Raw genomic sequence first — 63,484 nt, 5'->3', positions numbered from 1 at the left:
CTCACAAGACAAGTTCTTTATGCATGTACACGTGCTGAATCAAAACTTCTTTCACGGATATCTTCCCTTTGGTGATTTTAAAATCTCGTACTCTTCCCTTCCACGACGCCAAGAAAATGTTTTTTGTCTAGGGTCTTTTTCTTTTGCTAGGTTGCATGAGCAACCATGCTCCTTTCGAAACACTAAACCTTTCCCAAACTGTACTTGAATTCTCTACCGACGAAATAGAAGAAGCAGGTCGACGGGGTAAGGATGTTTGGTATAATTCTGCCTTTGTAGCATTATCATCCACAGAGCGTCTTCCACAAGAACGGCCGTGGTTTTGGTTCACCATGGAGATTTTCTGAATCTGTAACAATAGCAAAGTAATGTAACTAAGATAACAATTTGAAGTTTCAAGAAAGAGAAAGTGGGCAGACAGACAGTTGACGAGAAACATCTTACTCTACGCCAAACAGGATCAAGGGAGCAGTTTTGGAAAAGAAAGGCTGCTGCCAATGAGGCAATGGTGTAGAATGGTAGACCTTTCACACGAAAGGCGGCACAACATTTGAAAGTTCAAAGGAAGGTGGAAGCGGGAAGGCCCTTGTCAGATAAAATGTCAGTTTAGATTCTATCTTCTTGTCCAAAGATCTTCTGAGAATAAAAAACCAATCTCCACATTAATGTAGCACGCTTGTACCTACATAAAGTATTGTTTCTTTTTTCTATTTTCTCTTATTTTCGTGAATTTTCAACGTTACGTTGGCCCTCTATTGATTGGTTGAGAGCTTATTTTTCCAAACCGTAAAAGGCCTCAAAATGAGCTCCCTTTTTTCCTAATGAGACTCCTCCTAACCCTTGCAGCCCTCTTTGAACCTTGAAACTCCTAAATAACTCTCTCAAACCTATCCCCCTTCTAAATCCTTGAACTCCCATGGAGGTGAGGGCATCCATCCACCCTTGTGATCAATCCCTCTTTTTTACTTGTGCTCGCATGAGATCTGCTTTCCATGCTTAGCCTACACCTCTCACTGGAATATGACCCAAGGACCTATGTTACACCTATGAACACTTATGCTACAACGAGCTACAACAGGATGTAGGTGACCAACGCCCTCGAAACCTAGACTTGGGAGAGAAAGTAACAACATGGGGGGTTAAGCAACAGAGGCCTAGCAACAAAATTGTCACAAGTATAGTTCTTGACACTATGGCTATCATCAAAAGATCAAATTCCAAATTCAATTAATGACGAGGCTTATTAGCAACGATGGTCACATCAATATATCCTCTCTCTAGGATCAATGGTAGTGTCAATGGTAGCATCAGTGGTTGCATCAATGGTTGCATCAACTCTAGAGTCACTCCTAGCAACAACCCTAGCGTCAAAATGGATGTGGAACATGAAGCATCCTTTTAAAGTGCACATTAACTTGCTATATCATGGAAATCCTTTTCAAGGATCTAGAAGCTTGGTTGAAGTCTCGATTTGGATACAAGTGTCTTGGATATATACTAGACATCCTTATCACTACATCAATCAACATGAAAATTTGGGAGGAGACAAAAATTAGTTAAATAAATACCCTTGAAAACTTCTATACCCATCTAATACTTGAGTATTACATAATAGTGAGCATAATATGTTCACACCCCTTCAAAATAATATTAGAAATACATTTTGAAATTTATATTCATGCCCCTTCAAGGGTTCTTGTAACCTTGGGGGGGTAAATTCTTATGCTCATGCCTTAGAGCATAATATGTTCATAGCCTTTCAAAATAATCTTTGAAATACATTTTGAAATTTATATTCATGCCCATGAAATTTGTATGCCCGTCTAGCACTTGACCATTCCAGATGATCCATGTACCTATGTTTTTGCACCTATGTACCACGCATGTGCATGAATTGGAAAATGTGATGCTTTTGCACCTATGTACCATGGGATCATCTACCTATGTTTTTGCACCTATGTACCATGCATGTTTTTGCACCTATGTACCACCCATGTGCACGAATTGAAAAATGTGATGCTTTTGCACCTATGTACTATGCATGTGCACGAATTGGAAAATCCTCATGCCCATCCAACAAAACAGTATTTAATAGACATGAGACTTTAGGAGGAGATATAACTTAGTCAAATTAAGACCTGTTCAAACTTGTATACCCATCTAACACTTAAGCATTCCATGACAGTCCCTAGATAGAATTTTTTTGCACCTATGCACCACGCATGTGTCACAACTGGGGAATCTCGCTTGGCCACCCACCCAAATGATCCCTAATCGACATGAAACTTTGCAAGGACACAAAATATATTTAAATTAATTCCCTGACAGCCTACAGTGGGGAATTTGATGCACCTATGTAGCACTGGGGAATATTGCATAGCCACCCACCCAAATGGTCCCCAATGAACATGAAAATTTGCAAGGATGATAAAGTTCATCACTTTAATACATACGCAAAGATTTATTCCCATTTGATATTTGACCATTCCACGTCAACCCACGGATGCAAATATTTTGCATCTATGTACCACGCATGTGCATAAACTAGGAAATTGTCATGCCCATCTAGCCAAACGGTCTCCGATCAACATGAAAATTTGGAATGACACAAAGAATAGCCAAATTAATACCCATGCAAAGTTGTATACCCATCTGACACTTGAACATTCCATGCTGGTCCATAGTTGGGATTTCTTTACACCTATGCACCAAGTATGTGCACAAGTTGGGAATTTCACATAGCCACCCACCCAAATGGTCCATGATCAACATGAAACTTTGCAAGGACAATAAAATTAGTCAATTTAATTCTTGTGCAAAGTTTAATTCCCATCTGACACTTGACCATTCCACAGTCCACATATGGAAATTTGGTTTACCTATATACCACGCATGTGCACAACTGGGCCAACAAGGAAACTTTGTAAGAAAAATAAAGTTATTTAATTTAACACCCGCGCAAATTTTTATGGCCATTTGGCACTTCACAATTGCATGTCAGTCCATGAATGCAAATTATTTTGCACCTATGTAACATGTGTGTGCACAAATTGGGAAGTTCTCAAGCCCGTCCAACCAAATAATCCCTGATCTACATGAAATTTTTCAAGGACACAAGACATAGTAAATTTAAGGCCCTTGCAAAATTTTATACCCATCGGACACTTGATCATTCCATGACGATCCCCTGAGAATTGTTTTACACCTATGCACTATGCATGTGCACAACTAGGGAATTTCACATGGCGACCCCACCCAAATGATCCTCGTTTGACATGACACTTTGCAAGGACAAGAAATGTTGCCAAATTAAGACTCTCACAAAGTTGTATACCCATCTAATGATTGACAATTCCATGATGGTCCACATATGGGAATTCGTATAGCAACTATGCACGACGCATTTCACAATTGAGGATTTCTTTGCATCTATGCATGGTACGCATGTGCACAAATTGGAAATTCCACATGCCCATCCAACCAAACCATCTTTGATTTGACATGTAACTTTGGATGGACACAAAAATTTGCAATATTCTATACCCATCAGGCAACTGACCATTTCATGGTGGTCTATAGATGCAAATTTTTTGCACCTATGTAACACATGTGTGCACAAATTGGGAAATTCTCATGTCCATCGAATCAAACAAGTGAGCAAACTTAGTCAAATTAATACCTATACAAAGTTCTATACCCACATCAAACGCTTGAGCACATGATGGTCCCCAGATGATGGGAATTTTTTTGCACCTATGCACCATGCTTGTGCACAACCGTGCAATTTTGATTAACTAATGTGGTTAACATGCTTCCGTTTGTTATGTCAATCCAATTAGGTCTGTTGAAGGATGTTGCTTTACTTCATCCATTGTATGAGCTTGGTGCATGTGTGAGGAGTGTGTTTTCAACCCGACAAAACATGTAGTGGGCCTACCGAAATTCCTATATATCACGCATGTCCTCAAAAGTGAGTCTATGGTGTACATGGAGATTCCTGGCTTGTAGTACATGCACAAATTGCTTTATGTTAAGTCCCCTTATAGTATTCATTTAATTAGGTAGCCTCACATGTTGTTCCCTGCACTAGGACTAGCTAAGAAGAGCCCCTTAGCCGTGAGGGCTAGTTTGTTTCCCCTCCTCAAGTTCTAGGCCAATTTGCCTTGGACCAACAAATGGGATTTGGAGTGCTATAGTCTTAGTTCATATATGATGCTATACTCAAATATATGTGGACAAGAGTGTGGCAAGACTGTTCCATAATTACTTACGAGTGTGCAACCCGTGGCAAGCCATGGGCTACAAAGCAAATGACTCAACAGCTTTTGGTAGAGTGAAAATTGAAAATGCAACATCATGTATGAAAAAAGCAGCAAACGTAATGCTTTTCTTTGGTATGAAGATATTTTGATGCACGAGCTCATGCTTCTCACCAATGAAGCTTTCAATATTGTTCCTTCCAAGTAGGTTAGCTCACTTGATGGGTAGTTCATGCTCAGTCATGATCCCAGCTTGCAGGCAATTCTCTAGACATATTACGAGTCATCTCATTAGATGCAACTCTTATGATGCTTGTTCTTGATGGTATGGCAGCAATGCATTATGCAACACTTTTCGATTGCATAATTCAGTGTGTGTTTTGATGCTTTCCTTAATGTTTGTTGGGCACTAGATATGATTATTTTCACAATTATTGCAGAGAAACCATCATCCAAGGCCACAGCTTTTCCTTACACCTTTTTACCATTCCTATCTTCAATGTAGTTTTTGCTAATCCGTAGTCAGCATAGTTTGCTACACTTTGGTGCTTGTTACACAATGCTTCGAGATCGTCAATAGGTCGCACAGTCATTTGCATGCAGCTCTCTGCAGGTCACTTTTTGAGAGGAAGAACTTCGGATTCTCAAGGAATCACAATTCACTGCTATATTCCTTCATCACATCCATAGCTTCCTTGCCCTGGGCTCCATGGCTCCTCATCGGATTGATTAGCCTTGGGCCTCTATATCTTTGCCCTTTACTTCTCCTTCTTGCTGCATAATGATTACGTTAGAGCCTAAGGCCCAAGTTCTTCCAATAGTCATAACCACTTAGTGTTGTTAAGATATCATAGATTAGCACTATCACCAATTGTGAAAATTCAATAAAGGTAGATCTTCATGTATGGAAGAGCAAGTTGTTGAATTCTTGACCCATTGAAGCTATGACCATTCATATGTCTAAAACTCAAGAAACTTGTTAACTTGGGGGGCAACCTCATGATGAGATTATGCCAATGTGATGCACTCTATTGAGAAATTGTCCTACAATCTAGGAAATTTTCAAGGATTGGATAGAATCAGCATAGTGTTTCCCACAACTTGAAGAGGAAGAAAAGGCTATATCAGTGAAATTTGGTGCTCAGGATGACATCAAAAATGTAACCATCCCCCTAGAGAATAAAGCCCTTGGCCAATACCCTGCAATAGTGGATGGAGGGACAGGTTTCAACATTCTTGCAACGGACCTCTATACCTATATAGTAAAGGAGAAAAGAATAGGCGTGAAAAAAATCTTTAGCTCGAGCACATAGTCCATCATATAGCCGAGGTTGGGAGATGATGATGGTCTCTAGATGCATAATGGATGAAGCAAGTGTTCTTCACTATGTATCAGTTTAAAAGGAAGCAAGCCAGAGTGGTGGAGCTATACTTAACCAAGCCCACCCAAGTGTAGGAGCCACCAAAATTACTATGGGACCCAAATGGCCTTGAGGGTGTATGCACAACAAAGGAACCACTCTTTGAAAACAAAATGTGCATTGAGAATCCAGCACTAGTCTCCCAAAGCAAAAAGTGCCATAAGTTCAAACCTAATATGTGGATGAAGACTGAGCAGGATAGTACACACAAAAAAGAAAAGCAATTGGGTATCGATTCAACAAATCAAGCCTCCTGCATAGCAAACAGTGCATGAATAGTTAGGCTAGCACCTCACAATGCTATAAAAGCCTTAGGGAAGTACCTGACTACTTCAAAAATTATACAAGAGGAAACACAACAATAGACATGCCTAGACCAATCAGGGAATCTGAGATAAACGAAACAAAAGCACTAGGGGAAATCCCAATTTTCGAGGGACTGGCTAAGACCAAAAAATTGGATCTTACTCTGGAAGGAGAAGAAAAAAAGAATGTGTACATCGGCAAGCAACTCACTAAAGAAGAAGAAAAAGAACTAAAGGCATGAAAGGGTTCTCCCTTGAAGTTGTAGTACACACCATACCAATTAGGGAAGGATTCAAACCTAAGGTATGAGAAAATTTATTGGATATGGGTTTCATGTATGAGATCAAGCACACTGCCTGGGCGTCACCAATTCTGAATGTCCCAAATAAAAACAAGAATATGAGAATATGTGTTAATCTCAAAAATATTAATGTAGGCACAATCAAAGACCGCTACCCCCAACCATTGATATAGACAATTTCGGAACAAGTAGCAGGGTCATAAGTACATAGCTTCTTGGATGGGTTCAGCTGGTACAATCAACTACAAATTGCACCTCAAGATTAGGCAAAGACAGCCTTTGCCACAAAATGGGGCATTTTTGCATACGGAGTCATGCCATTTGGCTTACACAATGCCCTATCCACTTTTCAAAGGGTCATGTATACCGCCGTCAAGGAACTTCTCAACAAGTATCTACAAATCATCCTCAATGACTTGTGCATACACTCAGGCAAAAAGGATCACTTGAAATTCCTTGAAGATGTACTAAAGAAATATAGGGAGTATGGAATCTCCTTGAACCCTATCAAATGTCAAATCTTGGTCACACATGGAGTAGTCTTGGGACACACAGTCTCTCAACATGGGATTGCTACCGACATGGACAAAATCAAGATCATCATAGAGCTCCCTCCCCCACAAAATTCTAAGGGTTTCCAAGTATTCATGGGCCATGTCGGATACTATAGAAGGTTCATACTTAGGTATGGCATGATTGCAAGACCCCTTTATAAGCTACTGGTGACTTTCATCTGGATAGAAGAATGTGAAAGCGCATTCAAAATCCTCAAGTGAAGATTGATCACAATTCTCATACTGATGGCTCCAAATTGGGACATTGAATTCCATGTGCATACAGATGGTTCCAAATATGCAGTAGGAGGTGTGCAATGTCAACATAGCAAGTATAACAAAGACTACCCAACTGCTTTGCAAGCAAGCAGTTGAATGATGTAGAGGTCAATTACATTACCACTCAAAGAGAAGCTATGCTTATAGTGTGAAGAAATTCTAACATTATTTATTGGCCATTGATTTTGTATTTTACATGGATCATCAAGCCCTTTTGTATCTTGTGAATCGACCATGTACCACTGGTCGGATCACCAGATGGCTTCTACTACTCCAAGAATTCAACTTCAAGATAGTAGTAAGGAAATGAGCTCAGCACTATAATGCAGATCATATGTCACGATTGATGACAGGAGAAATCCAAAAGTAATAGAAGATGACCTACTGGATGTTGCTTTATTAGATTCTCAAAAGATGTGCTATGCCACATGAAATCATGCCAACCATAAGAGAAGTTCATGAAGGCATAGCAAGAGGACACTTTGTAGGGGAAGCAATAGCAAGAAAAATCCTCTTAGCAAGATATTGGTGGCCGATGCTTTGGGCAAATGCTTACGACTATGTCAAATGATGTGATGTACACCAAAGAACAATCAAACCACAGCACAAGGATTTCAATGCGCTGAAAATACTGCTTAGCAAAACCATTTGAAACCGTGGCAACAAGGGCCATAAGTGCAGTCTAGAGCAACAATGATGAGATCATTGTGTGTGTAGAGGAGCGGCAAAGCTTCGCTTGTAATATCTTGAGCCTAAAATATGGTATGACGAATTTCAAAGGATGAGGATAGCCAAAATCCTCTCTGTAAAAGATCCAATCATACTTGCAAATTCGAGATCTAGAGAGAAAAATACTAAAACCAGAGAAAGGCTAAAAATCTACACTTTGTGTAGAGACTCAAAAGATCTTCCCACTTTGTGTAGGGACTCATTAGTTTCCCCCACTTTTTGTAGGGACTCATAAGGTTCCCTTGAATTGTGTACTGACCCAAGAGGTCCCCCCAAAAAGTGGAGGGACTCTTGTCCAAAAGGTCCCATACAAAAGAGGTCCCACCCTACAGGTACCTACGGATTGTGTAGAGAGACCAATGTGTATAAATCTCTCTCAGTGGAATGAACCTCCCACTCTTTGGAGTTCAGTGTTCAAGCTCACTATCGTGTTCATGTGATTGATCTCCATTTCACCCATGCTCTCTTACACTATCGTGTTCAAGCATACCCTTACTCTTGCTCTCCCTACCCTTGTACTTCCTCCCTCCTCCTCCCTCTCCCCTACTCCTCCTCCTTCCTCCTCCTCCTTCTCCTCCTCCTCCCTCCTCCTCCTCTTCCTTCTCCTCCTTTCTCCTCCCTTGTCCCCCCTCCTCAACCCTTACCTGTCGAAGTCACGAAGGAGACTAGCTCTCCACTCCTCAACCCTGGACTCCTCCTAAACCTTGTTGAAACAACCTAGAACTCCTAAAAATCTCTCCCAACCCTATCCCCCTTCTGAACCCTATAACTCCCTTCTAAATCCTTGAACTCTCATGGAGGCGAGGGCCTCCATCTATCATTGTGACGATGAAATCCTCTTTCTTTTCCATGCTCGCATGAGATATGCTTTCCATGCTTTAGCCTATACCTCTCATCGGAATATGAGTCGATGTCTTATGCTACACTTGTGAACATGTTTGGCTTTGTATCTTTGAATACTTCCATCTGGATTGTACTTCACTTTGTATACCCATTTGTTTACTATGGCCTTCTTTCTGAGTGGAAGGTCGCATAATTCCCAAGTATTATTCACCTGACTGAAGTTCTTCTAGTGTCGAAATTTGCCATTAGATGGCAATACTTTGGACTAGATTCTTGTATCCCTCTCCTAGTCCATTCAGGATGACTTATTTACCATTTCTGCTGGATTCAAGAGTCTCTCCTACTGTTGCAAGTTGATTGTGGTAGTCTTTGATCCGGAGTATATAAGCATGACCAGTCTTGCTGCTATTGTGGAAACTCTAGTTGATTTGATTTCTTAGTGTGAGAATCCTGGATGTGTTCTTGGACTCCTAGAGAGCTGCGAACATATCCCATGCATCTTTAGATGTCTTAACGGTGTTGAGCTGTCCTAGCATGACATCTTTTACATTCTGCTTGATTAGATGATATGCATATTTATCTTTCTTATCCCATTCTGCCTGTGCTCGGGCAATGGTAGGATCTGCTATAGGTGCAAAAACTATTTGTGTAGCTGGAGATCCTAATGTAGATCCCGTTGTTGGTGCTGTGAGTGACAATAGGTGGAGTAGAGCTACTGCTGGCTAGATCGTCCAATGGTCTAGGTGTAGATCCATCGACATACTCCCATTTGTCCTAATGTATAGGAATGGTCTCCATTTGGTATTTCCATGTGCCGTAATTAGAGGTTTCTAGCTTAGTAGATGCCTCCAAATTGAGATTACTAGTCATAGACATGGTGCAAGAAATGTACTTAAAGTGTCATGAAAATCACTGTTTGAATCAATTGCAAAACATTGACTGTAGCAAGTGAAAAGTAAACTATCGATGAAGGTAGAACTGTAATAAATATAATTCGATCTTAATTACAAGGCTTGTGGCAAATGATGTCAAGAATAGCCAAGAGGCTTTACAAGGTTGAAATGATCTGTACAATGCCCTGAAATAGCCAAATAGGCTTTACAATGTTGGCATGTGTGTGTGAAATCAAATCAGGTACTATCTGCTCACTGAACAATCGGCAATGCCTCTGAACACTCTGAAGTCTCTGCTCACTGAACTGATGACCATCAGGTTTCAGGTAATGTGATGATGTGAAACCGTATGTGAGCGTATGGACTGACTCTGAGTAGGAACTAGTCGGGAATTTTGGGCATGGATTAGATTGGCAACTTGGGAAAATTCAAAGCGTCCCCTTTATGGCGATCTAGTCTACTCTGATCTAGATCTATACCAACTATCGATCGATGAAAGAATAGCAAATAATTTCTTTTCTTTGGTTCTTTTTAAGTAATGCATTGTGTAGAGGTTGATGTGCATGTAGGAAGTGGATTTGTCAGTGAGGCTCAAAAGTGAGTGATACTTGCACCAAAATGTATGCATGATGCGACGAGCGCATAGAGCACAAAAAATCGATCGTTTCATCTTTTTGTAGCACCCTCAAATTCCTCCTAGATCAAGAGGAACGGCTTGATCTAGGTGGAGAGGCAAAAAAGGAGTGAAATGTGCAGTGATGATATGGCACTATGAGTCACATGCAAGGATGATGTGGCACTATGCTTAGCAAGAGGTGTGCCTGTGAAGCACTGTGGTAGTTGTGTGTACATGCAAAATGCTAAGTGTGCCAAGCAGGGGGTCAGAGTGCCACATGGCACTACTAAGGTGGTAGGTTATGAGGCCTGTTGAGGTGGCAACTGTACCTTCCTACTGATGTGGCAATGCATAGGGGTTGATGACATGGAAGCACTGACATGGCATTAATGACATGGACTATTGATGTGGCACCTACATGGCCACTACTGATGTGGCAAGGCAAGGTGCCACATGACATCGCAAGTGGATAAGGGGTGCCACATGGCACAAACTTTACCACCCTTATAAAGGACCCAGGGTATCATTTACCCGAGTTAGTTGACCATTAACTAAACCACGGTTAGGGTTAACCAACCTTATCTGTTGCCATGTGTACTCATCACTCATATACTAACTGAGGGTCTCAAAATGTAACCAGGGTTACATCTAATCTGCCACGTTTATTTTTCTATGGTGGTACGTGGAGACATTGCAAGCTAGGCTGTGGTCGCCGCCGCTGTGCGATGGGAGCGCTAATGGAGTCGCTTTTGTCGCACTGCTTGTGCGATGGGAGCACTAAAATGTGGGCATCGTGGAAGCTGTGGGCAGAGCGTATGGAGCAGGAGAGCTCGCAGGTGCTTTTGCTGGTGGAGTCAGCCGTGGAGAAGGCGTGTGTGCCCATCTACAGAAGTCGTTTCGTCGATGGAGGAGGGAGCTGTTTGGAGCAAACGTTGACTAGAGAGGTCTACTTTGGAGAAGCTTAGGGCCTTAGAGCTTTGGTGTGACTATGGAGCGTGGGCGTTTGCTGAGCATGGAGTGGCACTGTAGAGTTCGATTGGAGGTGTTGTAGAAGGCTATAAAAGGTTGGGAGGCACCGTAGTTGTTCTGGTTGGCCGTGTTGGCTTCTTGTCGTGTTGTTTGTCAAGCAGCCACTTGAAGGGAGCTTGTTGGAGTGCTGATTTTGTTAGAGAGGCCGATCGTCGGGCTGTGAGCATTGTAACGGCTCGTGTCAAAACTGGCAGAGCTTACAGGAAGTTGGCTCAGCACTGTGTGCTGTAGGCTGCCCGTAGAGTAGTTGATGGAGACGACTACTAGTAGATAGGCATCATGGGCTACTAGTAGATAGGCATCGTCCATCGGAAGTCTAGCACTGCATTGTGAAGTTGTTGTTACTGCCTTAGTTGGAGCTTGCCTTAGAAGTCAAGGCTTGTCACACACAATCTCTCAAACTCATGAACCTCTTAAGCTCACTAAAGAAAACTCTCTCTCTCTCTCAGGGATTAAGAACCCTCATTATCTCTCTCTCTCTCTCAAAATGACGAACACTCAAGCTCACAATGAACTGAACGGAAATTCTTCAATGAACGAAATTTCATAAAGGAATGAACGGAAATCTTTTTCAATCAAATGGACGGAAATCTCTTTCATCAACGGAATGAATGGATGCTCACTCAATCGGTCTCAATCTCTCAATCTCTCTCGCACTCTCAAGGATCGCAATGCCTCAACGGAAGGCAAGGGAGCTTTGATACCATGACAAAATATGAAGAGGGTAGAGGAGAAGAGTGGAGATGAGGAGAGAGGGCATAGCTAGAGAGCACACCACAAATGACTAATTGTACACTAGATTTAGTTGAAAATGTAGAATATATACAAACCCATTTAGGGTTAGGGTTAGGGCATCCAACCCTTTCCTTTATAGCACTCTATTGGGTTAGTGCTATGCACATATGATCACATGATGTTGAGCGTGATCTCTCAACAAGCCTTTTATCAAAATTTAATTCGCCCTCTACTCTACCCCTCTCAAGGCCATCCTCTAATAGTTTTAGTTCTTGACCCCTAAATCTCTTTGATACTATGACTCCAAAAACTAACATCATTACTAAGACATTTAATAGACCCCATGCACACTCTCAAAGGCTCTACATTTGATACCTTGACTCTAAAATCTACTACCATTGTTAAGACCCCATTAATAAGACATTAAATTCATCCCACATACACCCTCCAAGGCTCTTACATTTGATACTTTGACATCAAAAAACTACCACGATTATGAAGACCCCATTAGTCTTAGGAATTATGCTCAATTTTTTGGGAGTTCAATTATCATTTGGAAATGTTTTTTTTCTATTTGTGGGGATAAAGTTGCTACCTTATATTAATAGGGGTGGTGACACCCAAAAGAAAACCAATATAGAAAAATTCAACCAACTCAAAATATGGCATACTGCCCATGGCCTACGTCACGCCGGAGCACAATTTACATTTAATAAAGGGAGCACTCCACATCAAATAAACACAAAGTACCTAGAGACCCATTTACGCTAATAGATAGATTCATGTCCTGCAATACACTCTTCAACAAGGAACGCATGAGACTACCTATCACCTACAACTGGAGCTCCTTCATCAAAGACCAACCCTCTTGATTCCCTAAATGGCAAGAAAGACCGTGGCACTTAAATACAGCCAAATTTTTGCCATTGTGGATGTGAACCCCTCCGAATCACCCATAAAAGGCACTCTCCAATTGGTTTTGCAAGTGAACATAGAAACCAATCCAGCCCATCTCACTACAACCTCAATGCATCCCAAAATCCCACTAGCAATCAAGCACTACCAGAAAAGATGCCACAAGACCTCACTAACTGATGGCATAAGGGGCAAAGGGAGCTAACATCAATCGTCTCACCACTTTTTCTTTAATAGGTAGCCAATTATGCACAATCTTCCACATCAAGGATTTTGACTTCCCCACCTAACACCCTTTCCAAATGCCAATGAACCTATTTTTCGACCAACATGATCCTTGTCTTGCAAATTCCCACTTAGAATCTAGGGCAGCCACCAAATATCTTTTCTCCATAAGATATTTATACACCACTCTAGCAATAAATTTTATGAGGTCCACCTTCCCTCCAATCAACCATCGATTTCCTCTCTAATTATTGGAGATAACATAATTGGTAGGCAATTGTGGGATGCATCTTAAAACCTCAACAACTATAGCTACCCCTCCCTATGGTTAACATGAAACAACACACCAATAGAATCTATAAACTTCCAATCAACTACAATCCCATAGTTCCTACCACATCCTCACTCATTTTCTCTACAGGGTTCTAGCTCTTAGCAAATCGATCAAGGCCAACCGTTTGACGTCCTTAAGCATAGCCCGACTCCACCATATGTTTTTAACTAGGATTGGCAACAATCTCAAAACCTATGATTTTTTGGGCAAGAAAGGAGTAAGTATCATTGTACCAACTCACGTGATGTTGAGAGCCTTTCCCCATTTCCACAATCCACTTAGTGAATCAACCAATGGCACAAATATTCAAATATAACCATTTATTTTGAGCACGGTGCTCACAGCCTCTGGAGTGTCAAAGACAACCTAGAAAAAACCTCATCCCAGAAGACGAACATCTAAAAGTTGTGGAGTCAGGTCTAGGTGAAGAGCTGCAAGCATCCAGTCTCTGGCTTGGGATTTGGAAGGGTGAGACCCAAAGATGCATGCGATCAACGTGGTAGAGCATTCAATCTCTATGTCCTTCTTGAGCTGTTGCAACTCGTCTTCAGAAAATGTGAGAGTTTTTGTAGCCGGTGGAGGTGGAATACGATTGGCTGACGGAATATCCATCGCCAATCGAGGTGAGGAGGCCAATTCAAACACTTCTGAGGCTCCGTCCGCTCCACAAAACATTGCGGGAGAAGGAAGGAGGGGGGAGACAAGGAGGGTAGGGAGCAGGGGAGAGGAGAGGGCTGAGGCAAGGGATAGGGAGCAAGGTAGAAGAGAGGGGGGTAGAGGAGAGCAAGGTAGGATAGGGAGGAAGAGGTGGGGGGGATAGGGAGCCGGGAAGAGGGGGGATGAGGTGTAGGAAAGGGAGCGGGGTAGGGGGCAGAGTAGAGGGTGCGGTAGAGGCGGAGGGAGGGAAGGGAGTGGGGTAGAGGCAGAGGGAGGGAAGGGAGTGGGGTAGAGGGCGAGGTAGAGGGAGGGGTAGAGGGCAAGGAAGGGAGTGGGGTAGAAGGCAGGGGTAGGGAGCAGGGTAGAAGGCAGGGTAGGGAGCAGGGTAGGGGTCGAGGTAGAAGGCCATGTAGGGAGTGGGGGTACGAGGCGAGGTAGGGAGCAGGGGTACGAGGTGAGGTAGGGAGCGGGGGTAGGAGGCCACATTCCAACGAGTCATGTTCACAGCTTTCAAGTCATTTTCTGAATAAGTTTTTACAGGTGTTCTTGGATGATTTGTGCATCCACTCGAACAAAAAAGACCACTTCAAATGTCTTGAAGCAGTTCTAATCAAATGCAGGGAGTATGGCATCTCCCTAAATCCAACAAAATGCCAGTTCATGGTCACCCATGGAGTTGTTTTGGGACACATCGTTTCTCAACATGGGATTGCAACTGACATGGACAAAATCAAAATCATCATGGAATTCTTGAGACCAATATCTAGTAGCCCCAAACCACCTTGATTCTCTAAAGGATATAGTGCAGTCTACTTCTATCCCCCTCCTCAGCCCATAATAACCTCCTCAACATTCTTTCAACCTCATCCCAATGGCAATTCTTCAAGTTCCACATAGAAGCCAGATAACTTGTAGTAGCCAATAGAACATGCTAAATAATCAACCTAGATAGAGCATTCCAACCTAAACAAATGCCTTGCCATCCACATAATCTCTACTTAAATTTATCACAAAATCACTTAAAATGCTGCTTCAGGGTCATGCCTAACCCCCAGGGGGCACCCATGCATCTAACAATGTTGCTTCTCCCCACCAGGTCCTCAACCCAAGCCGACCTGGACCCTTGGTACACCTAGGAACACTAGAGTGAAGGAAAGATTCCACGAAATCACTGACACTTCAACACCAACAAACACAAATGATCACCCCACACGATCATTACAAATCATCTCATACATGCAACACAAACAAAAAGAAGCCCTTGCCTAGGAAACGAGCCTCATACATCGCAATCAAACTCTAGAAATTTGTCAAGTTTACTAAAGAATGGAACTCTCCTCGTGAAAACAAGTACACAACCCCTTGAACCAGTTCTTCAAATGCAGGCATATCCATCAGTAGTGGAATGGAGCTTTTCGACCAAACTCTTACCAACCCTTATACTCAAAATCACGAGCCCTTAGTGAAATATCAATAGGTGGCAAAACCCTTGCTTCCTCCTCAAAAATCTTTAAAGACCCTCCACTAAGGCAGTTAGCAACAGTATTAGCATAGGAAGGCTTACACTTCTCTAGGACACTTTCTTATCAGATGTCGCACCAGCTCTATCCTTAGCACAACCCTTTCTTTCTCACCAGTGCCCTTAGATATTGGGCTTGCCACCCATAAAAGCGTCAAAATCACTACTCACTGGATCGTCGTGATTGATGGGCTTGCTTACTCTTCACTGCATGTCCTAGAGAGAGGACATCCTTGCTCTCCAAGAGGATGAGCTCCTCAAAGGTCAGCTCCAAATATTGAAAACTTTTTCATAATTTGGAAACTTGGAGAGCATGCATGGGGTCTAAGGCATGCATAGGGCTCCACCTTCCATGTTACTCCTTACCTCCGCTCGTAAATTAAGGGCTAGAGCTACCCATGTTCGTCCACAATGCATTGGATGTATCTAGGCCGTGGGCACATGGATGGTGCACTAGTCTTTAAAGACCCATAGAAGAGGGTGAAGGTCCTTCTAAGGGCCTTTACACACTGCCCAAGTCCCTCCTTGCCAAGCCCTTTGTTACAGGGGTGTGGTGCCACATTGAAAGAGATTATTGGATCCACCAAAAAAGGGGTGGACAAAGTTGGGCAGCTAAGACCCCCACGAGTGGGGATTTTACACAGTTGAAGGTATTTGTAAGGTCCCACCAGGCAAAAGGGAAACAAGTTAAATGGCTTTTGTCATTCATAAGGCTGACCACCATAGGTTCACAAACTTTCCCTTTGATGTTTACAACCTTATGTATGAGATATTTGGGAGTTCATGAAATGTGGATCCCACTGCTGACGTGGTGGAGACGTCTAATGATGGTACCTCTCAAACTTATTTTGCTTTATTTTCAAACATATATATATCATAGCGTTCGATTCTTCGCTTGAAGTCTTACTTGTAGTGCGTGTTGTAGGAATCGATGATCACGAAGGAACTATCAAGAGCCCCCATATGCCTACGGATGAGTGTGGGGACTAGGATCCTGTCAAGGTTCCAATGGAGAAGATGGATTCATCCACTAGGATATACAAGAAGACGAAGAGGTGCACGATTGAGCAATGCATGGAGGAGAGAAACAAAGCCATCCAACAATCCTTGCATGAGGCAGAGGTGGCGCATAACAAGAGGCACAAGGAGACTCTGGAGGCACAGAGGGCATCTAGTTAGGCCACTCTTGAGGCACAGAGGGCATCTAGTCAGGAGCTCTCATCAGCGTTAGGATTGTTAGCTCAGGCCGTAATGAAACTTGTTGACAAACTGTGACACTTCTATCGCTATCTTTGGTAGCACATGGATTTACTGTGGACATCAGCATTTTTTTTTGTTTGTCTTAACTGCTTGTGACTCATTCGACATTTACATCGGGTACATTTATCGACACAAACTCTTTATCTCTCACTCTCACTCTTTATCTCTCTCTCACTCCCCCTCTTTTATTTAGAATCAATTAACACAAGCAATGAGAAATATTACTATTAGAACTATGTCCATTATTTAATCTAATGTTATGAATTCTAGTTGTTTGAGTAATTTCTTTTAACAATGTGGTACTATTTCTTTGAATGTGTTGTATTAAAGTGTAGTAAGGTGGTATTATTTCTTTCAACAATGTGGTATTATGTCTTTGAATGTCTTGAATTAAAGTGGTATGTATTTGAATGTCTTTGAATGGTAGGTTGGATGGACCAAGAAAATCGTGGCAGAAATGCCTACGTTATGGCCCTGTCGGGTGTCGCGACAGCATTGTCTTTATGCTGGCAGGTGTGGCAAGGAGGATTGCTCATCAATGAAGATGCAATGGATGTGGATGGCGAGGGAGGTTTGTAGCTTGACTTCAGCTTGAGCTTCTTGCACTTATTCGACACCTTGAAGATCCTACCATGGGTCGGTAGTACATCAAGCCTTGTTCCATTCAATGGTGGAACCATTATGTTTTCTTTGTCCATGCAGATGACCGATGGTTTCGAGAGGTACTACACTTGCCATGTGGGTTGTTCACCTCAGTTTGTGTGACTCTCCGGGAGGACCTGGAGCAAGGCACCATTCCGAATGGCCTACGGAATGTGGAAGATTATTCTCTGTGGAGAGGAAGGTTGCAATTTGCTTGCCATGGTGGGCATCTAGCATCTGGCATGAGATTTGTGCACCTATCAGAGCAGTTCAATTGCAGGAGGTCAATAGCTTGTCACTTCATACGATAGTTTGTGGGCACCGTTCACTCCCAGCTCTGTCACAAGCTTCGGTGGCCAATGACATAGTCAGAGTTGTCAGATGTGGAGAGGAGATTCGAGGAATTGTAGGGGTTTCCGAATTGTTGTGGGTCAGTGGATTTTACTCACATTCTGTTAGAGCTTCCTGTGAAGGAGGACAACACACACTGGTACGACAAAGATAAGAACTATGAGCAGAATGAGTTCTGAGACTGAAGCTTCAATCGTAGCCTCTAACTGAAATCAAATCTCCTCTGAAGCTTCCTGCACACATAAATGCAAGTTGGAACCTAGCCACAGTACATAGGGGTAGATCTATAGCTCTCGCGAAGCCTCCCACCGGTTGTGTGCATTCCAGTCATCCAATCGATCATCATCGATTACATGGCAGCATTAGGAGCAAAACTGTATACACAACCAGACACGAGGGAATAGGTTTTTGTTCAGGGTGGCATCAAAATAGGCATGGAAATCGTACGAGGTCTTCCCTAGCATGGGAACGTCCTCTAATGAATAGCCCAACAATTTGGGAAGAGGAAAAAGCTAAGAGACCAAGCCCCCACTAGCCCAAGTCTCTATTTTTTCCCTTTTGTTATGTCAACTATAATACCGTGTGACCACGGTATAAGGCGGGAAGCCAGAGTGTTGAGTCTCCTCAAACCTCGAGGGCTTCTACTCATAATCTTCCACCCGACCATGGATTCCTTTCTCTTGGAGCCCCCTCAACCTTCTTTCTTTTTTTGGCTCCCTCTAGAATCCCCCCTCCTTGCCCAGCACTTGCCACTTGGCCTCCAACTTTGGTGCCACATGTCCCACAAGGGACTCCTCTCTTTATAGCCCTCTCTAGGACTCCTTATGCACCACCTCATAAATGCCTAGACCTAGGTGTGACCCTAGATCTAAGCTCTTTAGGCCCTATTAATGCAAGTGCTGTCAAGCCCTCTAGCTTCCCGCCTTATACCGTGGTCACACGGTATTATAGTTGACGTAACATTCCCTTCCCCTTAAGAATTGTTTACGTCCTCGAAAACAAAATTGGGAAACCTCCTCTGGAGACTGCTGACATTTTCCCATGTTGAACTCTCTTTAGATCTATCTTTCCACTTAACTAGACATTCTTTCCATATAGTATGTCGCGTTCTTTTTTCTTGTGTATCTAAAATTTTTTCCAATCCTCTTAAGTGTTATGAATGGTCCACAATACCTAGGAGACAACTTCGGACATTTACCTATTTTTAGAGATTCTAAAGATTCAGGTACCTTAAGGTAGACTTTCTCATTTACTTCAAACTCCAACTTTCTACGGTGAGGGTTTGCATAACTTCGTGCTCTATCTTGAGCTCTTCTTATGCTATCTTTAGCAATTTAATGATTTGATTCATATCCTCAAGAAAGTCTTTGGCTGCTTGAACCTTCTCTTTTTCAAGTCCCACTGTCATTGGGGCTGTAGGTTGAAATCCATACATCATCATGAATGGACTAAAGCCTATAGCTGAATGTTTGGCACTGTTATATGCAAATTCTAATATGGGCAAATAATGTTCCCAATTAGTTTGCTGTTTACTTACATATGCTCGAAGCGTATCCTCAATGATTTGATTGACCCTTTCAGTTTGACCATCACTCTGTGGATGATCCGCGGTGCTCATATTCAATGAAGTTTCCAACCTCTTAAACACAGCCCTCAAAAAATGGCTGTTAAATTCACTATCCCGGTCACTAACAATACCAGTAGGTAGCCCATACACTTTATAGATATGCTCCACAAATAGCCTAGCTAATTCTGGAGTTTTAACATCTTCACTGATAGGAACAAAATGAGCCATCTTGGTCAATCGATCCACAATTACCCACACAGAGTTGTGCCCCCTCTGTGTCCTAGGTAGTCCCACAATGAAATCCATGGAGATGCTTTCCCATTTGCCAGATGGAATCTCCAATGGGTGTAGGAGACCTCCTACCTTAAGGCGTTCAGCCTTATTGACCTGGCATTTTTGGCACTTCAATACATAATCTTGGACGTCCTTTCCTATTCCAGGCCAAAAGAATTGTCTTTTCAGAAGTAGATATGTCTTCTGAATTCCCGGGTGTCCAGCACTCGGACTATCATGACATTCAAAAAGGATTTGGTGCCTAATGTCATTATCATCCGGGACACATACTCTGCCCTTGTAGAGTAGGTAGCCATCTTCAATAGTATATTTTCTCCACTTGAGTCCTTTATCACCAACCTATGGTGTGTCGCCATTTCCATGCGACTTCTCAGTGAAAGCCTCTCGATTAGTTGGATCCCTGTTATTAATTGCTTTCCATATTTCAGAGAAGTGAGGATCAAATTCACATTTCCCTTTTAAGGACTCTAGGAAATCATTCTGAAATTGAGTAAAACTCAATTCATTAACAATCGGCATTCGGCTTAGAGAGTCTGCTACCACATTAAACTTCCCTTTCCTATATGTCAATTGTATATCAAACTCTTGCATAAACTTAGCCCATCTAGCTTTTCTACCTTAAAGCTCTGGCTGATTACAAATCCATTTAATGCTTTCTTAATCAAAGATGATCTCAAATTTTGCACCATATAAATAGTGCCTCCACTTCTTTAAAGCATAGACTATAGCATATAGTTCTTTTTCATATGCCGAGTAATTCCGTTGGGCACGATCTAGCCTTTTGCTTTCAAAAGCTACTGGTCGACCTTTTTGTATAAGTACTGCCCCAACAGCAAAATCACTGGCATCTGTCTCAACCACGAATGGTTCATTGGGATCCACTACTTTTAAGACAGGAGCTGCCGCTATAGCTACCTTTAATTTTTCAAGACTTCTCTTTTGAGGTTCATCCCATATGAAGATGTTTCCCTCGAAAATTGCCATGCAACTTTCTTCTTGTCTGCACACTGCTGCTATGCATAGCCGAGAGCAAATCAAAGGGCTTGCCTTATCACGTTGATTCGCGGGCTGCTATAGTAGATAGCCTTAATGAAGCAGCTGCATAGCGTAGGTATGATTCATAGCTTTGAAGCTCTCGACTCCCAAGTTCCAAAGCTACGTAAATTATGACCTTGAACTCAGTCCAGACAGCGACGAATCACGATCTTCGTGAAATTTGAAGGTTTTAAATCTCCTCAATCCATCAATCACGACCGGCTCTGATACCAATGTTGAGTCTCCTCAAACCTCGAGGGCTTCTGCTCATAATCTTCCACCCGACCACGGATTCCTTTCTCTTGGAGCCCCCTCAACCTTCTTTCTTTTTTTGGCTCCCTCTAGAATCCCCCCTCCTAACCCAGCACTTGCCACTTGGCCTCCAACTTTGGTGCCACATGTCCCACAAGGGACTCCTCTCTTTATAGCCCTCTCTAGGACTCCTTATGCACCACCTCATAAATGCCTAGACCTAGGCATGACCCTAGATCTAAGCTCTTTAGGCCCTATTAATGCAAGTGCTGTCAAGCCCTCTATGTTACGTCAACTATAATACCGTGTGACCACGGTATAAGGCGGGAAGCTAGAGGGCTTGACAGCACTTGCATTAATAGGGCCTAAAGAGCTTAGATCTAGGGTCATGCCTAGGTCTAGGCATTTATGAGGTGGTGCATAAGGAGTCCTAGAGAGGGCTATAAAGAGAGGAGTCCCTTGTGGGACATGTGGCACCAAAGTTGGAGGCCAAGTGGCAAGTGCTGGGCTAGGAGGGGGGATTCTATAGGGAGCCAAAAAAAGAAAGAAGGCTGAGGGGGCTCCAAGAGAAAGGAATCCGTGGTCGGGTGGAAGATTATGAGCAGAAGCCCTCGAGGTTTGAGGAGATTCAACACCTTTTGCCCGATGTAACACCTCCCAAGCCCTTACAACCCAAGTCTCTATTTTTGGCCTACCACAAGGAGGCCTTAGTGAAGGCGAGGGCTGCTTCCAAAGCGAAAAATCATTTTCTTAGTTTTATTTTGTAAATACTCTTTCGTTCCATGAGTGCCTCCAATTTCTACCATTTCTCCCTCTTTTCCTCATTTCTATTTCAAGGCCCTCTCTCTCTCTTTCTTCCTCTCTCAAGCTCTCAAGTTTCTCCCCACTAGATCTCCATGCCCACATTATCGCAATGCAACTAAGAAGCAGCACCCTTGCTCCTCCATCTCCTCCAACTCCTTCTGGGCAGGCCTTGACATACTCCAGTACGAAACCTTTCCAGAGGGTATGCTGTTTTCATAATCATGGATGGTGGTAAATGAAGGGCCAATCCACCCGTACCTGTTCTTCACCTGATCCACCGTGACATATAGCCCTCTCCTTGTGCACATCTCGGCAATGCGTGTCCATTTCTCTTGTGTAGTGCACATCTTTCCCATTAGGCCACCCTCATTGCAATACTTTACTACTTCAATGAGGATCCTAGTAGACTTGACGTCCCACTCCATCCTTTGTTGTTCTCCTGGGTTTACATTGTGAGGTTTGGTCTTCCTCGACTTTGGTCGTGGTGGTTGAACGGGATGGCTAGGTTGGGATGCCACAGGAGGGGGTTGAGGAAGAGATGAGGTGGCTGGGTGTGAAGGAATTGAAGACGTGCCGGAGCCCTGTCCAGGCTGGGGGGTGGGAATGGGTGCCTCGCTAGAGCTGCCTTGAAACTGGGTAGATGGGACAACATCAATGTCGGAGAGGGACATCTCCTGGGGAGTCTATGTTCAGGTCCACGCTTTGGCGAGAGTGCCCATAAGATGGCATGGAAGGCAAAGTGTGGGGCTGCACATAAGATGGCGCAGCAGGCATGGGGTGGACGCTGAAGGGTGCATGGCTAAAAAGTGGTACTGGAGGAATGTGAGAGGGGTCATGGCTGAACTCAGGCACTGGAGGAAAGTGAGAGGTGGTCACTGTAACGGCTTGAGAAGGGCGAATGCCGGAGAAGGTGAAGGGGAATTGGTGAGCCATGAGAAGCTGCACCATACATAATTCAGAAGAAGTCATAAAAATGTACAAATAACTGATAAATTCATTCATACCAATTAAAAAGTAGGGAGTGATGACATACATATTTGCTTTTTATGTCTTGTAACAGTATTTTGTAAGTGGAAATTTTATGCCTTTTATCCGAAACAAAGAAAAAGAGGCCATTCCAATGGAAAGTACTAACACTTAATTCAGTATGCATGAGGGCCAAAACATGATTACAAATGATAAAGAGAGTAACCAACGTTGGTGGAAAGAAATATGATTCAATAAAATGCTTTATTACATTGAAGCACAACAAATGATAAGTGAGCTAAAAATGTTGCAATTGCTATAAAAAGTAGCAAGAAAAGATTGAGAATTGGACTAAACGCTCTCTCCTTTCAATCGATTAAGTTCCCAATCGATTCAATTGATCCAAAGAGGGGTGGTCTTCTTCCCAGTCTCCCAGCTTTCCTTCCTGTCTGCCATAAACTACGTCTTTGCCCAGGTACTTCCTCTTTTTCTCTCTCTGAGTATTTCGTTGTCTCCTGCCCTCTCCCTCTTTGTTTCTGTAACGTTTCCTCTTGTGGGTGACAGCCTGCGCTTCAGCTTCCTTGTTTCTAGGACTTCTAACATTCCGAACTTCCCTTTGGGTTGGAATTCCTGCCCTGGCCGGTCGTTTGAAGGAAGCTCGTTTTTCTTTATAGTATATCTTTTGAAAGAATTACATTTCGATTCCTGTAAATTTTTATTTGCTTTCTGTTCGTAGTCTGAACAGCGCTCTGCGATGTAAGAAGAGTGAACCTGTTAGCTAATGAATAATAAGCATGTTCAAATTCAGCGCTATGCATAGTGCACGGGGCGATACACGATTTCGAACATTACAGGTTGAATCATCTGAGAGTCTGAAGACTGACACTATGGGTTGCGACAAGCCGAATTTACTAAATCTCTTCAGCAGTACGCAATGCCGGGACGTTGGAAAGCAGTTGGAAAGGGCTTTGACAACGCAGAGATGAAACGACACATACCTGGAGAATATTGAAGCGAGCTTGGGGGGAGCCTGAGGGGGAGGGATCCTACTCCTTTGCTCTGCGGCAGATCATGAAAAAGTCACGCTGAAAGAGAATTGATCCTTTTTTCTTAAACACTTCATCCATGATAGCACCTTCAACAGAGCAGGGTGGGTAGTTTGTCTATTGTAGGTTGCACGGTACAATCGCATTTTGGTGAATGTATTGAAGACAATAGGCACCATTTATGAACCTTTTTATGTCAAACCAGACCAATGTAGACAGATAGAGTTCACTAGAGAATGCAGACGTTTAGGTCCTCTCTTATGTGTGAAGTTTAACGCGTACTTTCGGCTGGGCAAATGGGCATGCGGACTAATGATTGCACTTGCTAAATCTTCGGTTTCATTGATTTATTCTATCAGGACTGTATTGTTTCCAAGATTAGTCATACGTGCGGCTGTTTGTAACATCTTCAATTGATTGCTTGATTGCTTGATGTTGTCTATGGTTTGTGTTATGCCCTAACAAATGGTATCGTGGGTGTGTTTGATTTGAAATCCAAGACACGGCCATATTGAGAATGCAGAGAGAGAGAGAGAGAGAGAGAGAGAGAGAGAGAGACGTATTATCGTCTTCGGATGGTCTCATGGGCCTCTGAGACAAAGTACAATCAAAGGGTAACTCATATAAGCCACTGTGGGCTGAAGCAAAGGGCTCACTAAGGCCCTTGTTGAGTGCGATGCTGAAAAAATAGTACACAGAATACATAGCTAAATGCCATGGTGGCTCTCTTGTGAGCTACGGAAATGCCTTGTGTCTATTTCTGTCGAGTCGTCTCTTGTTGTAGTAGGGGGCGTAGTCTCCATAATCTTTGTATCCGGTGGGCCATATCAAGAGTGCCTCCTTGGCTCGGATGGTCCCTCTGAGTAGAGCTGGGATGGGTTGGACCTTCATGGTGCATGTTTTGGTCAACCTTTGCATCGTGTGTGGTCTCTGTATCCTTGGTCCCCCTCTTGGTATTGTCTCTTCCCCCTAATCCATATTGTCCTCATGTTGGCTCTCTTCACTATGTCATGGGACTGACTCGAAAGCTTAATAGTCTGTGACACGTCGTTGCGTACGGTTTCTCCTGTGGCACAGTCACCTCTTGCGTCTGATCTGATGCAATAGAGTCTCTTTGTGTCGCATGTGTTAGAGTATGAAAGTGCAGAAGCCTGCAACAGACAAAGAGAGAGCATCAACATAGAGTGAGGCAATAGTAACTGTACATACAGCAGGATAGATAATCAGCACAGAGTGAGGCAATAGTAATTGTATAGCACAAGATAGTATCAGTTTTCGGACATTAAGGTGTCTTTACCCACGGGTCATCGTCAGAGAAGGCGTGTGTGCAAGAGAGAGAGGGTTGCTTGTGGCCCTAATCAGTTGAAATTTGGTAAGAGTGTGGAGCTATGGATCAGATGAGTTCAAAGATTTTGGAACAATGAGTTCGAGTTCATCATATAGGGTTCCTATAATTGATGAGTCCACCCTAAGGACATTGGGCGTGGTGTGTTCCACAATTGATTTTACTCTTACACTTGAGGACGACTCTTTCATGGTTCAAGTTGGTACTTCTTCGAGGACCCAGGATATCTGGAGCTATCTCCTCGGACACTCCCACAGTGCTGGAGTCCATGGTGGAGTCTTCATTAGCTTGTTTCTTCGGATTATTTGTACACCATGAGCTGTAGAGAGGGTGTTAGAGTTTAGCATCTCATGTGTACAATTAGTGAGTGAGGGCTTCTATGTGGGTGTGCCCTCCCCTTCAAGATAGGTATCATAGAGACGTAACCTCGGTCTTGCAGTCCCTCGCCAAATGCCCTCTTTTGCCACACTTGTAGCACTTGCTTCTGTTCTTCTTGGCCTTGTGTGAGATGTAACGGACCTCGAGTGACCCCAATTTGCCCTGGGACAATAAAACTGAATCCTTCTCCAGCAATAGGGAGCATAGGTCATCAAAATCCAACTAGTTCAACGTGACCTGACTTCGTAATGCTTGGGAGACCATATCATATGCTGGTGGAAGCTTGGTGAGAATCAATGCTGCTAACTAAAGGGATGTCAAAGCAGCTCCCATAGACAAAAGATGGTTGTGGAGGACCTGGGCTGCATTGTACTATCACTGGGGAACTCCAGATTGTAAAGCTGACCCTGAAGAGTGACAATTCTCATCGCTGTCCCTCGCATAAAGATCCTCTAGTTTGGACCAGACGTCATAGGCACTGTCGAGGGTTTGCACTACTGGAGAAACCTCCGATGTGGTGGTGCGTAGCAATACTGAGTGTGCCTTTGAGTCTCGATCCTCTCAGTCCGCAAGCTCCTCAGGAAATCCATCCTCCTGATCCTTGGTCCAATTCTTTGGGTTCATAGGATTGGTAGGTTTACCACGAACCTCTTGTGGGCATGATGCAATTTGGGTCATCGTTGACCGACTTACCAAAGTGGCTCGATTCATATCTACAAGAGAGACTATCACAGCCACCCAGCTTGCTCACTTGTTTCTTGAGAAGCTGTTTAGTCTTTATGGCTTACTGGCTCAAATAGTCAGTGACAGAGATGCCAAGTTTACTGGGCATTCTGGCAGGCTGTATTCAAGAAGTTGAACACTCAGCTCAGCATGAGTTCGGCTGATCATGCAAAATCTAATGGACAGACTGAGCGGGTTTATTAGACTTTGGAAGACATGCTGCGAGCTTATGTTTTCCTAAGGCAGTCTAATTGGGAAGACTTCCTTCCTTGGCTAGAATTTGCTTACAATAATGCTAAGCATTCAGCAACCCGAAACAGTCCATTCATGTTGATGTCTGGATATCAGCTTAGAGCCCCTGGGTAGTTGGCTTACAGAATGTCAAGGTGGGCTCTGCTGCTGATTGGTTGCAAGTTGCAACAGCAGCAAGATATGTTGCAATTACCCAAGGAAAGCATAAGAAGTGCTCAAGATAGAGCACAGTTTTATGCTAATCAGAAGTGGACACCTCGAGTTTTCTCAGAAGGTCAGCAGGTTTACTGGAGAATCCCAAAAGATTATGAGGGGATGTACACTGGCCCTGTGTACAAGGGATCTCATCACTATTCTGGCTTTTTGATTCTTGAAAAGATCAATGATGTGGCTTACAAATTGCAATTACTTGACGGAGTTCGGGTACATCCCCCTGTCTTTGAGGATGAACTCGTAAGATTAGAAGATCTATCCACGTACGTACCCCATGAACCAGAACGCCTTCTGGATTTTAGGGAACGACAGCTTAGGAGCATGATTGTTCCAGAGCTCAAGGTTAGGTGGAAAGGTCGATCAGATGAGGATAGCACTTGGAAAGTGTTGACTCTCTTCAACGCCAATTCCCAGAATTTATGTCTTAGCCCTTATCTATTTAAGGGGGGGAGAATGTTATGTTCACGCATGGACATAACTAGGCTGAGGTCAGGATAACCCATGGTTGTGAATTTCTAGCTTAGGGGTTCTTTCAAGGCCCTATTTATAGCCCTACCGTAGGCTGGTTGGCCAGCCAACCGGCTGGTTGGCCCAGTCAGTGAGAACCAACCTGCTGGTCGGCCATTTCAAGGGGGCAGTGAGCCCCTCTATAAAGCCCTCCTCTCCCCTCAGTTTTGCATCAGCCACTGAAGCCGAAAGGAAGCAGCGGGGAGTAGGAGCTCGGTAATATTAGCCTATAGAGAGTTCTCAGTTTGCCGAGCCCTTCGCTGGTTGTCCCAGCCCTTTGCTGGTTCTTGCAAAAATTTGCTCTTAGTGAATCAGATGGACAAGCACAAGATGTCGTTACTGTTCGAAGATCAGCATGTCACTGTCAGATCCAAGGAGATTGGACAAGCGGTGGCTCAAGGAGTCGCGGAGGATGGGTTATACCGGCTTGATGCCTTAATAATACATAGGGATCATGGACGCTTGAAGTTGTGGCATGAGAGATGCAGACATGTCAACTATGGCACTCTGACAGAGATGCAGAAGTCACACATGGTGGATGGACTTTCATCGATTGCAGAGTCTGCAGAGCGGCAAGCAACACCGGGAGAGATTCCCATAGGAGGCCACATCAAGGGCCAAGAGATCGTTGGAGTGGGTTCATTCAGACATATGTAGGCCCATGTCAATGAAGTCATTCGGAGGTTCACGTTATTCTCTCCTATTCATTGATGATTTTAGTTGTATGACTTGGGTTTACTGCTTGGCCAAGAAATCTCAAGCTTTCGAGAAGTCTAAAGAATGGAAGGCCTAGGTAGAAAAGGAGGTAGGGAAGGATGTCAAAGCTTTTCGCACTGATCAGGGGAGAGGGGGGAACGGAAGCACTCAACAGTCACGGAGATAGGTTTGCTCATGTTGAGAGGGAAGAACTTCTCGAAAGATTATTGCGGTGAAGTCGTGAACATTGACGTTCACATCCTCAACAGTACCAAGACCAAGGCCGTTGAAGACATGACTCCCTATGAAGCGTAATATGCTAAGAAATTGACCATTTCTCATTTTAGGATTTTCGGCTCTAATGCTTTCGTACATGTGTACAAGGACGAAAGGACAAAGTTCGATTCCAAGAGGAGGAGGTGTATCTTTGTTGGATATAGTGAAGAATCCAAGGCATACCGCCTCTTCGATCCAGTGAAGTGAGAGATACTCATCAGTAGGGACGTGATCTTTGAGGAGACGGAGCCCAGGCTAGAAGAGGAAATCTAGGAAGTTCCCATTGTACTCCCACCCAAGTTAACCATTAAAGAAGTGGAGAAGACTGAAGAGTCCAAGGATAGAGGCAGAGCTGGACGCACCAAAGCTACCTCCGAAGACAACTTCCTTTAAAAAAGAGCTACCAACGTGGAATTTGAGAACCTTGCAAGACTCTTCGGTTATAGGCATCTCGAGACGAGTTTTAGTTTTGGAGGTCTTAGCACAATATGTCTAATCCCTCTGCAAACTTCGTCGTGGTGGCTCAGTTCGATGAGCCTCTATCCTTTGAGGAAGAAAATGATATTATAGAGTGGCAGGCTGCCATGAAGGCAGAGACGGGTGCTATATTGAAGAATGACTTCTGGGACTTGGTGGACAAACCCTACAAGTGGAAGTTAATTGGTACCAAGTGGGTGTATAAACTCAAGTTCAAGTCTGATAGTATCTTGGATAAGCTCAAGTTCAAGCAGCCATCGGGCTTTCAGGTTCCAGGTTCTGCTTCCAAGGTTGCAGATTAAACAAGGCATTGAACTGGCTGAAACAGGCCCCGAGACTGGTACAAGCAGATCGATGATTCTTCTCCAAGATTGGGTTGGCTTGAAGTCCTTCAGATGCCAATCTTTATCTCTTTTCAGAGGGGGGAAGAGATTGGTATTGATCCTGTACGTTGATGATTTGATACCTCTTGGAGACCGCAGGAAAAAGATCTCTCTCGTCAAAAAGCTTTTGATGGAGGAGTTTGAAATGACAGATCTAGGATCTCTCCATTATTTTCTTGGGATTGAGGTCAAGCAAAGGGCAGCATATTCATCTTGCAAGAGAAATATTGTCTGGAGTTACTCATACGGTTCCAGATGGAGGACAGCAAGGTGGCAGTGACCCCCATGGAGGTTGGGCTGAAACTGAGAATACATGATTCATCTCCGCTGGTGGATGCTAGCAAGTATTGGAGGATGTGGGAAGCGTGCTCTACCTAACCAACAGTAGGCCAGATATCTCCTATGCTATAGGGCTGCTCTGTTAGTTTTCTGCCCGCTGACCTAGGGGAAATCATTGGAGGGCAGGTTTACGGGTGCTGAGGTAGTTGAAGGGTATACATGCACCTATGGCATCACATATACCACGGAGGTGGAGTTGGGTGGTTTCTGTGATTCGGTAGGTGATGCGGATACCAGGCGATCGACCACAGGCTATTGTTTTGTGCTTGCATCAAGGGCCATCAACAGAGGCCAATCTTTCTCTCTTTTTCCGAGGGGTGGAAGAGGCTGGCATTGATCCTGTACGTGGATGATTTGATACCTACAGGAGCCTACAGGAAAAATATCTCTATTGTCAAAAAGCTTCTGATGGAGGAGTTTGAAATGACAGATCTAGGATCTCTCCATTATTTTCTTGGGATTGAGGTCAAGCAGAGTAAGGGCAGCATATTTGTCTTGCAAGAGAAATATTGTAAGGAGTTACTCAAGCGGTTGCAGATGGAGGACAACAAGGCGGCAGTGACTCCCATGGAGGTTGGGCTGAAACTGAGTATACATGATTCATCTCAGCTGGTGGATGCTAGCAAGTATCGGAGGATGTGGGCAGCCTAGGCCAGATATCTCCTATGCTATAGGGCTGCTCTGTCAGTATTCTGCCCAACCTAGGGAAAATCATTGGAGGGCCAGGTTCTCGGGTGCTGAGGGTACATACGCCTATGGCATCACATATACCACAGTGGGTGGTTTCTGTGATTCTGATTGGGCAGGTGATGCGGATACCAGGCGATCGACCATGGGCTATTGTTTTGTGTTGTATTAGGGGGCATCTCATGGCTTAGCAAGGAACAACCCTCAGTTGCCCTTTCATCTATAGAGGCGGAGTATAGAGCTGCGTGCACATGAGACATTGTGGTTCAAATGGATTTTGGAGGATATGGACGTGCTTTAGGAGGCGGCAACGGTGGTCATGTGTGACAACCAGAGTTGCATTGCTGTCGTGAAGAACTCTGTGTTCCATGCACGGACAAAGCACATTGAGGTCCATTACTGCTTTGTTCAAGAGCTCATCATCGACGACATCATCGAGCTTATGTATTGTCCGACCACCGACCTCTCGGATGTATTTACGAAGGCGCTTCCACGGGAGCATTACACGTCCTTCAAGGCCCACAGTTGTGTCATTGAGAGGGGGTGTTAGAAGTCAATGTCCCCACTTGTGAGCTCCCCTATGAGTTCGACATGGGGGCATTGGACTGTGAGGGGGATGGTATTTTGGGGGGGCTGTAGGTACTGTCAGATGCGCAGCAGATTGGGCTGTCGGATGTGCAGCAGCAGAAACAAGAAAATAGGCCAGGTGAGGCCCTATTTATAGGCCTACCCCCTAGGCTGGTTGGCCCAGCCAACCATGGGTTGGTCGGCCCAGTGAAGGAGAACCGATGTGCTGGTCAGCCATTTCAAGGGGGCAGCCAGCCCCTATATAAAGCCCCCCTCTCCCCTCAGTTTTGCATCAGCCACTGAAGCCTACAGGAGGCAGCGCGGAGCAGGAGTTCAGCAAGATTAGCCTACAGAGAGTTCTCAGTTTGCCCAGCTCTTTGCTGGTTGTTTTGCGCTCATTTCTGAGCTTGTTTTGTCCACTGTGGAATACAAATGAGTCTCTTTCTATTTCTGTCTTGTATACGCTGTCTATTCTATACTGTTTGAGTGAGGTCTTTATCAGTGAGCTGCATCATTGAGTTTGAGAGATGGAGCTGATCCTATTCCGCAGAGGGTGTGAGTATTGAGTCTTTCCTCCATTTCCAAAATAGAGATATTTTTAGGTTTGTCTAGACTTGAAAGGAGATTCATCAAACTATGTGTTAAAGATAGCTGTTTTGATGACGGATCAGCTTAAGGCGAAGGGAAGTACCTTCTTATGCAATGAACCTCAAATATAAATTTAAAAAAAGTCAAAAGTAGTATGACTGCAACTCCTATCTTACATGTAGTGGATCCCAATCAACCGTTCACGGTTGAAACAAATGCTAGTGAATTTGTTGTTGGGGCGGTGCTTTTACAAAAGTGTCGGCCAGTAGCTTTTGCTAGGAAGAAGCTAGACCATGCTCAATAGAATTAGTTGGCATATGAGAAGGAAATGTATATATGCGAATGCTTTAAAGAAATGAAGGCACTATTTATATGGTGCTAAATTTGAGATTTTTTTTAATCAATAAAGTTTCAAATGGATTTGCAACCAGTCAGAGCTTAAAGAAAGAAAAGCTAGGTGGGCTGTATTAATGCAAGAATTTGATATTCAATTGACATATTGGTTTAATGTATGGGTAATGGAGTTTTACTCAATTCCAAAATGATTTCCTATAGTCTCTAAAAGGAAAAATGTGAGTTTGATCCTCAGTTTTTTGAAATATGAAAAACTATGAGGAGGGATCCAACAAGTTGGAGAGCTTTCATTTAGGAGTCACATGGTAATAGTGACAAACCACAGGTTGGTGATAAAGGACTCTAGTGGATAAAATCTAGTAATGAAGATGGCTACCTGCTCTACAAAGGTAGAGTATGTGTACCGGCTAATTAGGCACCAAATTCTTTTTGAGTGTCATGATAGTCACGAATGCAAGACAATTACGGATTCAGAAGACATATGCACTTTTGAAAAGATAATTCTTTTGGTCTAGAATAGATAAGGACGCCCAAGATTATGTGTTAAAATGCTAAAAATGCCAGGTCAATAAAGCTGAACGTCATAAGGTAATGTTTGCTACATCCTCTGGAGAAATGGAAAAGTATCTCTTTGGATTTTACTGTTAGATTACTTAGGACACAGAGGTGGCATGACTTTGTGCGTGTTCTGGCAGATCGGCTTAATTTTTGTAAACTAGTGAAAAAGTTAAAACTCCTGAAGTAGCAAAGCTGTTTGTGGAGTGTATAGGAGGTTGGAAACTACTTTGATTATGAGCATTGCGGACCATCCACAAAGTGATTGTAATTGAAAGGTTCAATCAAGTCATTGAGGATATACATCGAGCATATGTAAGTAAAAGGCGAACGAATTGGGAACAATATTTACCCATATTAGAATTTGCATATAATAGTGCTAAACATGCAACAATAGGTGTACGTCCAATCATGATGATGTATTGATTTCAACCTAGAGTCCCAATTGTGGTGGGACTCGAAAAAGAGAAGATTCAAGCAGCCAAAGTCTTTCTTGAAGATATGAATGAAATGCTTAAGTTAGCGGAGGACATCATTAAAAGGGCTCAAGTAGAGCAAGAAGTTGTGCAAACCCCTTAAGAAATCCTAAAGACGGGTAAAGTCCAAAGTTGTCTCCTAGGTATTAAGGATCATTATTAATATAAGAGAAGTGGGAAACTTGCTTTAAAATTAGCCTTACCTGAAGGATGTAGAGTACATCTAGTTTTTCATATAAGTAGGCTGAAAAGAAAATTAGGAGATGATGATGATCTCATTGGAAATGAATATCCTAGTTGAACTCATTGAAACCTGAGTCTTTACCATATGAACCAGGAAGAATTTTAGACAAGAAAAAAGAACAAGACATTGAAGAATGTCTTGTTAAGTGGAAGGATAGGAGTGTAGAGAATTCAACATGGAAAAGGGTAAGCAATTTCTAGAGAAGGTTTCCTCATTTTTGTTTTTGAGGATGTAAACCGTCCTTAATGGGAAGGGAATGTAGATCGTGGAAGCCTATGGTTTGGTTGAGGGGAGTGGGAAACCAGGAGGGCTTGACAATGTCTATTGTTTTAATAGATATAATCATTTGATGTTGATGCGTCATAATGTGTAAAAGAGTTATGGACTAGAGTTAACCTCTACGCCTAGGCATAAATTATGGGTTCCATATAAAAGTCTCTAAAGGAGACTAAAGGTAAAATGGTGAATGTAACACTAAAGACACATGGCACGTGAGGAATGTCCCTAATGGAATATATATATATATGTGTGTGTGTGTGTGTACACACACACACACACACACACACATATATGTATATGTATGTATGTATGTATGTATAATCAAGCTTTTGTCTTGGTGGATCTAGTGACAGACCCACCTAACGCCATTCGAGTCCTAGATGTTGATGGAGCGGAAATGATTCAACAGGAACATTCCCAACTCTGCTTTTTGTGTGGCATGGGTGGACACTTCATCAAACACTGTCCGGCCGAGAAAAGAAAATACAGAGGTACCAAGACCCCCCCCCCCCCCCCGCCCCCGCAAAAAGTGAATTAGCTTCTCATTTGCTCCATATAAATGAAATTGGATCACTATAGTTGGAAAAGTATAACAGAGGTATATGATGTTGCAATGGTGATCGAATAAAATGTGTTTCGATTTGAAGAATGCACCCCTAACATTTCAGAGCTAGATCCAAAGATTGTTTGCTCCATAAGTTTTGACCATTCAAGAGGGTATTCCTTATGAGGGACGATTCTTGAGGAGCTCTAAAAAGGAGGTTTTCAGATGGAAACCTCGCGAGCAAAGAGGCTGATGTTTTCATGGTAGACTAGAATCCGTGGCTGGAAGGAATGGAAAAGGACAGCCCTCATATCTGTGAATTGTAATAGGGATGGCAAGGGGGGAGGGGGTGGGGTTGGCTAGCAGGCTGATACAAGAGAGGGAGGAGCTCAACAGAGCAAGAGAGGTGGTCCAGCTCCACCATTCGCATGTTTGAACACACTTCTGAGTAGTATGAGATGAGAAGCACAGATCAATGAAAGAAAGTACAGGACATTAAGAATTTTGAGGACCAAGTGGTATTGAAGCATAACTGGTTATGGTCTGAATTTAATTATAACTGGTTGCTGAAGCCTCTTCTAGAACTGAGGGAAGCATGTCTTCTAGAACTGAGGGAAGCATGCCCAGGAATGGAGGGCTGCTTCTCCTGTAAAGGCTGCTGGAAATTACTAAGGTGAAATGATGAATCTGCTTTTCTGTTCTGGATCCAGGGTTGCTGCACTGGGTTTGCTATGGAGTAACTGCTGGGTGCCTTATGCTAGTAAGTTCACAGCGCCTGGATCAGCCTTTAATCAGGCTGGGTAGCTCTTCTTCACTAGGTCTGCATGACACATCCCAGCACTCCTGAAACCCCTGATCTGCAAAACAAACACACACACCACGTGAGAACTGAGCAGGCTGCTCACCACTTAACCATGACATCTACGGGATGTGATCCCGAATCAGGAGATGTCCCCTCCGAGCCACGAGCTGAGCTACTAGCACGAACTCCCAATCAGATCCAAACCAGCCTGGTGTCCCATACCACCAGGTGGCGCTGTGAAGCCCTGGATCTGCCACTGGGCCTTGGGCTACGCTAAGATGCAGGCGCGTGTCCGCGACTCAATCCAGGAACAGACCTAGCACCTGGGAACGAATCTTGCTCCCAACTGCACACTGAGAACTGAACCCCCTGGGCCCCTTTTATAGACTCGGGCCCCGAGCGCCAAAAATAGCAAAGACCTATAAATAGTTCGTACCCTTGCCACTCAACCCGAGAATCAAGCCTGCCTAGCTCTAAGCCTCCCCAGGCTAACCTGAGCTAGTCCTGTGTACCTAGTACACGTCAGATACCAATCCGTGCACATGACATACTCCCCCTCCTCTAAGAACTCACTCCTGAGTTCGCTAAAAAACCCGAAAATGTTCTTTGGAGGTTTTGCTCTCCCATGTTGCATCCTCCTCAACACGATCCTTCCACTTGATCTTGTATTCCGTGATAGATCGATTACGAATCTGTCTGTCACGAAATTCAAGAATACACTCAGGTTCGTGAGGAATAAAAGTCAAATCCGTAACTTCTATTATCTCGTGAGGAGAAACAAGTTGATCATCTGCACCCAAGACTTCTTTCAGTCTACTGACATGAAAGACTGGATGTACTTTAACATCAGGAGGCAATTCTAGTCGATATGCAACTGGTCCAATTCTTTTAATGACCTTGAATGGGCCACAGTATCTGGGAGATAATTTCGGAACCAAACCAGTACTTAGACTCTTGGATTCCTTAGGAATTCGCAAATATACCATCGTTCCTTCAGAGAACTCTCGAGGTGAACGATGTCTATCAGCATAAAATCTGTCCCGATCTTGGGCACTTCTAATTGATTCCTTGGCAAACTGCAACATTTCCTGCATATCTAGCAAGAAGTTCTTAGCAGCATCATTTTGAATCCCTTTTAACCCAACCATAACTGGTGACTTAGGTTGAAACCCGTACATAAGCATAAAAGGACTGTAACCAGTACTAGAATGCTTTGCACTGTTGTAAGCAAATTCTATCATAGGTAGATAATCTTCCCATGAAGACTGTCTCTTAGATACATATGCCCGAAGCATGTCTTCAACCAACTGGTTAACCTTCTCTGTACTGCCATTAGATTGTGCATGATCCGAGGAACTCATACTTAGAGTAGTTTCTAACTTCTTAAAAACAAGTGTCCAAAAGTTACTTGTAAACTTTGAGTCCCTGTCACTGACTATGTCAGATGACAAACCATACAGCTTAAACAAGTGGTCCACAAACTCGTGAGCCAGCTGAACAGCTGAAATAGTTGTTCTAGTAGGTAAGAACCTAGCCATTTTTGTCAAACGGTCGACTATGATCCAAATGGAGTCATGACCCTTGCGCGTTCGAGGCAAACCAGTAATAAAATCCATGGAAATACTTTCCCATTTATTACCTGGAATCTGTAATGGCTGTAATAAGCCCGCGCTTCTAAGGCGTTCTGCCTTAGTAACCTGACAAACCCAGCAACCTACTACATAGTTCTCAATAAATGCACGCATCTTAGGCCAATAAAAGGTATGCTTCACAAGAGACAGAGTCCTATGTATACCCGGATGTCCAGCACTAGGAGCATCATGACACTCCCAGAGAATCTTGGATTTAAGGTCCAAAACATCTGGCACACAAATCTTTTCATTCCGGAACAGCAAGCCGTTCCTAATCATCCACTGACCTCCCGCCGCCTGTACCATAGGTGGCACAATCCCTGAGTCCTGGTCAACCATGGAGCTCCCATCCTGGACTCTCTGCCAATAAGAACTGAAATGACTATCAGTTGCGTATAGCCCTCTCAAGGATTGAAATAGGTCTGAGGATATTTCCGTAAATGACAGAGCATTTACAAACTTAACTCGACTTAAGGCATCTGCCACACTATTCAATGAACCCTTACGATAACTTTTCGAAATCAAAATCTTGCATTAATTCTGCCCATCTAGCTTTCCTTCCCCTCAATTCTGATCCATCACACACATACTTAATTGACTGATGATCAGTCAATACAAGGAACTTTGAACCATACAAGTAGTGTCTCCAAACCTTAAGAGCATACACTACAGCATAAAGTTCCTTTTCGAGTGTGGGCCAACGATATTGAGTGTCGTCTAGCTTCTTACTCTCGAAAGCTACAGGTCTGCCTTCTTGGAATAGTGCTGCCCCAATCGCATAATTACTCGCATCGGCCTCTAAAACATAAGGCCGAGTAGGGCAAGAACGGGTGCTTCCTTGATAGAAAACTTCAAGGTTTCAAAAGCCTTGTTCATTGCATCATTCCAAGAGATTGGCTGCGTAGACTTGCGTCCACGACCTTTCAATATGTTTGTCAAGGGTGCCGTGATATGTGAATAATCATGCACAGACTTCCGAAGAAATACCGTAAATCCTAGGAAAGAACGAAGTTGTTTCACAGTCTGAGGAATAGACCATTCTAAAACCTTCTGGATACGATCCAGATCAATGCTAATACCTTCAGAAGAAATCTTGTGTCCTAAGTAAATGATCTCCTTCATAAAGAAGTCACATTTACTCATCTTGGCATAGAGCTTATGCTGTCTTAGAATAACTAAGACAACCCGGAGGTGTCCTATGTGATCCTCAAGCGTTCGACTATATACCAAGATGTCATCTAAGAACACTACAACAAATTTGCCCAGAAAATCCCTGAACAAATCGTTCATCATTTGCTGAAAAGTAGCAGGAGCATTGGTCAAACCAAAAGGTAATACAAGAAACTCGTAATGACCATACCTAGTTCGGAATGCGGTCCTATCTATGTGTTTAGCATAGATACGGATTTGGTGATAACCCGTACGCAAATCAATCTTAGTGAAGTACTTCGCTCCGGCCAAACGGTCTATCAAATCATCGGAACGAGGTAGAGGGTATCGATTCTTAATTGTCACTTTATTTAATCGTTTATAATCTATACACATTCTCCAGGAAGAATCTTTCTTCTTTCTTAGGAGGACAGGTGCACCCCAAGGTGATTTACTTGGGCGTATATAGCCCATATTCAGGTAATCCTGAAGCTGTAAAGCTAACTCATCCTCCTCGACCTGGCTCATCCTATAAGGTGGTACACTGATAGGTTGAGCCCCTGGGACTAAGTCTATGCGATGATCTACTGCCCGTTCTGGAGGTAAACCTTCCGGCAGTTGAGCAGGGAATACATCCTTAAAACTATCTAACAACATTCTCAATTCACGGTGTTCAAACACACTTAAATCATTCTTGTTAATTACAGAAACAACAAATGAAGAAAGCGGAATCAAAACACACTGATAGACATCATAATGAGAATTGTTTAATATATTCCGAAGCTGCATCGCAGATACAATAGGCCCCTGAGAAGAGGGAATTTTATCACACTGAATACAAAATCGGGTGTCCTTATGTACAAAAGAAAGTGTATGCTCCGTCCATCCAATCTGAATATTGTGGGTTTTAAACCACTCTATTCCGATCAACAAGTCTACATGCTCCAGATGCATAACATAACATGTAAGAGCCCCTGTGTGTAGGCTTGAATCCGGATAGGAAGCGCTTCAACCTTGCGATCCCAAAACTGCTTCCCAGCTGGAAGCTGCACCTCATAGGTGTGGTCGCTAGGTACTGTGGACAGCCCCATCTTCTGCACAAATTTGTAATTAATAAAGTTGTGAGAGCTGCCCGGGTCAAAGAGAATGTGAACCTGCTGGTCCATAACTTCTCCATAAACTCGGAAAAGATCATGGGAACCAAACAACGAAGTATTGAAAGTACAATTACAAGAAAGTGGGCAGGTAATGACATTTACAGAAATACCTGTCATTGAGACTTGGTTCGCTCCCTTGGCTGTGGTACGTGGACCCGCCTGGAGCTTCGGTCCAAGCACTAACTTTTGGTTCTTGCGCTTTGGACACTCATTCTTGGTGTGGCCCCGCTCCTCGCAATAGAAGCAACGTCCTTCTTTCTTGAGCCTCAAAGTACGAAGGAAACGGGCTTTACCATTCTTAGCCTGAGTCAAGTTTTTCTTGGAGGCGTTGTCCGTAGACTTCATCTCCCCAGTACCAGTCGTATGCTGAAAGAACTTGCGTTTGTTCTTTCCACTCGTGTCGGAAACTGTAGTTGCTTTGGCACCGGCCATGGTATTATCATATATGCGCGCATAATTCATGGCCTCCTGCAACGTTGTGCATTTGTTGTTCTTTATCTGCAACTTGTATGAATCTTGCAAACCATCCACGAAGAAACCTAACAAGGTCACTGGATCCATCTTAGTGGCCCTGGTTTGCAGATCCCGAAATCTTTGAAGATAAACTTCAAAGGTCAAGTTTAACTTTGACATATCGAGGGCTTTAAGCTTGCCAACGATATCATAATCATCCTCCTTCTTCAGGAACTCCTTCTTGAAGACCCCTTCAAAATCTGTCCATGTATCGGGCTTAGGCTGGAGCTCCTTTCACCATAGCAACGCTTTACCTGACATGAAACCCGCTGCAAGTTGGATCTTCTTCTCATCTGGGTATGGGTGGAACTGAAAGTGTACCTGCCACTTGTGTAACCAAGTGTCAACTACCTCCGTTCGAGACTTTTGATCTCCTGGAAAAGGGTCCGGAGTTATATTCGGGCCTAGCACTGAGGCCATGGCATCCACATGCGTGAGTGCCTGCACAGTGCTAGCCAGAAGAGTGAGAGTCGCCTGAATCCCTTGGAGTTGCTGTGTCAACCCCGTTTGATTTGCATTAACCTGCTCGAATTTTCCATCCAGAGCAGTGGTGAATTCACTGAAGGCCTTTTTCGTAATCAGGTCATCATAAAGACCCTGATCCTCCTCTCCCACAGGAGTGTAATCCAAATCCTGCTCTCCCATGGTGAACTCGGGATTTGCTGAATCAGACATAACTGAAATCTGATTTGAATATAAACTGAGAGAAATAACTGACTGAACCGAAGCGAAAAAGGAGAATGGAGCAGAGGAAAACCGTCCCAAGAGATGTTGACGGAAGGAGATGCTGGAAACTGGCGAACCGGAAGCACACGAATCCCGAAATCTGGCTGAACCCGCTGTCGGATGCAGCGTACGGATTGCTGACGTGGCTGTACGGCTGCTGACACAGTCCGTACGGTGGCTGACTTAAGCCGTACGGCTGCTGTCGCAGGCCGTACAGTAGTTGACGGAGGCCGTACAGCAGCTGACGTGGCTGTACGGCGACTGGCGCAGTCACTGTACGGATGGCTGGCGATGCAGGTACGGCTGGCTGACGCAGGGCTGGCGCAGGTGTACGGCAGGCTGACGCAGGCACTGTACGGATGGCTGGCGCAGGGCTGGCACGCAACTCGATGGTGCAGCTAGGCGGTTTGCAAGGCTATGGCTGGGCTGGTACCCTGCCCCATCTATATAGGGAGCAGGGCAGCCTAATTAGGAAGCCCTGCTTCCAAAAAAGGCCGACCCTCCCAGCTTTGGAGGGGGTGCTTTTTTCGAAAAAAGCAACCCTCAACGCAGGCTGGCCGCACCCTGTTCTTGCGCATCTCGCCTCTCCCTGCCCTGGCCGAATTTCCGTACAGCCTTGGCGTCCCAAACTCCGCCTCCCCCGCAGCCCTTGTCAGGTCCTTCGCCTCTCTTTCCTTCTTCTCTGCTCTCACTACTACTTCCTACAGCCTTCTCTCTCAGCCCCCTTCAGGAATTTCGAAACTCTCCCTCCTTTCTTCTACCTTTTCCCTACATCCTGACCACCCCTGCAAACCCAGGAACCCAGCAGAAATCGCAGCAACAAATTTCGAATTTTAGGGCATACCTGGAGAAAGAATTCGTAAAAAATTCTCGCATCAGAAGTTCCTACCTCAGGAGTTGGCTCTGATACCAACTGACACATCCCAGCACTCCTGAAACCCGTGATCTGCAAAACAAACACACACACCACGTGAGAACTGAGCAGGCTGCTCACCACCCAACCATGACATCTATGGGATGTGATCCCGAATCAGGAGATGTCCCCTCCGAGCCACGAGCTGAGCTACTGGCACGAACTCCCAATCAGATCCAAACCAGCCTGGTGTCCCATACCACCAGGTGGCGCTGTGAAGCCCTGGATCTGCCACTGGGCCTTGGGCTACGCTAAGATGTAGGCGCGCGTCCGCGACTCAATCCAGGAACAGACCTAGCACCTGGGAACGAATCTTGCTCCCAACTGCACACTGAGAACTGAACCCCCTGGGCCCCTTTTATAGACTCGGGCCCCGAGCGCCAAAAATAGCGAAGACCTATAAATAGTTCGTACCCTTGCCACTCAACCCGAGAATCAAGCCTGCCTAGCTCTAAGCCTCCCCAGGCTAACCTGAGCTAGTCCTGTGTACCTAGTACACGTCAGATACCAATCCGTGCACATGACACTGCAGGCTGCTAGTGTCAAGTGATCTTTAACTGGGATGACCTTGTCTACGCAGTTGGTTATGTCCTTGAGCATGCTGTTGGAATAGTAGGGTCAATGCCCCATCTGTGAGGCCCCTTATGAGGACAAAGGGGCTTGACCCTCCATAGGAATGGTGTGGAACAGGTGTCATGTGGGCATATTTTGTAGATGCCACATTGAGACATATGATTGGTTTTGTGGGCAGCAGACTATAATCCTCTTTAGGGTTATTTTAGGGCAGCCACGTGGGCTAGCCAGACCAGCAACTAGGGCTGGCAGTGGCCCTGATTTAGTGCAGATATGCAGGCTGGCAGAAACCCTGCAGTGGGTGGATTGGCTGGAACTAGGTCTAGAAATAGGCACCAGCAGGCCCTTAATAGGGCAAACAGACAGCCTGTGGTCGAGAGTCTGTGGAAAGCAGGGTTAACTGAGGGGCTGGTCTGCTAGATCTGGCTGGCCAGATCTGGGTCCGCATAGGTTGCTAGGGGAGGGCCTTGTGTCCTATAAAAGGCCCCCTTGTACGGGCATGTGGCAGGTCATTCTATAGGGCCGTAGGCTATCAGGCAATGCAGGTCCAAGGCATTCCACAATACACTGTTTGAGAGCATCTGGGCATGCATAGGACAGTGAGCAGCAAGGGCTCCAATGAGCAGCTACTAAAGTCTGAAGGGCACACGGCTGGTCTGAGTGAAGCTCTGTGTCAGTAGGTGTAGCAAGCAATGTACAAAGTAGTACTGATTTTGGCTGTACCGGACAGCAAGTTGTGGCATACTGGTGGGCATGTTTTTGTACTTCATGTTCCCTATCAATGACTGAGTTTTGGCTGTACTACTGTGTCTGTCTTTCAGATCTGAAGAGTTCTTCTTTACCTGTGTGCTTGTGGGTATGGTATGCATATCTTTCACATTATATGATTGTGTGCAATTGGTCACTGGTGCTTGATGCAAGGTCATTGGTCTTCTACATGGTGTCTAGTCTAGAGACACATGCTTAGATGTGTGTTTTTCAATTCGTCTTTGGCCCTAACTAACTATAATCTTTGCTGCTATGGTTAGCCACAGCTTCTGAACTTTCTAACTCACCCTTAGCACTGGCTTTTACTTCTGATATTGGGCTTACAGCGTGGACAGTCCAGGCATGGTTAATGCCACAGCTACTGTATAGCTAGTCCTATGTTACTCACAATGCATGTTCACAAGAAACTCCGGCAATGATTTGTCAGTTTTGTTGTGTTAAAAGCTTGCCTGTTTCCATCAATAATGAGTAAATGACCTTTTTCTAGTCAATTGTGAAAATAATTTGGCTAGAACGTTGCTGGGGATGCAAGAGAGGTTAGAGAGAATCGGAATTGTGGTGGTAATTTTTTTCCTGGGGTTGACTGATAAGAATTAATGCAGGCAACAGCTAGCAGGAAATATTCAGAGAGGTAGTAATGTTGAGTTACAAGAGTTGAATGATGTGTATCTTGATGGAAATTTTATTGTCAGTGTGCCAGGTCAGTGCCATGGCAGATGAGGTAGTCGAGGCTGGAAGCAGACCTGCAGATTCCAAGGATTTGCAGCAGCAGAGTAAAGCTTTAGACTCTCTTACTGACCATGTGGAAGATCGGCAACTAGATTCCAATCGAGTTCAACAGGTATGTCATAGAGAATTTTTGGGAGGGCTATCTACACTGGGAAAAGAAAGGAAATAAGAAACATAAAAGCCAGAAATCCAGAAATTTTCTGATATGTAGTGTGTGGCAAAAGAGATTTAGAGTTGGGGCTCTTTGAAGTCAGGGATTTGGTCTAGAGTGGTAACTTTTTGACGAAAACCTATGCGAAATATACTTATGTAGAAACCCCCTGGCTCATTACGGCCTGTCTCACTCAGGACAGCATTATGGCTCCCTAAAACAAGACAGACTGCAGGAGAACCAAAGCTGCAAATCATCAAGTAAAGAGAATATTAGAGATCACAGCACACCAGAAATACACAAATAAATCTAGTGAGGGCAAGCATAGCTGAGATCACACAGTTCAAGTGTATATCCCAGGCTAGCATGGCCTTTTTCCATGTAGGACACAGTTGATATCATCTACCTGTGCTAGAACAACAGGAGGGACTGTAGAAGAACAGTTGCAAATAACGAGTTAGAGATAACACAAGGCTATACACAGGAAACCAATAGTTGTGTTGCTGGTCATTGCAGATTACTGCGGATGAGCTCTCACAATACCAGTGTGCTCTGGAATGCTGAGCTGCACACGTGTATGTCTGAGCTTGCAGGAGCCAACTTGATGCTGCGGGTCTTTAGAAACCCAGTATAGCTGCTTATGCTTGGGCACTGATCACAACATAAGCTTAGCTCTGCTTGCTAAGTATGTCTACCTTATGTTTTCCAAAAAAGTTTGTTAGCTTATTTTTCTTCTCTTTTATTTTCATTGTAAAAAAAAATAAAAATCTAAATTCGTATGATTGGACTTATTCTAGTCTTACAAAGTATATATAGAACTTTAGAAACAAAAAAATCTGACTTTGTACAAGTGGATATTAGAAAGGTTTATAGAAGACAATGATTTGTAGGTGATATGAAGAGTTAATGTAACTAATCTATGACTAATAGACTATATAGGTAGATGGTTATAGATACCATGATATTGTGAAAAGGAGAGTGAGAGCTGAAAGCAATAGTTGCAATAGAAGAGTGTAGTACAACTGAAGAGTGGGATAGGTTTTGTCTAAGTGACAAAACCTTATCCTTCACTAACCGTAGTTAGTGAACTAACTGTGGTTAGGGGGAAAAACCTCTAAAATGAGGGAAAAGTGCCCCTAACCTACTTATTACATTACATTGGTCACTGCTGAATTATAACAATAATTCTAACACCCCCGTGCAGTGCCAATGTCATGTAAAAGGAAATGATCAATCACACAAAAGGAGATAAGTTCAGGGCACTGCGAAATGCCTAAAACTTTTCACGTGGAAGTGCTTTGGTGAAAATGTCTGCAACATTGTCATATGTTGACACATAGATCATACTGATCTCTCTTGCATGCAACTTCTCTCTGACGTAGTGATAGTGAACCTCAATGTGCTTCGTGCGAGCATGAAACACAAGATTCGTTGCCACTGCAATAGCACTCTGACTATTAGTGAGAATTGGAGAAGGACCCTCCAATGAAAGATGAAGATCATCAAATAAACGACACAGCCAAACACATTCAACTGTCGCTATGAAAGCTGCCCTGTACTCAGCTTCACATGAGGAGGTAGCCACTGTAGACTGTTTCTTGCTTAACCAAGAAATACAAGCTTTGCCCAAAAAGAAACAATTGCCACTTGTGGACTGCCTAGTGTCATAGTCTCCAGCCCAATCTAAGTCACTGTAGGCATGCATCTGCAAGTCACCCCCCCTTGGGAAACATCAAGCCAAAAGACTTTGTACCTTGCAAGTAACGGAAGATGCGTTTTACAGCCTGCCAATGCATAGTCTTTGGGCTGTGCATATATCTGCTCATCTGAGAAACTGCAAACTGAATATCAGGTCTTGTATTGCAGAGATAAATGAGGCATCCAACAGCTTGACTGTAGAGTGTGACATCAATTGATTCACCTGCATCATGCATTGTAAGCTTCAGCCCCGGCTCCATGGGAGTAGCTATGGGCTTACAATCCTGCATGTTGAATCTGTCCAAGAGTTTCTGCACATTCTTGCTAGAGGTACTTTAGATAAATTATGAGATTTGGCACTGTTGACTAACTTGCAGATAATAGCTTAGAGAGCAATAGCAAGCAATTTCCAATTGTATGAATTTTTATAGATTTGGAGAAAAAAAATACATCCGGGATTGAGACATAACGATGCCACTTTTCTCTTGAGTGAACTGGATCCCCAAATAAAAGTGTAGCAGCCCCAAATCTGACATGTCAAAAGTGGTCTGCAATTCAGCTTTAAAATCTGCAATATTATCCTCATTTGACCCTGTGAGCAGTAAGTCATCTACGTAAAGAATGATGACTAAAATACCCCCCCCATCCTTCTTGATGTAGAGGGTGCTCTCAGTTGGACTATTGTGTAGCCCCTTGCTGGTCAGAAAGGCATGAATTTTGGCATACCATGCACGTCGGCTTGTTTCAGCCCGTACAAAGCTTTATTCAGCTTGCATACCTGAAGTGCATTTCCTGAGATTTCAAAGCCCGGAGGTTGTTTGACATAAACCTCTTCCAACAAGTCTCCATTAAGGAAAGTTGTTTTAATGTCCAACTGATGAACATTTCATTCAAAATTTGCAGCCATGGCTATAACTGACCGGATGGTTGTCATTCTGGATGTAGGAGCAAAAGTCTCCTCATAGTCTATGCCCTTTTTCTGAGCATATCCTTTTGCAACCAGCCTTGCCTTGTACCGATCAATGGACCCATGTGGCTTTCTTTTGACTTTGAAAACCCACCGTGTACCTATGGCATGTTTACCTGGTGGCAAATCGACAACTTCCCATGTCTGATTTTTTTGAATGGACTGCAATTCATCGTGCATGGCATTCATCCAATGCACATTATCGTGTGCTTCTTCAAATGTCTCAGGCTCCTCCTCATTAAGAAGAGTACCTGCATAAGCTGATTCATCAACTGAAAGAGCTTCCCCCCCATGCCTTACTGCACTACGAGTTCTGCCAGGTAATGGAGCATCAATTTTACTCTCCCTGAGAGTTTGTAACAGCCAATTTGGAACTGTTTTTGCTGCATGTATATCTGCAATTTCTTGCTGAACAACCTCTTCCATTGCTTGTGGAGGTGGTAAGACATCCTGTGGCTGAATCGGAGCATGTGGGGGTATCTGTAAATTGTGATTTGCATCAGATATATCAGCAAGGGAACCCAAGGCAATGGGTAGTAATCCCTCAAAGACATCATCGGAAGAAGTAGGCAAATCAAATTCAGCTGGAGTGTGAGCTGAATTTTCTGAAAATATAACATCTCTACTCACAATAATCTTGCGTGACAGGATTGTAGAGACGGTAGCCCTTGCTTTCTGCACTGTACCCAACAAAAATGCATTTGATTGCCTTATCAGACAACTTATGCCGAAACTGAACGGGCACATGAGCATATGCAAGGCATCCAAAAACACGAAAATGATCCACAGAAGGCTTTCTCCCTTGCCAAACTTCATAGGGAGTCTTGGTCTTCAATGCTTTTGTGGGAGCCCGATTCAAAACATAATTGGCACACATGAGACCTTCAAGCCAAAATTTGTGAGGCAATCTTTTGCTTTTTAGCATGCATCTATCCATCTCCATAAGAGTACGATTTTTTCTCTCCGCTTTGCTATTTTGCTGAGGGGTTAGCCTCACTATAAGCTGATGTGCAATGCCCTTGTCTTTAAAAAATGCATCAAAATTTGCAGACAAATACTCCCCTCCTCTATCTGTGCATAATGTCTGTATCTTGAGTCTTGATTCATTCTCAACCATGGCTGCAAAGTCAAAGTGTTTGAAAATCATAAACACTTCTGATTTGCGTTTCAGCCCATAAACCCAAGTGTAGTTGGAGTAGTCATCTATAAAAGTGACAAAGTAAAGATGACCACCCATGATGGAGTCCTCATGAGACCACAGACATCACTATGTATAAGCTGTAATTTTCGAACAGCTTTTACTGATCCATCCTTCTTGAAAGGAAATTTGTGCATTTTACCAAGAAACCCTTCACAGGCATGTGGAGGAGGTGTTTCAAGAGGAGGCAATGCATCAACCATAGCATGTTATCTTGCTCTTATATAGCCACCAGTCGTAGTCGGTTAGGCTCAATTGGGTGATCGACCCAGTCTGCCCAAAACGGTCGACTGGGGGTCGGTCTCGAAATAGGCCACCGACCATACGATAGAACCGGTGCGCAAAACAGAGCAACTAACCTACGGTCACTGTTCGGCCCAGAGCCATCCAGGATCATCTGAGGCTCCAAACGGGCCCCGCAACCCGAGAGTGAGCTGCCCCGAGAAATGCTCCGTCTACCCTCAGTGTGGTCAGTCAAGGGATGCCTTCCCGCACTTGCATGTAGCCTAAGTTGGCGGTGTGCCAACTCTATCTGAAGCCGTCCAGCCATCAGGCCACACATGGCTCCCATCTGGTCAAACTAGGACCTACCGGATAATCGAGCTACTCAAATGCTTTCTCCTCATATGGGGGGCTTACAAGTAGAGTTAGCTGGTTCCCGCGTAGTTACACGAGAGTGGAGCATTGATTTCTAACAATTCTGTGGTTTTGTATCTATTTTCTGCATCATAAGAAGGATACTTTGGTGCTATTGCTACTGGTTTATTTCTTGCGAGTTATTTTTCAATAACACTTCATAGACTGGTCGATCATCATATGAATCAACGTGCTCTTAACATAGTCTTTGCTATGTTTTATTATAGTCATTGTATGTGATGGATGATTGGAAACTAGCACATGTGGTCCACACACTAGAATTATGAGCGTCTTATATTTTTAAAGACTGTTTTCAGTTTGTTATCGGATTATCATCTACCTGACCATATGGCATGGATCAACATGCTGTACAAAACTGAGACACTTCGCACATCCACATGACTTCTATGGCTACGAGTATGTGTTTGAAAACCTTAGTGGAAGTTGTAGGTGATCCCTTGGTGACTTAGACAGAGAGACATGCAGAGCGGGATCATATAGCTAGTGAGTTCATGGATGTGGTCTCTATAATGACTCTGCGATATTTCTTAATTGTTTAGGATTATGTCTTAGTCACTCATGTGTGCACTTTAATTGGGGCTCTTGGAGGTCTACTTTTAGTTGAAATTTGGGATGAAAGTAGGTTCTTTAGTGAAGGTTATGAGGTTTAGAAGGTCAGCGATAGTTAGTGTTGTGGACCTCTTTTTAATCAATGAAATGTATCGGTAGCTTAAGCGTTAACTAAACCTATAATGACAGTCCACCTACGAGCTGCCAAGCTGAATGATGGCTTGCTTTTACTAATGGACCAGTTTGCAGTAATGGTTTGCATCAATTTATCATGCATTTTAAGCAGAATGATAAAAGTTGTTCTGTTGTACTCTTGTAGGCAATGGCATCTATTGCAGCAGATGCGGTTGCGGACAGAAATGCACAACGGTTGAGGTGAATTGTTTAATTTGTTGTTTAGTTTGCCATTTTAGAGCTGGAAGTTGAAGGCTATTTGAATAAAATTGATAAATGAGGGAGGTATCCCTCTGTCAGCTTCTTTTATACATATTTGGAAGGGCATTTTCTGAATGATTCACTGTATATGCTGCTCCATGTTAACATTTCCCACCTTTTTTTTACATAGAGAGAAGGAACTAGCATCTGTTAAGATCAATCCCGCAGATGTGGAAGTCATTGCCAATGAACTTGAGGTATGTCCTTGGTTCTCGCTACATAGCTGCTGCTTTTATCAATGCTTTAGAATGTAATCCTTTGCTTCAGGACTTTTGAGAAAATTGTTTTACTTCCAGCTTGACAAAAAGGTGGCAGAGCGCACATTACGAGAGCACAAGGGTAATGCTGTGGCTGCTATACAGTTCTTATTGCAGTAGAAGTATCAAGCTAAATTTTGGCTGCAGGAATACTTACAGAATCTTCACAAAGAGGTGATGACTTTGAAAAACCATAATGCAGAAGTTTGCTGGCTTCAGCTATGACATTGAGGACTATAAAAAGGAAACTTCAAGTCAGAAGCCCATTAAGGGAAAAGAATATGGGAACAATAATTCTGCATGTGCCAGTTAAAACTATAAGGAGCTTAATAAAGAATTGCATTTAGCGTAGTTTTCCAATTTTTGCCCTTTTAAAAATCCAAGCGCTTGGAGCAATGCGTGTGGTACCCTAGTCTGAGGAATACATCATTTTTAGACATTTGCAGAACAATGCAGTTTGAGAATACAATCTCTGTAGAAGCTGAAACAAAAGTATTGGTACTTCATGGGACAGAATCTTGGCTAATAGAAAAAGGAAAAGCTGAGATTGGAGACTGTGAAGAGTTGATCATTATATCAACTTGAAAAATTTAGAGATGTGAAAGGGGTTTCAAAAAATATAAGCCACCTGGCCTTCATTTTCTCATCAAAGTTGTTCATTGTTGGGCCATACATTTATAAACATGCAAAAAGCTTGTCATGTTTAGAATCCGAACTGTTTTCACATGGACTTGTGCTACCTCACTCTTCCTCTCAACGTGCCCTTTCTATTTCCCACAATCAATAAAGTAATGATAATAATTGTTTTCTTTTGTCTTAAATGTATTTGTTCATCTTTGCTCCCTTGTGATAGCAGCAGCAGTTTGTTTCTTTTTTATTTTCTTCTTCTTTACTTTTTTTTTTTTTTTTGGTTATGTTGGGTTGTGACGGAGATTCAATTCTCTCTCTCTCTCTCTCTCTTTCTGCATTTCCTATTCTAGTTTTTTGCTTTGTTCTTGCCTTTTTGCTATCAAAATCTTTGTTGTTTGGTTGTAATTTCAAAGCTTAGTAAGCACTAAGCTCTATGCGCTTGTCCTCAAGTACCTCTCTGATGAAATGGTATCTGACCTCAATGTGTTTGGTCTTTGCATGAAAGATTGGATTTCGTGTTAGCTGAATAGCACTCATGGAAGCACTATGCAATGTCGGTACACTTGTATGAATCTCCAAATCTCCTACTAGCCTATCAAGTCATATAGCTTCCTTGCAACCCTCTGTGGCTGTAACATACTCAGTCTTTGTGGTAGACAAAGCAACGCACTTATGTGCGCGAGACATCCAGGACACTGCACCACTTGCAAAGGTGAACACATAACCAGAAGTGGATCTCCTACTATCTACATGCTTTGCATAGTTTGAATTTGTGTATCCAAGTATACGCATGTCTCCTCTACTAAAGTAGATGTACATCTCCTTGGTACGCTTCATGTATCTCACGATGTACTTAACTGTCTCCCAATGTCTCTTTCTTGGATTAGTCATATATCGGCTAACAACTCCCATTGCAAATGCAATGTCTGATCTAGTAGCTATGATAGCACACATAAGACTTCCAACTGCTGATGCATAAGGAACCTTGGTCATGATGATCCTCTCCTCATTTGATTTGGGACTATCTGTATGACTCAGTTTCACATATGAAGGTAATGGAGTACTCACTACTTTCTCCCCCTTCATATTGAAACAATGCAATGCTTTTGTAACATACTCCTTCTATGAAAGGCAAAGGCGTTTCTTACTCCAATCATGCGTGATGCGCATATCAAGAACATGATCTGCAAGTTCAAAATCTTTCATATCAAAGGTCTCATGTAACTTGGTCTTTAATGTATCTAGCTCATAAGTATTCTTGCTAGCCAATAGCATATCATTCACATGTAGTGCCAGGAGTATTAGGCTATTATCCTTAGTTCTTTTAGTGTAGAGGCAGTGATCAATTTTACTCCTAAAATCTTGGGATCGAATGAAAGTATTAAACTTTTGATACCATTCTCTAGGCGCTTGCTTAAGATCATAAAGTCTCTTCTTCAGCTTGCAAACTAAATGCTCTTTGTCCTTTTCTTCAAAGCCATCCGGTTACACCATGTAAATTTTCTCACGCAGATCTCCATGTAAGAAAGCTATCTTCACATCCATCTGCATAAGCTCCATATTCTCTGCTGCTACTAGGCCAAGCATGCATCTAAGTGTGGTCATCTTCACAACCGGAGAGAATATTTCATCAAAGTCCACACCCTTCTCTTGCTTGAATCCTTTAGCGACCAAATGGGCCTTGTACGTAGGTACATCATCACCTGTGATCATCTTGTAGATCCATTTACATGGTAATGCTTTCTTTCCATGTGGCAAAGAAACCAAGTCCCAAGTCTTATTCTTCATAAGTGAACTCATCTCTGATTGCATAGCATACTCTCACTTGCGTTGATCCTCGCGCATCATAGTCTCTGTAGCAAGAAGGCTCCCCGCAATCAGTAAGCATCGCATAGTCTATCCTTGGAACAAACCTATCAGGCGGTCTAGACACTCTAGATGATTTTCTCAAAGGCATTTCAGCTTGCTATTCCACCTACATATCAGTCACATTTGGCTCATCATTTTCACCAATAGATGATCCATCATTTATTCGTGATTGTATACCTACGGGGGTACTTGGTGGTACCATTTCTTGCACATTTGGTGCATGGACAGCTTGCTGTCTATCAACATATGTAGGTGGATTCACATCCTGAAAAGTGATTCTTTTCCATAAAGCTTTTGTAGTCTTTTCAGTGACTGTTGTGAAATAAACTGTCTTCCCAAGATGAAGTCTTATGGTAGACTTTGCCAATGCATCCAATTCATTCCATTCATCTGTGGACATAGTTACATGCTTAGCTGCAATCTCTTGCAAGGGTTTTATCTGCTTCTTTTGATTTTATGATTAATTTTAATTTTTAGGATTTTGATATATATTAAGGGATAAGAGTCTTTTTTACATCACATTCTCACTTTCACATTTAGAGAGCCATAGAAACTCCCGTCCTCAGAAGTTACTCCCTCCATCAACTGCTATTTGCCATGGATTCAGCTAGAACTGTGTTCAATGACTTCATCTCACGAATTGCATTTGCAGATCATGAGGAAGAGCTATTTTTAGTGTTTGATAGGACTTAAGATATCCTAGGCACATATATGCGACTTCTCAGATCTCATTCTTTACATGCAAGATAATTTCTCAAATTTTACCTATACACTTGACCACTCTTCAAAGAGATGGATTCCCATAGATTACATAAAGTATTTGTTCGTAGAGGAATCCAAGTTTGTAAAGCGCTTGGCCCGCTTTTGTGCAACCTTACAGATGAAGGGTTTAGGGTAGTTAAAGTTCAAGACATCCTAGACGCGAGAATCACAGGAAATACAGGTACCAAATTCCTTTCATGGGAGATGACATTCATCTTCCTTCTCTAAGAAGGAAATTTAGAGGAAGAAGCCTCATCGTCTAGCACCCCCTTTAGTAGAACTGTTGATCTGGTCCTCCCTAGACTAGACTCGGACATCTACATAGAAGAGAGTCTTGACGATCCAACAGAGGAGATGGAAGCAGCTCAAGCATTGAGCCTACTTCAAGAGCTCCCAGTAGAGCAAGAATCTGCATTGGAGACCGCTGACCTAGACTCTGAATTATGGTCCTTGTCCCCCCTCATCATCGATGGAGAAGAGTACGTATTCCCGGGGTTTTAGGTTCTGAAGACCAGACAATGGAAAACATTCTCTTGACGACGCTGGTTTCAATGAGGGATGCAGACATGTCCATATACAATGCACAACCCTCTCATGCAGAAGCTTCCACCTCCAACACAGGTCAGGAGAAAGCATCCATGTCCCAAATGGAACATCATATAGCACCTAGTTTCATCAACATTGCAAATGAGGAAGGGATAGAAGCTGATGACGTTGTAGTGGTAAGTTCGAACAATATTTTTTATTTTGATGTTCTTTCAGTATAATTTGTTTTGTTGGTCTTCTAATGTTTGTTGAATTATTGCAGGATGTGTTTAAGCTTGATGAATTCTCATTTCGACGAGGTAATGTTCACAGAGCATTTGGGCGAGATCATTCTTTGGCCCATTACCTTGGCAAAGTCGCAGAGCATATCGTGGTCTTTCATAGCAAATTTTCTCCTCGAGGTCCTTCGGAGCTACTGAAGTGCGAGGCTTTATCGTGCGCTATCGGATACTCCAACATTACTTAGGATGTTGACAAAGTCATTTTGATACATCGCCTGGCTGCTATCAATGCCTTTGGATCAAACATTCATGGCAGGGCATTGACGGCAATGGCTATGTCTTTGGCAGCAGGAGAGGAGGATGTTAGTATTGTTGCGGCTAGATTTATATCTAGGAATCCACTAGGGAATTCAAAGACCCCTATTCTCAATGTACTCAAACTAGCCAAGAAGAAAGATAGCTTGTGAGGCCTTTTGTATATATAAACATATATTTAAATGGATATTTCAATGGATACATGACTACATGTCTTTATTATTTGTTTTAAGTTATTGCTCGTCATGAATGCTATTATATTTTGTTTAAGTCTTTGATGATATATTTTCTCCATCATTTTAATTGTGTTAATTTAATACATTTCTAGCCAATTTAGTATCATTTTCACCAATTTTGGGTATCGAAAGTTCATTTCTGTCAAATTCTGAAGGAATTTCACCATCGCGCAGAAAAAAAAAGTATCCGGCACGTCACCAAGACCCCAGAAAGCCCAAAACCCACCATGACATGAATTTGGGCATTCTAGCGACGTGCCGGACACTTTTCCCTTTTGCACGACAATGAAATTCCTTCAAGATTTGACAGAACTCAAAACTTATATTAAAATGATCAGTTAATGCAATCATAGAAATGGAAAATACACAACAATGCGATAGTGTAGAGAATGTCGATATATTGATAGATTTCTATGGGCAGATGCCATGGAGGTGGTGGAGCTAGTGGAGAAAGGGTGGCGGCGTCCAGTGGATCTAGCAATGTTCTTCACTCTTGCCATTGAATAATGAGAGTTAAGGTTTTTTTTAACGTTTTATATAGGCCCATCATGTTTTGACATCCCTTTTAATTACATTTAGGGTTTCATCGTGCCCCCTGCCCTCGCCCTAACCCCCCCCCACGCTCGTCGCCCTACCCCCGCATTGCCCTCTCCCTACTTGTCCCGTCCACACCCGTCGTCCTCCCCCATACCCCCCATTCTCCCCTCCCCCGACCCTTGCTACTACTCCACCCCTCCCCTTGCCTCGCCCCACGGCCCTCCCTTCTCTCCCCCCTCCTTCACCATGTCCCCACTTTCCCCAACGTCGTGTGTGAGTACACAAATTATGGTCAAAATAAGCAATATATTTATTTCATATTTGTATATAATTACACCATAGCTTCTATTGGTGGTTGGACCCATCTGCTCCCTTCTCTCACTCTAGCTTGCAATCAACGTGCGACTCCTCGACTCCCTATGGATGGCTTTTCAAGCACTATGCCTTCTATTCTTTGATACAATTTGAACTACTTTTGCAATGTTGATGCCTTTGACTTTTCAGACTTCAAAGTCCTTCCTAGTAAACATCTAAAAAACCAGTCGAACATCTCATGCAATGCATTGCTGCAAGTGACACCACCACCATGCCTTGAGTTCTTGAAGTAGGCTGCCTTGGCTCTATAATGCGACTTCTCCATGCCTTGTGTATTCCAAATGGACAAAGGACCCCAATTTTGTACAAACCATGGTCGGTGTTCATAGAGAATATGCTGCAAACATGATGAGAATCATTTCAGCAAAACAAAAACTATTTATAAAGCAAGTGCTAAATATTACGACGGTGCCAAGATTACCATGTAATGCATAATGTGCGACTCCCCCCATGCTTTCACCACCATTAATTGCATAAACTCTTTCACAGCCATCCTGAACCTTTCATAATACATCTCATTGATTTGAACCTGGCGAAGCAATTTTATCAATGCATCTACCTTTGTCTATACTTTAGCTCTCAAAGTTGCTACTTGAGGATGAGAAGCCTTATTGGTCGTGCATTCACATAATGCTTTCTAGTATTCCCAACCCAAACTACTTTGAGACAATGTATGTTTGTCTTTGTCAAGATTGTCATTCAATAGGAATCTCTTTGCCTTCCCTCCACCCATGGGTGCTTTTGCAGGAAGATTTTGTGTTGCCCTAAACATTTTCTGATCCTCCTTAAGTTTGACATGTCCTCCATGGAATCCCATCTCTGACAGCAACTTCTCAACTTTTGCAATGCACCGTGCGGACACTTCTTGTGGAATTAAATTCCAAGCATAAACAAGATGTAAAATAAAACAACTTATCAAGTACGTGTAGCTTTGCGTGTAAAGTACATATGTGCACTCTCTCAAGTGGGATGGGCAAGATGTGATCCCACTTTGGATGCTTCTTGTTGTGATTGGGAGCTTGCATTTGGCTACAAGATAGAATGCCATTCTCCCATTGTAAGCCAGCCTTTTGCTTACATTGCAAACACATGCAATAAAGGCATGTGTTCATTGCATTTGCCCCTGTATCACAACCATGCAAGCACTTGAGGGTTTTCAAATCACCAACAAGATGCCATTCAACTTAAACGTTCCATGGCCATTGACTGTCAATGTTTGCCCTTCCTCTTGTCTTCGGATCATCGATGGGATTCCTATTCTATCTAGAACCCACTTCAATGTCTCATGGCACTCTTTCGGAGTCTCAAATGCTGCAAGCCACCATATATCTTTCTCAGATTGCACTGAGAAATCTTGCTCTACTTCTTCGTCCCCTTTAACAAAGGCTAAGCTTAGCTTTATTCATAATGCAGATGCTGACTCTCTCTAACTTGTGTTCTTTCACCGATTGAGCTTCATCCATTTTGATGACAAATATGAGCTTTCCATTGCAATCTGTACAACAAAAGAGAAAAATCGTTAGGATAAACATGATATAGGAAATGAACTAAGTAAAGTGCAATGCTATAATGGATTTCCTCTTACCATCTTCTCTCATGCCATAGAATCTGACCATTGCTTGTTGCAGTTTCTCAACATCTAAGTAGACATTGTTGAAAGCATCAATCTCAAAGGTTTGCAAGCCAGATTTCTTTTTACTCTTCTAAGTCATTGTGCCCCTTACGGAATGGTACCCTCCAAGCATTTATGCAATGGTACCCTCCAAGCATTTCTCTTGCACATTGGTTTGTTTCTCGCCGTGCATGTCTCACAGACCAAGGTGTGGGCAGGGGCACTATAGACTTCTTATACTTTCCCAAAATAGAAGACTTGAAAATTTTAAAAATAGATGTGTAAGCTTCACGACTTACACCAGCAGTATCACAAGCTGCAAGAATCTCCTTTGCGTCCACAATATCCTTGAAGTCCTTCATCACCTCTTTAGCAACTTGCACACGTAGGCGCTTGTGTCTTGGGTCCCTTAGTGTCCCAATGACATCGCTTGACTTCAATAAACTAGCTAGAGCATATGAACAGTCAATATCATCCCTGTCCATTCTTCTCATCACATCTTCCATGAAGTTCCTAAAGAAGAACACAATAAAAACATAGTCACAAACAGTGTAGCACAAAAGAGTGTAATCTCATTGGAACATTTGATAACCAACCTTGTAGCCTGGACTCTCCTCTTTCTAGCACCACCAGTGGGTGCCAATGCATCCATGTTATGTAAGTACCTTCTTTTCCTCTCCTTCAATCCCAAAGGTATTTCTTTCATCTTTTGCACTCATTCTTCTGCCTTCTCTCATTCCTTCTCTATGGCTCGTCAAACTTGATTGTATATAGAACTTTCCAAGCCTTTTTTAGACTCAGCTAGCTTACAAAGTGACTCTTCTAATTTATGTCGCTCCAAGTCCAATGCATTTCGCTCCAAGTCTAATGCTTTGGCTTTATCATGAAGATCCTGGTTCTTCCTTTGAAGATCTTGCATAGAGTTATGCATTGCAACAATGGTGCTATTTCATAAATGTGCTAGCATCTCTGCTTTGGCTCTGCGCATCTCGCTTGCTTGCATAGCCATTGACTGAGCATTGTTTAACCGATGGTAATAACCAAGCAACCCTGCATGTCCATTTCCAACAACCAAACTAGCTCATGCATTGTATGGAAAGGAGGGCTCTTTTGGTTGGCAAGATCTAAAGGATACAAGGATCCTTTTACCCAAAGGTCGAGATGCTTCTTTCCTTGGCGAATGAAGACTGTGGATTTTGGAAACTCCCCTCAATCCTAGAACTACGTGTGCTTGCATATTCAGCCTCCAACTCTAAGTGAACCTGGTACTTGTTGGAGATGTCCTCGAATGGTGCCATGACTAAAGGAGTGTAGAGAAGGAGAAGGTGTGGAGATGCAGGCTTGAAGGAGCAACACGCAGGAAGAGGGAGGGCGAGGAGGAGGAGGGATGGGGGAGGGAGGACCAGTAGTTGAAGAGGAGGAAAGGGGGGCAGACCAACAGGTGTGGAGGGTGAGGAGGAGTAGGCATGGAGGAGGAAAGAGGGAGAAGGGAGGAGGGAGAAGGGAGGAGTAGGAGGGAGGGGGGAGGAGGAGCAGCGGTGGAGGAGGAGGGAGGGGGAGGGGAGGAGGAGCACGTGTGGAGGAGGGAGGGAGGGGGAGGGTAGGAGGAGCAGGTGTGGAGGAGGGAGGGAGGGAGGGGGAGGAGGAGGAAGGGGAAGGAGGGAGTGAGGAAGAGGAGGGGGAGGGGGAGGGGAGGAGAGGGGAGGGGGAGGAGGGAGGGAGGGAGGGAGAGGGAGGAGGAGGGAGGGGAGGAGGGCATTAGGAGGGGGAGTGAGGGAGGGGGAGGGAGGAGGGGGAGGCAGGGAGGGAGGAGAGAGAAGGAGGGAGGGAATTCAAAATTCAAATTTTGAATTTTGAATTTTTTGGTTCCCACTTAGGAGTAAGAGTTGTATAAGAGGTGTAAGAGGTGGGGTCACTTTTGGGCTTAACCCACCCTAGGTGAGGGGGGGTTAGGACTTTTTGGGACCTACCTTGGCCCTTTCATTAGGACTAATCCATTTCTTAATCCATTTCTATGAGGCCCTTTTGAGACCCCAATTCTCCCCTAATGATCAAGAATCAAGAGTTGCAGATGAAACAAGAATGAATAGATGCACTATATGCATGTTATTACTTCGACAATAATCGACAATTTCTCTTGTCAACTTAGTAGACACAATCAAGCATGCAAGCGTTGTGTTGACTAGATGACCAAGGCATCTCTAGATACATCTTTTATCCTTCTTTCTTTTTACTTAATAGCTTTTCTTAAGTTGCATATAATGAGGTCACTATGCAAGAGAGGCTCTACGAGGAATCTCTTTTGAACCACAAAGTTATTAGACCGACGATTGAAGGAAAGCAAAAGAAAGTTGATTTGGGCTCAACCAAGCAAGCAAAGATTTTGAAAGACAAAGGAGATACGTTTCTATTCCCATATTTTTGTTTTTCCATATTTTTATTTTTCTTGCTCTCATAGAAGTACTCATATAGAGACAAGAAAGAATGGTATGGCAATGGAAGGGAATAATTGAATCTGAAGAAGAGTGATAGATCATATTAAAATATCATGAAAAGGAGAATAAAATATGATAGCCTATATAGGATCCAGGATAATCTAGGTGAGCTAAGAGTATTTTATGATTAAATAAGCATGATTATGTGCATTAATAATGATGAGAAGATGTATATCATATGGTATGTATAAAATAAGAGATACAATTACTGAGAGGGCTTGTATCATCATAGCCTACTTAAGTAGATGCCAATCCTAGCTTAATTGTAGATAAGAAAATTATTATTGTTTGATACATATGGTATGCTTCAATAAAATGATCTGTTAAAGTGAACTGAATTGGAGAAAATGAAACAGAAGGAAAAGCATATGATATTTTTGCTAAACAAGAGGGAAGGCATGATTATTCGTGGGCAAGCTTTTTGCTTGCTTTTATAGGTAGAAAAATAGTTGGTATGTCAGATAATATCTTCTATGTATTTTCTAGCAGAGCTGAAGAAAATACATATTGGATCTTTACTAGCTACCAAAGTTAAATAAAAAATTGACATGTGATTAGACAATGACATTTTGTTATTATTTCTCAGTATCATATTGGTATGGGATGGTACAGATATTGAGGAATATGACAAATATAATGTTTGGACATGTACCAAAATAACATAAGCAATGAATGGATGCAGTATAGTACTTTCTCTTGGTATAGGATAAGAATAAAAATAATATTTCATAAGTTTTGAATTGGCTAAATTCATTATCTCTTGATTAATAAGAGCTTAAGATCTCTTAACGATTTTTTAAAAACCATGATGATACTTGATGAATATCCAAGAGAGTACTCTTCACATCTCTACTCGTTGATCGGAAAGTCAAATATACAACTAAGGTTAGTTGCAATCCAAGCAAGAGGGACGTTATAGAATTGTATTTTTGATATTTCTTGCTATGGAAATTATTTTATTTTAGTCAAGTGATTATGATAAAGTATTCCATAGGAGCGCACCGGGGGTCCTAATGGATGCTTTGTGGGGTTTAGTTGGGGACGCCAAACTAACTGTGTTTTGCCAAGCTAGATGGTTAGTATTATGGGCGATTCCATGTTAATACTAATGTCAATATTGTTACTAATGTTATTGCAATTGGTTGCAAGGTGTGTATTTTGATGTCTATATATCAAGTGTACAATTGTGTTGGGATTAGTTGGTGTGATGATTCATCAATTGATTATAATAACTAACACAATGGGCGGCTTGAGTACAGATGATGAGTTGGATAACGAGAAATGGAGAACACCTATTTCATTAATTTTGGACTAGTGCACTGTCCAAATTCGTTTTGTGAGATAATTTTGGATAAAGCATTTAAAAAAAAGAGGCTCTTATAAAACAAAACTTTGAGTCAAAAAGTAAGATTTTAAAAAATCAAATTAGAAAAAATGACGTGACATGTTATTAAAACTAGAGTGCATTAAAAAAAGAGGACTTCATGTTGTTAAAAGAGACAAAAAGTAAGATTTAAAAAAATCAAATTAGAAAAAAAACTAGAGTATATTTAAAAAACTAGAGTACATTTTAAAAAAAGCATGACACATTTATACAAGAAGTAGATCATATAACTCAAAGCCATATGGTGTTAAAAAACACCTTCCATTAGCTCAGCCTAGAAGATGTCATCTTTGTCTCTCTTGTCTATTACAACTTTACATTAGAGAACTAAAAAGTCTTTGTGGAACTATAGTTTCATTTCTTGTCTATTACAGTTACTTTAGAAAACACATAAGTATATGGAATTAAATTTCATAGTTACTTTAAATTTCTATGGAATTAAATTTCCATCACTTGACTATTAATTCATTAGAGAGAGCATATGTCCTCGAAAGTGCCTACTATGGCATTGGCTTCATGAAAACAAGCAGACTTTAAACTTGCAGGCCATGCATAACCAAGGCTGGCATCGCAAATCTTCTCACAGACTCTCCTCACAACTTGTTTCGAATCTTCCGCCGACTTGTAAGCATTCAACAACTCTTCTTTTCTCTCTTGGCTTTCCTCATCTTCACCATTTTTTTCAATACAGCTTCTAGCCACCGCCATATCCTATACGAAAATTTAACTCGTTCGCATAAGAAGTACGTGATTAAAAGAAGCGAAAAAGAAAGCTAAGGATATTCACCTCTTCTGCTGAGTTCAAATCAAGCAGCCATGTGCGTAACATATCCTCCTCGAATGATTTTCCCTTCATTGGTCCATACAAAAGAGATCTAAGACAGAATTTGAGTTTAGTAAATGAAGTCGGGTAGTAACTAGTCATTGTCTTAGAGGGAAAGTGGGAGAAGGAGAGTGAGGGAGCGATAGCGAGGGATGCACAGTGAGCTGCCCCTCCTTCAAGAGTGATAGAAAGTGAGGGAAGACGTAAAGTGAAAGATGAATACAAGTTAATTAGAAGGACTAGGATGTAAGAAATAAGAGAGTGTTCGTGAAAGGACTACGATGGAAGAATACAAGTGCACTAAGGCACGATGTGTTTGCTATGATAAGGATAAGGGTTGGAATAAAGTGAGAGAAGCATTGGAAATGCTCTACTTTAAGTGAGTGGAGACTGTCCAACTGAATAAAATTTTGCAGAGCATTGGGAATGCTGTACTTTAAGTGAGTGGAGCATTGGGAATTGCTACTTTGCCTCCCCTCTTAATCTCTCTTTATCTCCCTCCCCTCTTCTCTCTCATTGCTCATTCTCTCTCCTCTGCCCCTCTTCTCTCTCTTAATATCTCTCTCTCTTTCTTTCTCTCTCTCTCTCTCTCTCTCTCTCTCTCTCTCTCTTTCTCTCTCTCTCTCTCTCCTACTTTCTCTCCCTCCTTTCTTTTCTCTCTTAATCTAGTGCTATCTCTCACACACACTCTCTCTCTCCTCTCTCTCTCTAGCTCTCTCTTTCTCTCTATCTCTCTTTTCAAATTTAGAACACAAATTTTAATAAGAAATTAATTTAAATAGAACTCAAAAACTTTAACAATAAACTAATTGAAAAAGAATTGTAAGTAAAGAAAAAGAATTACAAGACGAATTTTAAGAAATAGAACTCAAAAACTTTAACAAGAAACTAATTGAAAAAGAATTGTAAGTAAAGAAAAAGAATTACAAGACGAATGAAAAAGAATGCAAGTACCTGGAAAAAGTGAAAAAAGTAAGGCTCCACTTATCCTTTCTCTTCCGCTCTTGGTTGCTTCAATGAAATGAGGAGAGAATGAGAATGAATGAATGGAAAGAAGAGTATATATAAGAAAAACTAGCCCACTCCTCCCACGCATAAATTTGAATTTTTAAAAAAGAGAGGGAAATTTGAATTCATTATAAATTTGAATTCAAATTTGTGTTCAACATTCTTCTTATACTTTCTTCTCATACGTTCCTTTTGAATTCAAATCTGTGTTCAACATTCTTCTCGTAAGTCCCTTTCATTCTTCTCGTAAGTCAAATCTTATTTGTCACTCTTGCTCATGATATAAGTCAAATCTTATTTGTCGCTCTTGCTCTTGCTCGTGATAGTAAGTCAAATCTTATTTGTCGCTCTTGCTCGTGATAGTAAGTCAAATATTATTTGAGCAAGAATCTTATTTGTCGCTCTTGCTCGTGATAGTTCTACTTTTAGTTGTAAGAATTCAAATTTGTGTTGAAGAGCTCATGATAGTTCTACTCTTAGTTGTAAGAATGCAAATTTGTGTTCAACATTCTTCTGGATACTTTCTTCTCGTAAGTCACTTTCATTCTTTTCCTAAGTCAAATCTTATTTGTCGCTCTTGTAAGAATTCAACCTCTCTCCCTCTACTCCCTCGCTTTCTCTCTCCCTCACTCTCTCTCTTGCTCCCATACCTTCCCCCCTCACTCTCTCTCTCGCTTGCTCTCTCCCTCCCCTCACTCACTCTCTCCCTCCCCTCCCTCCTCTCCCCTCTCTCTCCTTTTGCTCCCTCCTCTCCCCTCCCTCTCTCTCTCTCTCTCCCTCCCCTCCCTCCTCTCCCCTCTCTCTCCTTCCGCTCCCTCCTCTCCCCTCCCTCCTCTCCCTTTCTCTCTCCCTCCCCTCCCCTCTCTCTTTCCCTCACCTCCCCTCCCTCCCGTCCTGGTGGCTGCGGTCGCCAGGACGCCCCCCCCTCCATCCCCCTCCCCTCCATCCCCTCCCTCCCTCGACCCCCTCTGCCCCTCCCTCCCTCCATCCCCCCCCCTCCATACCCTCCCTCCCGTCCTGGTGACCGTGGCCACCAGGACCCCCCCATCCCCTCCCTCCCTCTACCCCCCCCTTCCCTCATCCCCTCGCTCCCCTCCCTGGGGTCCTAGCGATTGCGGGTGCTAGAACCTCCCCTCCCTCCCTGGACCCTGCCCCCTGCCCCTCCCTCCCCTCCCCCCCTCCATCGCCTCCTTTGCCTCCCTGGGGTCCTGGCGACCACGACCGCTAGAACCCCCCTCCCTCCCTCGACCCCCCCTCCCCTCCCTCCCTGGCGTCCTAGCCACCGTGGCTGCCAGGACCCCCCCGCCCCCCTCCATCCCCTCCCTCCCTAGCTCCCTCCATCCCCTCCCCCCTCCATCCCCTCGCTCACTCCATCCCCCCCCTCCATCCCCTCCCTGGCGGCCGCGGTCGCTAGGACTACCCCACCCCCTCCATCCCCTCGCTCCCTCGAACCCCCCCTCCATCCCCTCCCTCCCTCGACCCCCCCGCCCCTCCCTCCCCTCCCTGGGGTCCTGGCGGTCGCGGCCGCCAGAACCCCCCCCTCCCTCAACCTCGCCCCCCGCCCCTCCCCCCCTCCATCCCCTCCTTCCCCTCCCTGGGGTCCTGGCGGCCACGGCCGCCAGAACCCCCCTCCCTCCCTCGACCCCGCCCCCCGCCCCTCCCTCCCCTCCCCCCCCCCCCTCCCCTCCCCTCCAACCCCTCCCTCCCCTCCCTCCCTCGACCCCCCCGCCCCCCTCCATCCCCTCCCTCCCTCGACACCCCCCCCGCCCCTCCCTCCCCTCCCTGGGGTCCTGGCGGCTACAGCTGCCAGAACCCCCCCGCCCCCTCCCTCCCTCTACCCCGCCCCCCATCCCTCCCTCCCCTCCCCCCCTCCATCCCCTCTTTCCCCTCCCTGGGGTCCTGGCGGCCACGGCTGCCAGAACCCCCCTCCCTCCCTTGACCCTGCCCCCCGCCCCTCCCTCCCCCCCCCTCCATCCCCTCCTTCCCCTCCCTGGGGTCCTGGCGGCCGTGGTCGCCAGAACCCCCCCTCCCTCCCTCGACCCTGCCCCCCGCCCCTCCCTCCCCTTCCCCCCTCCATCCCCTC

General features: G+C 43.5%; 1 protein-coding gene across 2 annotated transcripts; it reads left to right on the top strand.

Moving 5' to 3' along the window:
- The first annotated feature begins 23,051 nt into the window (after window positions 1-23,051).
- Window positions 23,052-49,248, top strand: LOC147882539 (DNA-binding enhancer protein-like protein). Of its 2 annotated transcripts, XM_087400829.1 has the most exons (6): window positions 23,052-23,261; window positions 23,351-23,406; window positions 42,640-42,788; window positions 48,216-48,271; window positions 48,462-48,528; window positions 48,628-49,248. In XM_087400829.1, exons 3-6 carry the CDS (start codon window positions 42,657-42,659, stop codon window positions 48,706-48,708), a joined length of 336 nt encoding a protein of 111 aa, XP_087256955.1. In that variant the 5' UTR covers window positions 23,052-23,261; window positions 23,351-23,406; window positions 42,640-42,656; the 3' UTR covers window positions 48,709-49,248. The 2 variants fall into 2 exon arrangements, with proteins under 2 accessions (XP_087256955.1, XP_087256954.1); XM_087400828.1 differs by lacking the exon at window positions 23,351-23,406 and having other exon boundaries at window positions 23,058-23,261; window positions 48,628-49,246.
- Window positions 49,249-63,484: the final 14,236 nt, after the last annotated feature.

This window comes from Dipteris shenzhenensis, chromosome 29 (assembly GCF_047967505.1).
Source record: "Dipteris shenzhenensis isolate YYH24624 ecotype China chromosome 29, Dip_SZ_1.0, whole genome shotgun sequence".
NCBI lineage: Eukaryota > Viridiplantae > Streptophyta > Polypodiopsida > Gleicheniales > Dipteridaceae > Dipteris > Dipteris shenzhenensis.
Note: the sequence above shows the minus strand (reverse complement) of the source record. Positions and strands in the feature narration are given on the sequence as shown.

Excerpts from the sequence above, each read along its gene's own strand:
- LOC147882539 (XM_087400829.1), top strand. The coding sequence starts at position 42,657 with ATGGCAGATGAGGTAGTCGAGGCTGGAAGCAGACCTGCAGATTCCAAG. Across the intron at positions 42,789-48,215 it reads ATTCCAATCGAGTTCAACAG|GCAATGGCATCTATTGCAGC; the intron begins GTATGTCATAGA and ends GTACTCTTGTAG. Across the intron at positions 48,529-48,627 it reads TCATTGCCAATGAACTTGAG|CTTGACAAAAAGGTGGCAGA; the intron begins GTATGTCCTTGG and ends TTTTACTTCCAG.